The 72,089-nt window shown below is 38.3% G+C and overlaps 1 protein-coding gene across 1 annotated transcript; it reads right to left on the bottom strand.

Moving 5' to 3' along the window:
• Positions 1-50,023: 50,023 nt before the first annotated feature.
• LOC126335689 (uncharacterized) lies at positions 50,024-50,884 on the bottom strand. Its single transcript, XM_049999147.1, has one exon. The coding sequence runs from the start codon at positions 50,882-50,884 to the stop codon at positions 50,024-50,026; it is 861 nt and encodes a 286-aa protein (XP_049855104.1).
• Between the last annotated feature and the right edge of the window lie 21,205 nt (positions 50,885-72,089).

Below are 72,089 nucleotides of genomic sequence, written 5' to 3'. Positions count from 1 at the left end.
CTAAATGAGGATGACGGGATGCGAGATTGAACCGTCGTCCTCCTGAATGCGAGTCCAGTGTGCTAACCACTGCGCCACCTCGCTCGGTGCTTTTTGAAGAACTGTCGATTAGTCTCAACTTGTTATGTATACAGAAATGTGAATCTTACTGTACATAATGTTGTTCAACTTTTTGGCCGTGTGAGGAAAGGTTTCCTCATGTTGTTTACATTTCCGCTAGCAGCCCTGCGATTTATTCAGTTATCTCTTCATTCACTTTCTCCACCCCCCCCCCCCCTCCTCCGCCCACAGACACATACAAACGCGTGTGGTACATCAGTAAAACTGGTGTCTCCTAGGATTTTCAAACTTTAAATAGAAACAAACCAAGTTAAAGCAATCATTGTTAACGTACTTGGTTATGAGGTGTCAGTGAATGTACTGAATGAGGCCAGTAATTGAATATGTGTCTGTTTCTAAGACCTTAAGAATGTTTATTCGAGGTGTGGATTACAATGGGATGAAACTTAGTTCATTAAATTTACAATATTGATATACAAGTGACATAGAGTTGCAAAGACTCTGGTGTCGTGGGCTGCATGAAAATGAAACGTACATAGTGGGAAAATTAATGCTGGGAAAAGAGGTTGACTGGGCAGGTGATGTGCGATATGATGAGGTATTAGAAAGAATAGTTAACATTACTTAAGTATGTTCACAGTAGTGGTACGACTGCTGAGACATATTCATCTGTGCAGTACAAGGAGTACACGATATGAGACACTGAGACGAAAAATTCAGAATGAAAAAAAAAAAAAAATGTGGAGAATCTTAGCATGCATAAAGGTCTATGTGGGATCAGGTTAAGTGTTGTATTTATCAAACACCTGATTCCGCTGTGACAGTTGCAGAGTCATTCAAAGAATGTGTATAGACATAAGAGTGGGAAAACCCAGATCATGCAATACTGATTGGAGGTTAAATTAATTAACTGAATCTAAACCAAGTTGCCAGTATTCGAACAATGTTCGTACTAGTCTAAAGTAAGTACAGCTATCCAAGATGGCGGCGATGACATCATCCAATATGGCTTCTGTGATGTCATTCAAGATGGCGGATTTGGCGGAAAGTTTGAATTTTGGCAGGAAAGTGCCACACCGTCCCCCAGAAAAATAACGTGAAGTTCATGCACTACTCTTATCTCTTCCAATCAAAGAAAATAGCAGGAAAATAGAACACTTGGCCTACATCCACTAACTTAAGGATTCATGGGCAAAAACGATTGGTCTTTATTATTTAACCAGTTCCAAGCAGTTGTGTCCAGCTGGCTTAGTTCATATCGTCGCCACCAGAGGACGCCACCAAGAAGTCAGGTGATGACACAGGTACCGTTATTAAAGATGGCCACACCCAGTGTGTTCACCACTGAGTCCAGAGCCCAACTGACTTATGAAGCGAGCATGTAGCACCTGCAACTGTGACAGTGGCAGCAGCAGCAGCAAACAACCTTGTATGGACAAAGTTCCATTACCTTGTAAGTACATTTTCACTGCTTCGATATCTGCACCCTTTAAATCAGTATATCTGTCTAATATACATTTTCGATCTCACTCTATACAGAATGCTTCATTCTTTAACAGATTGTGTGTGTGTGTGTGTGTGTGTGTGTGTGTGTGTGTGTCTGTGTGTGTGTGTGTGTGTGTGTGTGTGTGTGTGTGTGTGTACCTATATATTGTGTGTTACATGTTACATCTGCTTTGGACCGATCTCTATACAGTTTTCCAGGTCTTTTAACAGACTGTTTGTGTCTATATGTCCTGTGTTACGTGTTATATCTGTTTTTGACCTCTCTCAGTCTTTTAAGGAATTGTATGTGTCTATATATTCTGTGTGTGTCTATGTTACATCTGTTTTCGATCTCTATCTATACAGATTTCAGGTGTTTGTGTGTAAATAGGCTGTATCTGTTTTTGGGTCACTGTCAGCTGTACCATTTACGTCATTGCACTTGTTCTACTGATATTTTCTTTCATAGATTTCGTAGGTTCTGGACCATCAGACCAATCTTATAAAAAATAAAAAAATACTCTTTAACACTCACAATTTTTTATTTTCCATAAGATTGATCTAATGATGCAGAACCTAAGAAACCTAACTACTATCACTTTTACCTAATAATGATATAGTTTAATGTAATAATAACTATAATAAAAACTCATTCATCATGCATACATTTCCCATATGTGAATGTGATGTAAATAAATAAATTAGGTAATTATTTTTTTAAAAAGCTTTTTTATAACATTTTTGTAGCCCCAAAAAATGTCCTATTTTCGACTTTTGTGAAAAACATGTTTTTAAAAAATTATATTAAAGAATAACTATATATAATCATTTACTTTCCCCTTTATAAGTCATAAGATTAAATGAAACAAATTAGAAGAAATTAAATAATTAATATATTAAAATTTTCAGTTTTTATTTTTTTTATCTTTCTGAAAATGTTTCAGAAATGTATATAAGCAAGAATTTATTATGTTTATAAATTTGTTAAGTTTCTCATTCGTTTATATAGAAGCAAAAGTTAATAATTAAAAATTTTCAGTAAGTAATCTATGTTGAGCATCATATGTAAGATTCTTTTTACATAATTACATAAACAAGAGTATCATCTGGAATTTTATCACTAAAACTTGTACAAAGTTTCATAGTAGTTTTCAGTGTAGCTACAAAATTTTTTCTGAATGTCATATTGATTACATAAATTGGATAATTGTTTATAAAACAAAATAGACTAATATCAATAACTGATTTTAGTAAAGTAATTCCTTTACAATCAAGAAATCCATCATATGCATTCAGAAAATTATTTAGCGGATTAATGTTCCATGTTTCTTGAAGAAAATACTCATTTCTATTATTTTTTACATAAATATTCTTTAGTTTGACATAATCAAATAATGACGAATCAACTAACTGATTATTTTTACGATTTGTTTTAAATGTAAGAAATACAAAGTACAGCATATCAAATTCTGTACAGTTATAGTAATTTGTAATATCTATTTAAAATCTGTTTTTACCAAATAAATTGGCAACTTCTTCTGTTTGTAGTTCATTAAAAGAAATAGGAATTTTCGGAATTTTAAGAATAATTTCCGGTTGTTTTTTTTTTTCATAATTTGGTTCATGTTTAACAACTGGCACACGAGTTTCCATAGATTCTATAACTATTTTTCTTCTTTAGGAAGTGTATCTTTTATTTAGATTCCAGCATCATTTTTACCAGACCAACGTAAAATTGTGTCTCCAGAAGATGAACTACATGTGAAAATTACAGTTAAATCTCCTTCCCACATAATTTCTTTATAATCTTTAAAAAATCCACCAAGTAAAGATAGTGGATAAAGAACTTGAGTCCTATTACTGTTTATTTTTCCTGTATTAATTATATGTCCTACCCTAAACTTATTTAATCAGTAACAGATGAAGTTACATGAAGTAAAACAGATGAATAAATGAAAGGATGTTAAATTCTCGATAAAATATCATTTCCATTCTTTATCGTTATAAAATCAAACAGTTTTGTTACACAATTATCAATTAATTTTTTGTTTGATTTTCATCATAAGTTGGATAATCTGTGGCATCATTTCCAATAATACTAAAATTCATGTATAATTGTGCATGATTTGGATTAAGCCAACAATCACCAATATTTATTTCAATTTCTTCATCTTTGTTAGGAACATTTAAATTATTTTTAGGTTTCTCATTCACAGGGAAAGTATAGAATTGATAACTTTAAATTTTATTCATCACACAGTCTAAGATGGTTTAGCAGTTACTTATTTATTAAGGAAAAATTTATTAGTTTCATCAAAGCAGTCTTTTGTGACTAAGATATTTCTAAAACAACTATTACAGTAGTACCATTGAAGTCAATTAAACTATCATTTTCATCGGTTATAGAAAGTTCTAAATCTTGAATTGTATTAAAAATTGGAACATTTACAGGATATTTTGGTTCATAAATTATTGCATTATGTTTAAATGAAGCAATAGTATTAGTTCCTTTATGTTTTACATACGTTCCATCAGCAAGATTAAAATTTATATTCATTACCTCAAAAGGAATAATTTTAGGAACGTCTTTCGCTACAGCTTTTTTGTTAGGTAAAATAATTTGATTACCAAAACCAAGTAAACTTCCAATACTATCTGCGACATCCATACACAATTTTACATCACTTTAAATGACAATTCATCTGCTTTAATGTGTTTATTAGGCTTTTTCAAATGAATAAATTTTTCTAAATTCTTAACACTATATTGACGTATAAGAATTTCTATCATTTCTCCATCAAAATAAAGATTATTATTTTTCGTTGTACCATTTGGTGTTAAGAAAGTTGAATAAATAACAAATAGTGAAACATTAGTATAACTATCATGTATCAGAACAGTTAATCTTTTCCTAAGTATTGAAGATTTAGAACTCAGTTGAAATAATCTACTCATTTACTACTGAAAACAATTTAATAATTGGCAATACAGATTGTGAACCTAAAGTAAGAATTCCAGAAAATAACAAACATGCTAAACTTTTAGCAAATACTATTAGATTTGCAAAGTATCAAGAATTTATAAAACAATGTAAAAAATAGAAGATAAAGTTAATAAACAAATTGTTAGTTTTAATGACAATAATGAAGAAATTATTCCATTAGATGAATGTGAAAGAAATTCAGTTATTGTATTTGATGTCTTTATTTCAATTCTCGATAAAATATCATTTCCTTTCTTTATCGTTATAAAATCAAACAGTATTGTTACACACTTATCAATTAATTTTTTGTTTGATTTTCATCATAAGTTGGATAATCTGTGCCATCATTTCCAATAATACTAAAATTCATGTATAATTGTGCATGATTTGGATTAAGCCAACAATCACCAATATTTATTTCAATTTCTTCATCTTTGTTAGGAACATTTAAATTATTTTTAGGTTTCTCATTCACAGGGAATGAATAGAATTGATAACTTTCAATTTTATTCATCACACAGTCTAAGATTGTTTAGCAGTTACTTATTTATTAAGGAAAAATTTATTAGTGTCATCAAAGCAGTCTTTTGTGACTAAGATATTTCTAAAACAACTATTACAGTAGTACTATTGAAGTCAATTGAACTATCATTTTCATCAGTTATAGAAAGTTCTAAATCTTGAATCATATTAAAAATTGTTGTTGCAAATGTAAATTATCCATTTCATGAAGTTAAGAGACAATACTTAGAAAAATATTATGTTGCAGACTTTGAATTCCCAAACATTTTAACATAATTCAATAATTAATTTACCAAAAAAGAAATGGAAAAAGCTAAATCAGGATATTTCACAAAAAGAAATTTACCTCTTTACTTAGAACAGTTAAGTATTCTAAAACATAAAGTATATGATTAACAAATCTTGAATTTACTTTTATTATGGGTTGTGAAGAAAAATTGTGTAATTTCGAATAAGATTTCATACATAAAGGAATTATTATTGTTCATAAAAATATAAATAGAGATTTAAACTTCGGTGATTTTGATATAACAGTCAGTGTAGCTGATAAGCTATTTTAAATAAATAATAATAATCAATCAATAATGGTACATAAATCTTCTTTTATAACTGTAATATTGAGAGATTCTGTTAAAACTGTTCCTGTATGTCTAAATATAATAGTATTTGCTAAAATAATATAAAATTTAAACATTAACAAACATTTTATCTATAAAAATGGAATGTCACACTTAACATGATTATCATAGTTATTGTTTAAAGTTAAAAACGTTTACTGATACACATAATCCGCATAGAGTGACAACTGAAAATGAAAGACAAAGAATTGAAAGTCTTTGTACAGTTTGTAAATCTAAAAAGGGTAAACTTCATAAGAAAAATGTAGATGAAAAACGTTCTAAAACAGCTGAAGCAGTATATGGTGAAGGTCTAAATAATAATAAGAAAGAAATAATTAATGAACTACATGAAACAAAGAAAAAGAATTTTAAAAGTAGAAATGTTGTTTCGTTTGATATAGAAGATTTATGGAAAGCTGATTTAGTTGAAATAGATTCTGGTAATTTAAAAGCTATTTCTAAAATGAACATAGTTTATAAATATTTATTAACAATAATAATTGTTTTTTCCTAAATATACATTTGCTGTTCCTATTAAAGATAAAACAGCAAAAAATACAGTTGATGCATTTCAAAAAATTAATAGTTAGGCAACCAAATCATTTACAAACAGGTCATGGTAAAGAAGTCTATAACAAGGAATTTTAAGAATTAATGGAGATATATAACATTACTTATAATTCAATGTATTCAGATTTTAAAGCATTTGTTAATGAAAATCTTAAAAGAACACTTAAAGAAAAGACGTGGAATAAATTTTCTTTACAAGGGAATTACAAATGGATATATTCAGTTAAAGAACTAATTGATGAATATAATAACATTCTACAATAAAAATCAAGTTAATTGATGTAAATGATCAAAATTTTAAAGTAAAAAATACTGTCTCTATTGAAGCTGACACTAAATTTAAAAAAGGTGATAATGTCAGAATTACTGAAATTAAAGGCCTATTTGAAAGAGGATATACTGCTAATTGGTCAATATAGATTTTGAAATTGAAGATGTTATTTATTCTAAAACCAGTTACATTTAAATTAAAAGATATAAAAGGAAATTTGAAATTTTAATGAAGCAGAACTGCAGAAAACGAAATATCCAGATGTCTACTTAGTTGAAAAAGTTTTATAAAAGAAAGCAAATAATGTTTATGTTATATGGTTAGGTTTTGATAATAAGCAACATTTGGGTGAATACAGATAAAGTTATTTTATAGTGGTTCAGTTTGATTAGCGACTGCTAAAGCAGTCTTTCACTGCATCAAGACTAATAATATCACTAATTAATTGTTCTTGTTTATAGTTATTCAAAATATTGAACTAGTTCAAATGACAGTTAAATCTAGAATTTCCTTTCATTCTTTGACACAGATTTATTGAATTAGGATTATAAATCAATCTTAAGATTTATTCACAGTTAGGATGTCTATCTTCTATTTTATAAAGTTGTTTCTGTGAGTGATTCCATAGCATTCTATACCATAATAATCATATTCACAATCATCATTAAATAATTTTAAAAAATGAGTGTTGCTCTTAAGTTTTGATTAACTGTTTTAGTCACCACATGTGGTAATAAATTATTTATTTCTTCGTGTCTTTTACCTATTATTTCGAAAGCCATATTAACTGTTTCTCTTAAATTTTCAATTTTCTTCTTTTTTGAATTTACATATTTCACGAAGATTCTATTTCATATCAATAAGCATCAATCATCTGTTTCCTAATCTTATATACACCATGGTTTTTTTAATTCGTGGTAGGCCTTCTTTAGTTACCCAATCAGTAAATTTTTCAGCTGCAGACATTTTAGATATGGAAATAAGTATGTAGAGAGCTGATTCGTTGTTAAAAGCAGTGTTAACCTTTGATATTATGAACTGTCGGTGACTGACCAACGTTAAGTATATGTTTTATTGTCTTTCTTGTATATGTTATCATAGATTGCATCTCTAGGTCTAGTCAATTGTAAAATTCTAGCTATGTCTGTTCCTATAAACCATGGCTAATTATCTTCATCAATAATCATTAAAACTTATTGTTGTAAATAAGCTTATTGTTGTGAAATCTACAATTTTTTCCATTTAAGAGAAATATTTTTTTTTTAGTTTTGCAATAATTAAATGGGTGCCTCTATTTTATTTATTCATCTTCACTCTGTCTCAAAATATATATATGTATTTCATTGATGACGTCATAAATATTAAAATTATCTCCATAAGGATTAAATCCAATAAATTTACACTTCAATTGTTCTTCTACAAATTTCTGCCACTTTATTTCTTTTTATATGTTACGATCATTATCACCATTCTCATCACACTCAACAACAATTTTGTATTCTGTAAAATAATAATCAATCTTGTACATAACAATAGAGAACTGTGTTTCAAATATTTCATTCCTGAAAAAAGTGATCATGATACCAACAAATTCTTGATCCTTTGAGCATGTAACTAAATTTATTTTCAAATCAAAATCATTTAAATGTTTTATTTTCTTTTTCATTTCTTCAAGTAATTGTTCTATGTTATTATATTAATGGAGCTATTTTTTTATTAATGAACATTGTGCGATTTTTTCCATGTTTGTTTAATTCTCAAATTTCTTTCAATTCACTATACATTCACTTATCTTCACTATCTACATGGTCTTGAATGGCATTGACAGGTTGATTATATCCTAAAAGGCCAGCAACTTCATCTGCATAAAACCATGGATGAATTTGTTTATCAATAATCATTAAACCTTGTTTATTGTTAAAAGTAAGCTTATTGTGGATGATATCTACAATCGGACCAATTTAAGAGAAATATTTTTATTTCTTTTGCAAAAAATAAATAACAGAGACAGAATACAAAAATTACACAATTTAAGATTTTTATAAATCAAATAAAAATTATTTCTTATCAATAGAGAACTGAAAAGAAATACAAGCTAAAGAAAAACATACTTATGAACTAATTGTGGGGTGTGTAAAAGACATTGATATCCTATTTGTTTAAGTGATGAAAATAATAATCTATTTGTCGAAACAAACTTGAAGCATATTTTTCATATGGAACGCATTGATGAATGGTTAAAGGAAAAAGGAAGTACCAGTAAAAGCTGAAATAATTTATATTAATGCAATGTTTGATGATAAAGATTAAGCAACTTATGGTGGGGATTATGATGATAATTATTGGTGATGAATAGTTTTAAAATAATTCATATGAATGAATTAAAATATAAAAAAATACTTTTTTAGATATCTAAAAATTTTTTTTATATAAATAGAACACATTCATGTTCAACAAGATTGTTCCCAAAAAACATAAATTCTGTAAATCTTGTAGTACAGAGAAATCAGTTGGAAATTTCACTACACAAAAAAATGTTAGAGAACCATATTTAGTCTATGTTTAAATAAATAACATGTAAAAAACTCTAATAAAATCGTATTCCTTGTCTATGTGCGAAAAGTGTTGTAAATATTATTTTAAAGAACACTTAAGACGAAATCCAAGTGAAGAAAATGGAAAAATAGAAAAATGAAGAAAAATCTAAATTTACAATGAATAATGAAGAATTATAACTCAAGAAAAAAATATAAAATTTGTCTAGAAATTAAAGATTTAAGTTCATTTTATATAAATCCATCACAGAAAGATAAACATAATAATAAATGTAAAAAATGTACTTTAAAATATATTAACAAAATAAAGCTTCATCTTTAAATAATAGTCCTTTATGATAAATTACTCATCCACCGATTAAATAATTATCAATTTATCAAAATTTTTTTTAAATCTAATGAATTTGTTATATTAAATACAAAAGCAAATTACATTCTTAAATAAAAAAATTGGTTTATATAATGATTGATTGCTAAACTAAATAATAAACAAATTATTTAAAAACTAATATATTGTGAAGCTAAATAATAAACTAATAGTTTAAAACCTTATTGATTGTTAAAATAAATAATAAACTAATTCTCCGTGGATTAATAATTTATTAATTAATAATCCTTATCTATATAAAAATAATTACTATATTATTTAAAAAATATATTTTACAAATCTAATAGGTTTTTTGTAATAATAGAAATGGAAAGTGGAAAGATATATTACCGTTCAATTAGATCAACTTATAATGAACTACAACAATTATCTGTTGTAAGACTTCATGAATTTTGTATAATAAGTAATATACGAGGTTATTCAAATTAATGTAAAACTAATTTAATTAGATTTATTATTCGTTCAATTATTATTAGCAATTAACCAAATATTTTTAGATATAATACATCTGAAAATAGTACAAATATTCTTCAAAATTAAACATCTGAAAAAGATACAAACAACATTTCTGACGTAAGTACAAATTATATAACTAAACTAAATAATATTTATATAAAGAGATTAATATGTATAAACCACAACACAGTTCTAAGACTGCGATAGCTGACTCTGAAGTTGTAAATGGTAACCAAACAAATATTAAAAATAATGAAGCTTATTTAAGTGAAAACCTTTGTAAATATTACCATCTTATGTTATTTTTGATGTTTTTCTAGCTAAAGAAGATAAACCATTAAACGGAATATTTCCATTTTCTAATATTACATTTGTAAAACCAAAAGATAGAAAAACAATTCATGATTACTTACTTGAAAAGGCATTTGGAAACAGATTACAAACTATAAATTTAGAAAATAATATGGATATACTTTATCTTAATCATTTCTGAAAAGCACTTAAAACTAAAATTTTTAGTTTGTTAAAGACTATTTGAAAGAACATCATAATGTAAAGATAAATTTTAGATTATATTGTGAATATAAACTACAAGCAGCTGAAACAAATGAAATGTTCAAAAACATAGACAACAAACAGCAGATTATACTGTTTTAACAGAAAAATATTTTAATAAAAAATTGAAATTTGGTAAAAGAAATATTTAGAGAATATATCTAATTTTCAAATTAAAAATTTAGGTCTTGACGATGATACAAAAACTTGAAAATTTCTTATAGTAGTTGATCATATTAAAAAAATTACTAATGTACCTAAAAATGTATATTCTTTTCATGATGAATATGAAAATTATCAAGTATATCCATTAAAAATAACAAAATCTAACAAGGAAAAACATGTAAATGTACTTTATTCTGAAAGGTAATAATTTACTTTATTGTATTTAAAAATTATCTAGACTTTTATCAAGTCAAAGTACCAAACATGAAACAGTAATATTTATTTGTGATTTATATGTAATACATTTAATAGTAAAGATAAATTAGATAACCACATAAAAAAATTGTTTAAGTTTTGAAACATTAACAGATCAAATCCCAGGTGAAGGAGAATCTGTAAATTTTAAAAATTATCAATTTACACAAAAAGTTCCATTTATTTTTTTATGCTGATTTTGAAAGTTTACTTTTAAAGATGGATAATTGTGATCCAAATCCCATAAGACCATATACAATGAAATTCAAAAACATGAACCAAGTGGATTTTGAATTATATTGAATATATATATATATATATATATATATATATATATATATATATATATAAATAATAAAGATCTGGTTGTTTATAGATGACCTAATTATCATAGAATATTTCTAGATTGTATAAAACAACCACTTACACTTTAATAATACAAAATGATTCATAAATCTACAGTTTGTACACTATGTAAATGTTCTTGCACAAAAAGTGTAAAAATGTACATAATCATGATCATGTAACTGGACAATATACTGCTCCATTGCGTAAAAATTGTTATTTAATTCTAAAACAACCTGACTTTGTCCCTTTTTATTTACATAATTTATCTGGTTATGTTTCCCATCTTTTTATAAAAGAACTTGGTTATGTTGATATATAAATGTAACGAAAGCTAAATAATGAAAACAAATATATTAGTTTTGGTAAACATAAAATAAATTAAAAACTTTATTTGTTGACACCTTTAGATTTATGCTTTCTTCACTTGATAAACTTTCATCAAATTTAAAGAAAAATCAATTAAAAATATTAAAAGTATGTTTCTCCTAAATTGTGTAACTTAGTAATTGGAAAAGGTGTTTCTCCATATGAATACATAAACTGTTGGAAAAAAATTTGAAGAAACACTATTACCAACAGAAGATAAATTTTATAGTGAATTAAATGATTATAAACATGCAAAATTAATTTGGGAAAAATTCAGTATTTAAAATCTTAGTCTATATCATGATTTATATCTTAAAAGTGATATATTATTGTTAAATTATGTTTTTGAAAATTTTAGAAAACCATTTAAAAATACATATAGTTTAGATCCATCTTGGTATTTTATAGCACCAGGTTTATCTTTGGATGCAATGTTAAAAATTACTAATGAAAAACGTGATTTATTATATGACTATCATAGGCTTGTAATGGTGGAAATAGGAATAAACGGTGGAATTTCAGTGTTGTAAATGAAATGTACAAGGAAATAATAAATATTTAAAAGATTATAGTAATAAAAAATATCAAATGATATAATGTATATAGATGCAAATAATTTATATGGTTATGCTCTGAACCAATATTTACCATATGGTGGCTTTATATGGGATGAACCAAATAATTTTAATTCTAGAAAAATAAGTGAAATGTCAAACAATAGTCAAGATGGATATTTATTTGAAGTACATCTAGAATATCCAAAAGAATTACATGATTTACATAGAGATTTACCGCTAGCTCCTGAATCAAGACTTGTTCCAGGTACAAATTAATACTTACTTTAGATAAAAACATAATTATATTGTACATTATCGAATCTTAAACAATATTTATCTTTAGGAATGAAACTTACAAAAATATATGTTGTTTTAAAATTTAATTAATCTAATTGGTTTAAGAAGTATATAGACTTAAACACACAGTTAAGAACAAAAGGAACAAATTATATTGAAATAAATTTCTATAAATTCATGACTAATTCTGTATTTGTTAAAACAATGGAAAATGTAAGAAATACACAAGATATTAAATTAGTTTCAGATAGTAAAGTATGTGATAAACTTCTACCTAAGGCAAATGCTACACACAGAACAACATTTACTGAAAATTTAGCTGCTATTCATATGAATAAAGCTAAAGTAATATCAAATAAACCTATTTATGTATGTTTAAGTATACTTAATTACCTAAAGAATTGATGTACAATATTCGCTATAGAGTTATGAAACCTAAGTATATAGAAAATGTTGAATTATGCAATCAAGATACACATAGTTATATTTACAATATTAAAACCGAAGCATTCTACGAAGATATGAAATCAATGATTGATTATTTTGATACAAGTAATAATCCAACAGACGACATATATAAAATTCCACAAGTAACAAGAAAGTTGTTGGTAAAATGAAAGATGAAAGTAATGGAAAAATAATGGTTGAATTTTGTGGTTTAAGAACACATCTAAAGGAATTAAGACATGTTTCGTTAAAAACAAAATAAGTTTAGAAGACTATAAAAATTGTTCATTTAGCAATGCCGAACAATATACAAAATTTAATTTAATTATAAGTGAAAAACATGAAATATATACAATTCAAGTTAGCAAAAAAGCACTAAGTCCTCATGATAATAAAAGATATGTTTCAACTAAAAGAATATATATACTACCATACGGTCATTACTCATTATTGAAAATCTAATAAATAATTATTATATTTAAATCTGATAAAATTTATTCTATATAAATGGCGACTATAACCAAGAAGCTTAATGACGTTAGTATCTCGAAAGAGATTAAAAAACTAACAGGACTATAGATTAAAGTTTTATATAATGTTACCGACTGTGAATATTTAAACGCTAGATATGGAGAAAAAATATGTATGGAACTTAACAATGGTTTTAAAGTTATTTTACCAGATAGATATTACAAATCGTTTGATACTTGGGAACTTGAAATAATTAAAAAAAGGACAAATGAAATCTAAATACAAAGATATAAAGAAACTTAAAAATAGAAATAATGAATTACATGATATAGTAATCACAATACGAAATTTTAAAAAAATTATTTATCTCATTAATTTTATTTTATATAATCGACAACACTAAGCGACAGCTAAAGCATTCTTTAGCCTGTGCCAAGCCACAATTAAGACAGTGAAGTGAATATATGATTTAAAAAATTATTAACGAATTTTATTAAGATAAATTTCAAACAGGTGGATATAAATATATATGTAAAGAATGCTTTAAGGAACATAATAAAATTAAAGTTACTTATAAATTTGGTAGAACTGTAAATAAATTTTCATTCAAAAAACATTTACAAACATCATTTCATAATAATCTTATGGCTGCTAAAGCGGAAAGTAAATAATTATATATACTTATTATTTAAAATAGTATTTAAAGAACACAGTTTTCACAAAAGTCGAAAGTAGGACATTTTTGGGGCTATGAAAATGTTATAAAAATGATTATTTAAAAAATAATAGTGAATTACCTAATTGATTTATTTACATTATATTCACCTATGGGAATTGTATGCAATTTAAATGATTTTAATATAGTTATTATTATATTATATTATATTATTATTAAGTAAAATGATAGTAGTTAGATTTTGTAGCTTCTGGATCCTTAGATCAATCTTATGGAAAATGAAAAATGTTTCAGGTATATCACACGGCGTGGGCCATATACCTAGGGTGTTGTTTTTGGATGCAGAAATCTGGGGCACACAGCCGCAAAGACATGCAGCGCCCAGTGTAGCCCCTATGAGAGCAGCGTGAGAGGTAACAGCAGCAGAAGCCGCACCAGCACCGCCCACTGCACTGCCCCAGGCCATCTGGCACCCCTGGGTAACTGAACCGCTAGGTCATGAACAACAACAGCAGGTGCAACGGGTTCGTACCCCACCAGCCAGTAGCAGGAGCAATGCAGCCCAACCTCCTCCTCAACCAGCTCACCCCAGCCACAAGCGCAAGGTTTGTGTGTCTACCCACATACCTTTCCCTGTAGATGATGAAGTGCCATCACCAGCCCCATATTCGACCGGCTGGACCCCTAGTTCTAGTAGTGGTAGCAATAGTAATAGTAATTATCCTGTGGCTAGCGATAGTGGTCTCTCCCATCCTATTAATAGTGATTTTGATCAGATGGAAGTAAGTGGGTCTGCTAAAGTGCTCAGCTGTGTACCATAGCTCAACATCCATATACATGTCTGTAACACAATAAATGGAGGGCCCAGTTATATTAAACTCCCTAAAGATATTGGAAACTAGCAAGCACGCATTAATGTTCAAAATCAGTATGATAACGCTTTTTTTGCATGGTCAGTTCTGGCTTGTTAGAGAACTAACACATACAAAGATCATCCTACATTGCAAAGTCAGAGATATTAAGAGACAGTATAACTATGATGGTATTGAATTCACTGTAAAGATGCAGGATACACATAAGTTTGAGACTCAGAATACCAGTATATCGGTTCACCTTTATGGTCTGGAGAAGAAGAGGAAGAAGAAGGACAAGTCAGATGGCCAAGAGAAGCACAAAGTAGTTGCTCCTCTCCATCTCTCAAAATTTGCAGGTGAGCGAGAGTTGCATGTAAACATGCTGCTTTTCTCTGGGGGTCATAATTACCACTATGTCTGGATCAAAGACATGTCCCGACTCCTTTCCACCCAACTATCAAAAAATCACTATAAAAAGCATATTTGTTTACGGTGTTTGAATTATTTTTCATCTGAACAATTATTAGCGATACATCTAGTAGATTGTGCTATCAAGGATGTGATATGTGTGATTATGATTACTGATGAAAATAAGTTCATTAAGTTTAAAAATGCTCACCACTAGTAGCGATGTCCTTTTGTAGTGTACACCGACTTTGAATGTCTGCTGCCCCCTCTTACTCGGTGTGTAGGGAACCTCTTAGCCTCACACACCAATTTCACCCAAACACATGTACCTTATGTGTCAGCATTCCAAGTTGTACGTGCATTTGATTGTAAACTTAACCGCTACCAGTCTTATGTAGGGAACAAGCCAAATCAAAGGAAGATAATGAAATGTATGAAAAGATGGTTAATTGTCATTTTTGCGGGTTGGCTTTAGATAGAGAAGCGTATACTGGCCGTAGAGATCAATGTCATCTTACTGGTAAGTTCTGCTGTGCAGCTCACAACTCATGCAATTTGAAGTATCGGTTGCCTAGACACATACCCGTCTTTTTTATAATTTGAGCGGGTATGACGCTCATTTTCTCGTTGAGCACTTGGCTAATTTCGGTAAGAAGAATGGTCAGCTCCTTGAAAGCGTTGAGAAGTACATTTCTCTAGATACATGAAATGCTTGCACAGAAGTGTGAGTACATCTTGGTGCTGGATGACAATCTGGATTTCATCATTCTTGTTAAACGTGGTTGCAGCGTGAGGTTTATGTGAGAAGTATTCCTGACTTATAATTCTCTCATCATCCTCTACTGGATTGGTTAAATTGAGTGATGACGTCATTGCACAGCTTCAGACCAACCAAATTAAGAAACTCGTAGTTAGCAGATGTTATCACTTTGCTGTTTGGTAGCGAAATGGTAAGCTGTGTACTGCGTGCACTTATTTTATATCACACACCTATCCTGTCTTATGAGTAACTTTACAATGATTTCCTCACAGCGAAAGTCCACAAGTTGATTATTCTTGTCCACAATACACAGCTCCAAATAGTCCAAATAGTCCAGTGTCTGAGTTGTCATTGGAAGGTATGTTACATTGGCAGGGGTCTCAAAAATCTTATACCCCATTGCAACTGAGGGGAAGAGTCCGTAAATAGTGTGAATGAGAGTATCGTTGAGATAAGAGTTCGTTGCAGTGCTACACTCGACACATATTGTTCTGACTGGGAGTGTGTCCACTGTCTGAATCCACTTGTAAAATTTACTTGCTTCCTTCTTCAAAATGTGCCCTTTTGTGAATCCCAGCAGGAGTCCTATTGAACCTTCCTGGTTAGATTCAGTGGTTGCATTTACAGTTCTTATTTCAAATTTAAGTGCATTGATGTTTGCACGTAGTTCAATACCTTTTCTGGACTGTTTTAAGACTTCGTTTAATGCTCAATGTCGTATGAACCAGGTTCTAACTCCAGAATACCTTTGGTGCCATTAATATCAAGATGCAGTTTATTGTTAGTCGCAGTGATATTCGGGATGCTGTTGTACGTCTCCGGTCCAATCAGTACAATACTCCATTGGCCAGCGTTCAAATCAACTGGCAGGTAGTAATTTGCACGCAATAAGGATGATCGTCCTTTCAGTGTCAATGTGGGAAACATCGCATCTGAAACTCAACTGATGAAAGAATGTTTAAACTTCCTCCTTATATAGCGTGCTTCTTCTTCTTTGTGATTGTCAAGAGAAATATGATACATGGATGTCTGCAGAGGTGTTTATTAAAGTCCTGATAGGTTCGATAATTGTAGAGTACATGTCTTCTGTGAATGAAGTATTGTTGTAATTCTTTGGATGGCGGCAGGTCGCCAAATGAGTCGAAATAGTAGACAGTATCCGTGTCCTTCATAATGGATGCCACCCAGTGGGTACCAGTGACTCCAAAAACATCTAAAATAACAATACCACATTTTCCACATAGCCGTATGTAATGTATGCCAAATAAAAATACCATGGAATGTTGGTGCCTTGACATTATGTGTAAGAAACTTAAGAAGGTCTGTATTTGTGTGTGTTCGATCTGGGCTTTTTTTTTAAATTTATGAATGGACCAAGGCCCTTCCTTTATGGTTTCAAGTATAGTCCTTTTCCGATGGTTGTGGCTTCCATAATGTGGTCATGTCTTCTCGCCTCTCTTAACTGCGCTTGGGAGTTTTGCGCATTCTTGACCGTTCGAGCAATTTCTGCGACACCACCGGCGAGGGACCTTACCGCCGACAGCGCGGAGAGTGCCGGGACGAGGAAAGGAAAGAAACCGCCGGATGGTTATTTGTAGAACACGAGGTGCTTTAACACATCCTCTTCTTCTTGGGGTATCTTTCTGCTTCATTGCGTTTTTAGCTGCATACATTTTTGTCAGGATACAGTTCGTCAAATAATCCTTCTTGTTCTTCCTCTTCTTGTTTAGACCACAACGTGCAGCATTCATAGCTCGCCTGAAATTCATCACTTCTAAACCCAACTTGATTTTTCCGCGCATGGTTTTATCAGCCGCAAATGCTGCGATGTGTTGACCTATACCAATATTCCTTCTTCTCTGTATCGCCTTAGCCCTATCAGCTAAAATCCTATCTGCTAGGTGACGACTTTATGTGCTACGTATACAATGTTGTGTTCCATACACGCTTAGTTGAGCAGATTGACTCCCTTATCGCCTCCTGCCAAGCGTTTCTGAAACTTTTCCCTGGGCCCACAGTAATTATTCTCAGGTATGTGTAATTCCACAGGTAGTTTGTCTATAACACTATCTCCTCCTCTAATGTGTCTTCTAGCACGCATGTTACTCTACTGTGGTGGCCAGCATGAATCCAACATTTTTGTGTAGCTGGAAAACCGAGTAATTTGACTAGTGCCTTATTTCCCGGTCGTCTTATGACTCTCTCCACAAGAAAAACATGTGGTTCTTAGCTCTTCTGTGCCTCCACAGGTTAGAAGGAGCCTGCAATTTCTTCACCTTTACTGTCCTTCAATATATAAGTTCTAGGACTCATTCGTTGGACCTTTGAAACTGTAAATTCCTCAGTTGACCTGTTCAGTAGGCATGATTTCCCAAATGCGGTCCTGTGTTTTGAGATGCGCACCAAATCACGTACATTACATTTCTGTTAGCGTGGATCCAGCATCTTAATTCGAAAGTACACGGTTTCCATGAGTCCATTATCACGATCATCCACTGTCCTCATTTTTATTGTGCTATATTTCGTTCTACTGTATTGAGCAACTATTTCTGGGAGGATATCTGTCCATTTGTATGAGCTGCAAAGGATAAGACGCATCCACATTCGACCTTTTATTGTTCTGTCCAAGCGCTCCACTGATACTCGCTTTCAGGTGAGTGAATGTCGAGTAGTGATGTATTCCATACCGCTGCATCACTGTCTTGAAATACCTATTGTATAACTCCCCACAATAATCGGTTTGGAGATTGTCTGGGCTTCGATTCGTTCCTGTCTGTAACAACAGCTCAAAAACATCAGCAACATTTCGAGCGGTTTTTGTTTTGACAGGTAATGCCCAGGCAGATTTGGAGTGTGTATAAATAACCATTAAAATGTATTTGAACCCATTATTCTTGTGTGATTATTGTCGTTTATTTACAGGATCAGCTTGCCACAAGTCATCCAGCCCTTTAATCATAACAGGCCTGCGATGGTATGTTTTGCGTGCTGGCTTGTGCAGTTCTTGAACTACTGTCTCCATACTTATTCGATGAGACTCTCTCTCGAAGTTTCGAGATTATGGAAACAACGTCACTTGAATGAGCTGTATTACACACAGCAGCTGGTGCCATGAGCAGCCATAGTCGATCTGTTAGTTCGTTAGGGTCGTCATAATATATATACTGTGGGATTCGATTGTTCACTGCTTTATGTTCAATGTCAATATCATCACTGGTGCTGCCACAGCTGTTGATGTTTTCTGTGTTATCGATAGCTACGATACCACGGAATAGATACAATTTCTTAGGTTGGCACTACAAGACCGACACTGGCGAGAGCGCCCTCTAGCCAGTGCTGTGCAGCTCTACGAGGGCCGCACCTGATTCAGCCCATTTGATTCCTGGTAGACAACCAAGCAACATTGTTTCTATTTCACAGTGGGTGAGACACTACAGATTATGCCTGTGTAACTTTGGTGAGCTTTGATACATCCGGCTTCGCACCTAGGTGCTCCTCAGTGCAATGTTAGCTATTCACCTTTTTATGTAAGCAAGTTAATGTGGTGTGATATAGTAAAACCACTTCCTCACCTGCTCCTTCTAGCTTCCTACAATCGGCCTACCCTTCAGTTTAGAGGAGCAGACCCACGCGCGCCCTTCCAGGAGGGATACAAAATTTTCTCCTTCGACTATTGGCTTTAAAATCGTTTTATATTTCTTGTTGCTCAGGCTTTTCGTGATCTTGTGTACACCGATCATGTGTAGTATTTCATGGTATGTGCCCCTATCATCAACTGAATAATTTATAGGATTTTTGGTAGGTCTTAGGAAAATAAGATTCATTAAGCCGGGTGTTCTGTCAAACCCTCTATCTGTGATTTGTATTTTGTCTTCAGTTACAGTAATGGGATGTGCACCCAACATGTACGGTCTTCTCCTGCTAACGCCGAATGTTCTATCTGCCTGACCTGGACTGTGATCTATAATGAATTCATCAATGGTAACACCTTCGTTATCGTGTGTTTTTGTTTTTGCTGAGAACTATTTGAGAGATTCAGTAACAGGCTTAAAGGTCTCTCTTAGTGTTTGCTGCCAATCCATGTGCCCTAACCCAAACAGCCACAATTTGTCACGAACTGCTTTTCTGCCTATAACTTTCTGCTTCGTCAACATCTTAGTGTATACTAATTGGACATCTCTGTGGCATGAGGCTTTATATATCCAATCATTTTCTTCCTCCTCTTAATTTGATCCTGATCACCTTCTCAACAACAAGGAAGTCTACCTTTATTTTCCTCTGAATAGCATCGACCCTTTCAGTTTGTTACTTTCTTGCTGACTTGGTTAACTAGCTCATTTAACGCATTCACCATCATCAGAAGAGTCTGGTAATACATACCTGCAACTTTATGGGCAATAGCCTGAATTTTCGCATCCAAGTACAATCGAATGTTCTGTCTGCCTACAACCATCATCTTGGGTTGAGAGGTGGACATACGCGCAAATTTGTTCATGGTGTAGCGCAGAGTAATGGACCAACCTCTCTTACCATGCTATATATCCAAAAACTCCTGAAAGTTTCGCCTGTATCCACCATAATTCAGTTTTCTCGTTTTATCAATAACGAGAAACCCATACTGTAAATGACTCCAGCGCTCTGCACATATCTTTGCAAAATCATTGAACGACATGTCCGTTCCAACATGTGCTTGGTAAATGTGGTTTAAATTCAGATTGTCATGTTAGAAGGCTATAATGAGGTTTGGTTTATTCCTAACAAGCTGTTTGGGGATTCTGGAATATGCTTGACTTAGATACAATACACGTCACCAATATGACGACCGAAACAGACATATTTTCGAATTTGGTCTTCGTTTTCGATGGCAACATTGTCAAATATGAAGACTGTGTTTGGTTTTGCTTTTTCAGGTGGGGGGATATCACTGCTTTTACTGGATGTTGTATGTGTAACACCATCTATACCGGGCAATATCTCTTGCAATTGCTGATACTTGGGTTGAAACAGTGTTGTTGAGAATACACAAACATGCTCAAATCGGAACCCATCTACATGCGTTAGCAGAGTCATAAGGACATTAGTCTTCCCATAGTTGGATGGTCCTACAGTAATTGCATGTATATTATCGGGAAAGAGAATTCTGTTCTTCTTGTTCTTCTTCTTCAGCTCATCACTTGAATCTTCACATGATCAGTCACCAACAACAAAGGTTGTGGGGAGGGTGCTTCACCCAGCCAGCCATGATACTAAATGAGACATGTACAGACAAGTACTTGACCTACATATATAGAAAATCCACCTGATAGGATAATAATAATAACAGTATTTGTGTGTGGCCAGTATAGTTCCATCACTTAACTGATTGAGCTATATTGACTACACATGATCATAAATTGTGTAACTGGTATGGCATTGAAAAAAATTATTGTAATACCTTGATTATAATGAGAAAGCGGTATGAAATAAAAGACAAAGATGAGTTGTTGCTTTATTTGTCAGGAGGTGCCATATTGATTTTTACTTTATATTACTGTGATAAGCCAGTTTTACCACTGATTTATTCTTCTTGTTTGCTCCATATTGCCTTATATTAGTTGCAATGTTGCATTTGCTTTAATAAATTATATATTCTGCTGCTTACTTTGCCAATCTCCATTTTTGTTGTTGTTCCTTGTATTAATTTTTTGTGCTGCTGAATTGACTCATTCTCTATTTTATGTATCTGAACTCAGTAGATTTAATTTAGCTTAAGAAGGGGTATGCTATATAAGAAAATCAGTTGTGATGAATTATGAAGAAATGCATTGAGACACTATAAGGAAAAGGTCTGGCCACAGAGTATTGTATAATTTGGAAAAATTGTTTTGAAAGAGGAAATGAACAGATATATATATATATATATATATATATATATATATATATATATATATATATATATATATATATATAGTGACAAAAGGTTAAGGCAAGATTTTCTTGGAAATGAATGATGAGGTAAGAAAAATATGGAAGTATAAGTACTGGATGAAAATATAAATACGGATAGCCTGTTTAAACACGATTTTTGTGGGAAAAAATGTTGAAGTAAGAGAGGTTTGCGAGAATTCAATGAAGGTTTGGTTGGAAATGATGTATTTTTGGTTGAAAGTAAAAGAGGTATGAGCATGAAGCATATTAGGTTTAAAATGCACACCACAAGTACTCCACTATCAATTGCTATACCTACTTACACTTAAGACATTTACACTTGAAAATAGATCCTGTCGTTTCCTTTGTGTTAATCTGATATGTTTATATGTACCCTTATATCTCTGTGTTCTTCCTATCTCTTTGTGTTTACCTGATAAGATAAATCTGGTAGAATTTTTTTTCCTTCTAATACTAAGCTGCATTCACTATGAGGAGGAATACTTTTATCCCCAAACCTAATCTCTGTTCTTCTACCATGTTTTATACTTAAGGAAGATGTTAAGACATTATTTATTCTGTTAAGTTTTCCTTTAATATGCGTTTGTCAAATTAATATCTATACTGATATTGTCATTTTTCATTTATTTACTTTAATATCAATGTGTCAAGTTAATATTTCTACTGATATTCTCATTTTTCCATGTATTTACTTATGTCATTCTTTCTGTAATAATCATATGTATGCTTATTTCCAATAGTTTTGTAAAACCTGTATTACTACAAATGTTATTTGTGTTACCATGTTCTTTACCTTAATGATGTGTTCTTTACATTTGTAATTGTATTATTATGCTGAATAATTGTAATTGTATAGACACCCATTCTACATGTTAGGTAAATAGTACAGATTCTTTTTACTGCACATATTTATCTGTTGGTCGTACTATATATCTCAAACCTCAGAGATTATATGACCGTGTTAGTGCTTGCACATGCGTTGATAATTCAGCAAGGAGCTGGTGAAAAGCATTGCTGATTGTTAAGATATTGCAAAAATTATTAGTGAGTGTACAAGTGGTGGATCAGGGACTTGTAAATTGCATCAGTACTAACTACAGGATGGAGGTTCATGGACTTGCTGTATTATCCTCAAGACTCTTCAATTGTGAATGTGCACCCACACTGTCACAACAGATGGCTGCTGGGCATCTACAAGAACTACAGTGGTTCTGCACCTTTGTTGGCCTTCTACTATCATAAGACTGCAGTGGGCTTTCTCTTTGGTGCCCCACCAATACTATTAATATTCTTCGAGACTTCAACTGATCTGCTGTGATTCTGTCTGTTGTGGCCCATAGCCGATCTTACAATACCAACTGAAATCTTCAAGTCAAGAGTTCGAATGGTTCAAATGGCTCTGAGCACTATGGGACTTAACTTCTGAGGTCATCAGTCCCCTACAACTTAGAACTACGTAAACCTAAGTAACCTAAGGACATCACGCACATCCATGAACGAGGCAGGATTCGAACCTGCAACTGTACCATTCTCGTGGTTCCAGACTGTAGAGTCTAGTACCACTCGGCCACTCAAGCCTGCTCAAGTCAAGTCAGCCTTTGTGCGTAAAATGGCATACACTTCTATTCTGATGAATTATTAGGACTGCCTTTAAGGACTATTAGGAGAATTTTTACTTTGTTAACCAATAGCATATTACTTAACCTTTGTGTACATCTGCTCTGTTTGATATTGTTAATATAAAAATTTTAACAACTTATTCAATCCCACTGCCGAAAACACTTCGTAAAATATTTTGAGGGGAGCAGGGGGGCAATGTAAGAGGGCTTTTTGTATGTTGGCAGCACTATCGACAGTGTTAATATCGCTGACAGCGCTCTGCGTCCTAGGCAAGAGATTCTATGGTTGGACCGACTAGCAGTTAGGAAGTGGATAGAGAAGTGGATGGAAATGTTTTTCTTAGTGAGACATTGCACTGGTAGGAGAAGCATTGTAAAGTGAGACGCAAGGAAATGTATGGTAATTGATGTACGGTTGATAAGAGTTAGGTAGTGGAATTATAGACAACTATATAATTTCTGGATCTGGATGTCACATGAATAAAGTAAAATTTTCTTAGTACATTGTAAGTTCCTCAACAACATCTTTCTTTTGCTAATCATGTGCCACCTAGTAGTCAGAGTCTATAATAGTTAGAAACTTTTTATTTGTATGAACATTTTCTGTGAGATAAGTGAATTATAAAAATAATGAGGTTCCTACTATCAGGATTCGTGACTGAAATTAGTTTAGGCATTTAACAGAATTGGAGGTAGTTCGATATTTCTTTAATTTCATATTGTTCAGATTTTCATTATTGTTAGAAATTCTTGCAATTCAGTGCCATTTAATTATTGGAAGTCATGTTGTCAATGTACAGCAGCCAGACTGCGTTGGGCTTGTATATTGTTTGTAATAAATGAACAGGTTCGGTTTGAGTTGTCTGTGTCAGGGAAAATTCTGTAGGTCACTGTTTAATAAAGAAATTTTAGAAACTTAGTCTCTATTGTAGCAGCAGTAACCGATCTGACGACTGTCTTACGCAGGTGTTCCCGACCACAGTAACGTTTTCTACCTGTTTACATATTTCTATATTTGAATACGCATGGCTATACCAGTTCCATCGCCTCTTCATTGTAATAAATTTCCTTGAGACAGAAAAACGTACGTCCACAAATCAGCATGGATTCAAAGCATCGCTCGTGTCAAAGTCAGCTTGATAGATATCCTGCAAACCATGGATGGTGGGCAACAGGCCTTACTTGACTTCTGGAATGTGTTTTTCACCATGCCCTGCTGCATCGTGTTGACGAAGGTTCGACCATACGGATTAGGTTGCCAAATATGTGAGTGGTTCCAAGACTTATGTAAGAGAACCAGGTACATTGTCCTCGACGGCGACTGTTCAGAGACAAGGTCATCGCCAGGATTTCAGCAGGGAAGTGTGATAGGGTCGCTCTAATGGTTTACGTACATAATGAACTGTCGAAAGGCTTGAACAGCAATCTATAGCTGTTTTCTGATGACACAATGGTGTTTGGGCAGATAGAAAAAGACGCAAGAGTCGTGTAAAGAATGTCAGATAGCTCTAAAAGTAGAAAACTGTATATTAATACAGATGAGTGAGGAAAAACTCCAGAATATTAGAACAGAGCATTGGTAGTGTCCTGCCTGACACAGTCACGCCAGTTTAATATCTATGCTTAACGCTGCAAAGCTAAATGTAATGGAAAGAGCGCGTACCGTTGGTAGTAAGGAAAGCGAATTTTCGAATTCGGATTACTGGGAGGATTAGGGGAAAGTGTCGCTAATCTGTAAAGGAGACCCCTTATATAAGACCAGTATGACACATTCTTGAATACTGTTCGTGTGAGTGGGATCTCCATCAAGTCGGAATAAAGGAAGACTCCAAAGCCATTCAGAGGCGTACTGCTAGATTTGTTACCGGTACGTTCAATCAACTGGTATCAAGGAGATGCATTGAGAACTCTAACGGGAATCTCTGGCGTCAACACGACGTTCTTTTCGATAAACACCATTGAGAAACTGAAGAGAGCCGTGATCTTAAGCCAACTGCTGAATGTTACTACTGCTGCCAACGAAGATAAGAGAAATGGGGGTTATGTCAAGTCATACAGATAGTCGCTTTTCCATAGCTTTCTTTGTGAGTGGAATAGGAAATGAAATGACTGGTAGATATAGAATATCACCATATCGTGACTTGCGAAGTATTATGTAGATAAAGCATACATACAACAACCAATAGGGAAAAACTTGAAGAGGAGGACAGAGGACGAATAGCTCGTATTAGAAAGGATATTATACAGTGCTGTAGTCTCTCACCCCCACTCTGTATCTATACTTGAAGAAGTAACGGCGGCTTATTACAGATAAGATTCTCTGAAGACATTGATATACCTAGTGAGAATAAGAGAGAGCTGTAGTTTCTAATGAGCTCACAGTTTGCGTTCAAAACTTTAACTGTAATACCTGATCTAATGTAGACTGTTATAATGTTCTCGTATATTGAAAGGACCACATTCATAAATAGTGATGTTTCTAGAACGCATAATTAGTTGTCTTAAAGCAAAACCGTCTATCATCATCGAGAGTGAATTTAAATCCGAATAGAGATTAATTTTTATAATGAACTTACCAAACGAGAAAACCATACCTTAAACGTAATATAATTAGTGTCAAGTAAGTGATGCTGGTCCGGCCACTGTCATCGAGCCGCTCTAGGCGCCTCAGTCCGGAACCTCGTGGCTGCTACGGTCGCAGGTTCGCATCCTGCCTCGGGCATGGATGTGTGTGATGTTCTTAGAATAGTTAGGTTCATGTAGTTTTAAGTCTAGGGGACTGATGACCTCTAATGTTAAGACCCATAGCGCTTAGAGCCATTAGAAACATTTAAGTGATGGAGTCTACAGTGCTTTATTAGGAACAGTTCTATAAGGAATGATAGGCCCTTGTTTGCAGTCAAACTTGATGTGACTTACCCAACGAATTATAGCAGAACTTAGTGTTTAACGTTGAATTTGAACCACGGGCAAAATGATCTTTCATGCATTAGAAAGCCGTTGCCAAATATGAAGGAAGCGATAACTCGCCGAAAAAGTTCTGGGGCAGATTGAGAAGCGAACTGTAAACCTCTGGATTCGTATTTTGAAATTTTGGAGTTTTTCGGTTTTTTTCTAGTTATTTCACTTTTTCTTCTCATTCTCCTTTAAGTGTCTCCTATCTCAAATACTGGGCTTCGTTATGGTGTCTTCGATTTCACTCTGTGTTCATTCACCATTTTCATATTTAGCTGGAAATATAGTACCTTAGAAACTTACCTTCTGCTTCTAAGGCATTTTCTCTCTCAGCCACTGTACTAAATCTCAGTAGCATCCTATTTTGAAAATATGTATTGGAACTCAACAAAAAAGGAAATGAAGGGATTTCTTTATTTCAAGTTTGTTCATGTTTTCCAGCTGAAGAGAGTTGAGTTAAAAACGTAAAATACGGAATGAAACAGTAACAGGTCATTAAATTGATTCTTGGTAGTAGTAAATAGCTACACAGCTTATACTGAAGAGGCAACAATCTTAATGCTGGCGTATCCTCAATACACCCTTCCTCGGGATTTATGATAGCCATTACGGTCATTTCAGGTGAATTTACGTTTTACTAAACCTCGTGGGTGGTATGACACATTGTGTAATTGTTCTAGAACTTTAAATAGATTTGTTACATGTGCATCATGTTTCATTCAAGTAGAAGGTGTAAAACAGTGAATCTCAATTAATTCGCCATAATCTACTGTGTCTGCTAAACGATGTTATATATTGCTATTCTGTCCAATAATTCTTTTCCTGTGCACTTGAAGTGATGTAATACAGTTAAAAGGAATTACTTCATCTAAATGTGTCTAATTTCAGTTCCATAAGATTTCTCATCAGAATTCAGTGACCTCTTGATACATCTATTTAATGTACTACAGAATGTGACCTAAATACATTCCTGCGTAAGATACAAACGTGGTTAACAAAATTTAAGGCCAATGCACAGTTAAAAGGTGCACATCGAGAACTCTTTCTCGATCTTCGTCATAACGCACATGTTCTGACAAAGATATGTCACGACCACACTAGTAGATGGCAGGCATCGGGTAAGAACAAACAACCAGTCCATCTTAGTCGATTATAAGAGTTCAGTCAGTCACCTCTAGGACTGATGCCCAAGAGATCACCATGCTACTGTGACAAATGGAGCATTTTAAAGGTGTCTCTCAACTGAAGACACTAGTTGGTCGTACAGAAATGAATATGTTCTTTAATCACGGTTGGTTTGAGTTGCTTACTAACTTCAAAAACTGTTCTTTCACATCTGAATGTCAGTAACGAGACGATTTTTGTGAGTTACAGCTCAGTTGTTAGAAATATGTTATTTCAAACTATGAAAGACATGGCATGTCACTACGAAAGAAGAGGAATTATCCAACAGACCTTGCTTCACAGCACCTCTTAACTCGAATTCAGACAACATTTTTCAGCCACATTCGAGGTGGGGGTGATTATTAGCCTGTGAAATGGTCTCTCGTATCTGCTTTCCTCCAGCATCCTGGTGAAAGGCAACCGCAAATGATGCCAATAACTCTATAAGGATGGGACAGAAACCAGTGTCATTACGAGCTTTAAAGTTTAAAAACGATGATCACTATTTTGGTGACTAGGAACAGTTTCAGTCAACAAACAGGCTAATGAGGTAGATGTAATAAACAAGAAAATATTTATTAATATTCATTTAATGTTTTTGATACAATAAGATATGAGTTTGTTAGGCAGAATCAAGAATCTCATTTTAAATATCATAACAATTAATTTTAAAAGTTAGATTTTTAAATAGAAAATAAATGAACTTAGTAAAGTATCATGGGAAACTCAATAAAAGTGTATAGCTGCCAAGATTTGAATATTAGCTTATAGAACGTAGCAAATGCTCGTAAATCAGTAAGAGAGAAACAGTTGCAAAAATATGGAATAAATTTAATGAATAATTCATTACAAGTCGTTGTGGTATGAAGTCACGAACAAATAAAAATAAAAATGAGGAGATGGGCTTGAAAGCAATGCATGATTTTGTTACAGAATAGAGGACAATAAGTTGCAGAAGTCTGCAAACAGTGAAACATGCTCGGTTTAAATGTATCAACTAATGGTCATTAAGAATGTGATAGGTTGATATTACTTTTCAGTTTGATAAAATTATTTAAATTCTATTTGATATGAACTCCAAGTTCAAAGTCAGGTAACAGAGAAAAGAAAACCAAATGTCAGTATAAAGGAACCAATGAATATTACCAGGGGATCAGCGAGCTGGACTATGCAGACAATCTGATGGCAGGATTTTGCAAAACAAACTGACAAAAGTGCCTTAAGACTTCTTGTATAAATTACGAACACACTAGCGAAAATGAAGATTTACAAGAGACTCTATAAATGTGTTAATTTATTGGGAAAAATTGCATTCATGAACCTTGAACACTTTTAACAATTTTAACAGCAAAAGGTCTTTAGAATCTATTGGAAAGGGCGGTTATCCTTTATATTTCAATGATGATGTGAAAGATGCAGAAAGGTACTACCATCGGCCTAAAAGTAAATGGCAATTTGACACAGACTCTACTAAGAAGAGGTCACTTAAATGAGTGTTCATCACATTGATTTCTAGTACACATGAGTCTTGAAACAGGGAAGGAAAGCTGAATTTAAAGTAATGAAGTACACAGAGATTATGTTGTTATTTTGGCAAAACAAACTGTTGTAAAAGCATTATTTCCCTGCAAATCACAGTTCCTGGAGAATATAGCTTCACCACATCAGCGGGAAAAGCTAAACCACTGACATTATGGGAAGTAACAGCATTATAAAATAAACCATTGATAGCAACACATTAAGTAGTCAAGTAGGCTATCTATTTTGGTACATAATACGCGCTTATGATAAGAATAGGTGAGTGAAACAAACCCAATTCCGAAACATATGGGGCACAATACATACATGTCCGAAAACAAAAGCTGCAAACAGACAGAATTGATGTTTAATAATAAAATCGCTATTCCTTTGCTATAATCTGGATATGAGTTACGTGTCTCAAGCAATGAAAGAGATCAGAATTACTGTAACAGAAATATAAAACCCTCAGACAGGTGAAAGATTATTGTATGCTAGACACAAATAGGAATGAAATTTGGAGTAAACTGAAAATTTACGGACTAAGATAAAAAATTCACAGAACAGAAGAAGTTAATATCAACAAGGTAGGAGACAGTGTGTCAAGATCATAAGTAATAAATCGGTAAGAAATTCAAGGCAAAGAAGACTGAGGGAAATTTGGTATTTAAACAGGTAAATATTTGGTGATGCTCGAACTTCAGAAGAAAAGAAATAAAACTTAACACTTTTTCACTGCTTAGGGGTTACTTGTCCCAAGATGATGATAGTAACGACAATAGCTACTGCTGAGACTAGTAGGCGTCGGTTGACGATGCAGAATCCGGCTGCGGAGAAATGGAGTGGTGGCCCGTGTGTGACGAGAACCAGAAAGACTCCAGGTCAGCACAGTGGCCCTCAGACGCCACGGCGGCCCTCAGGACGAGTTCGCTGGTATTCGCCGCCGCGTGCTCGACTGCATCGCAGGTTAGTGAAACCGTGGTCAGACGGAGCCAGTGGTAGGCGAGCCACATGAGGGAGTTGCCCACCGAGGGGCTGTGTGACAGCTGTGCGGCCCACTGAGGCCGCAGCTGCGTCAGTAACACTTCGTAGGCGCCGCAAGTGGAACAACACACCGACTGCGCCACGCTGACAGCCACGTGTGCACCGAAGTGGCTCTGCAGCTGCTGCGCTGCGCGTCTGAGGGAAATGTACGCCTCCAACAGCTGGTGCAGTCTGCAGGGAGACGGCGATGGCGAATCTCCTTCCAGGGTCGATTGTGTGAATGGCACTGGAACTTCCTTCGTAAGTGTATCTCTTAGAAAACGAAACCCCACCCACAGCTCTAGTTTCAGCATAGCTAACTAACTGCGACGTCAACAGGGAGTCGAAGAAAATGGAGAGTAAGTCTTCTGGGTGTTCTAGAGTTTCATGCACTAGTGACTATGACAGCTACTTGTAAATGCCGTATTGGCAGCTGGTAGAAAACCACCCTGCATTTTCTCATGTTATCTTTTCTTGGACAGTAGCTTGGTATCTGCATACTTCATTCCTTCTATGTAGTGATGCATCTCTTGTAGGCCAGTGACAGTGCATATTCCCATCTCGCTTTCAATGCTGGCAGAAAATCTGTGACAATGTATCTGAGTGTTATAAGCTCTGAAATGGATCGATATAATGTCACATTTGAGGAGACAGTCTCTATTTTGGAAATTACAATAATGATGAACCATACAGTAGACGGAGTCATTATTTTCTTCAAGGTAGTCCTCTCTTGAATCTGCCAGCAGATCTTTTTGCTTTCCACCGAAAATGGCGATAATCCATACACCACAATCAATACATATAATACATCGTGGCCAATATGTAACTACATCCAGCTATTCTTGCGAAGTACTGGCGTAGTCTTTAATGTTATGTCTTACAACTTACTGGGATTCAGTTAGACCGTTGTAGTAATGAAGATTTAGCAGGGCGTAACTGATGTCTGTATAATTTCCAACTGGTGCCACTTCTGTGTGCCACGAAAATACTAACGTGCAATTAAAATTAATTGATGTGGTGTTTGCAGGAATGGATCTGACGTAAGAGAAGTTTCCTAGTCCAACACAGGGGTGACAATTCCATGCCATCTTATTTTCTAATGACCTGAAGGCATTCAAGTGAATTGCAAATGAAGTTTTTAATGTCATTATCATTAGCCTGAAACTTCTATAACTGGATACCACCGAAAGATGAGCTACAAACAGTAACGGTCATTCAAGCCATTCGTTTCCTTTTGGTGTCAAGAGCGAAGCCTCATTATCACAGCAATACATTACTGACAGTGAATTCATATTTACTGCGGCAGCAAGCCACTATATTCCCGTTGAGGAACGCAGTAATTAAGTCGAATACTGTAGATTAATTTCTTTCTCATTATATTTCGGAAAGAATCAGAATCGCTAGGAAATCAGTTGAACATGTAACACTGATATCGTCAGACAGTTACTTGATGTGACTGCTGATGGTTCTTTACCTCAAATAAAAAAACTGTGCTTCGTTACCCAATCCATTGCCATTAAAACTATAAAATATTTGGTTGCAATAAAGCATGACTTAAGGAAGGCAGAATATATTTTGCTTAATATCTTTCTCGTCTTACAGTCGTGTATACAAACAGCCTGGTCAGATTGATGTCATTGTTGTACCAGTCTCGATCATTTTAATTTATTTTCACATGGTGTAGCTATAGAAACTCTTTGTTTTAAGTGTGATGGATACAAGTATCAGCGAAGCAAGCTTTAGTACTAACATGTTAAATGGTCTCTTATTTAGTTTTTCTATTTCACTCCTTTTGTTTAGGATTATACGAACTCGTATGAGATGTTTTACTATTGGAGACCAGTTTTTTCTAAAAGTAACTGAGGCTCATTTACAAGAGGTGAAAACAAAGTAATTATTGACTCCTAAAAGGATATATTAACGCATTGTTCGGAAATGAATTTATTAATTTCTATACTAACATTCTGAATATTCATGGCTCAGACTTTTAAGCTTATAGTTGAAACAGTTTTATATTTTGGATTCCTTTTGCTCTGTGTGCGGTATGTTGCTCGTAAGTAGTTCTACTTTTACCATTCCAGGTTGGTAAATCCTATCCGAATTAATAGTGAAGACGTACAGAATTGCTTATATTAATGAAGATACATTGTGGGGTAACGGCAACTGGAGAAATAAATTTCAAGTTGTAATCGATCTAGGACACCCCAGTTACAGTATGCATAGATTCAGTTATTTATCATTTCAGCTACATCAGCTAACGTCACGGTTCATCTTTCAGCTACAACTTAATAGTTGGTTCTTCCTATTCCTTCCAAACGCAATAGTTACCCAGAAAGGCCATCAACTCTCGGAGGACGAATACAACGAAACTGTAACTAAATGAAGTGCAGTGACTTTAGCAGTGGAAGGAAGATTATGATTTCAAGTGCTACCGAGAATTAAGTCGTACAGTTTGCATTGAATAGTTCATCTGTCGCTTGTTAAAAGCATGAGCTGATCGTAGACTGGAAACTCGATACATGCTTCTCTGCGATTTTCCTACTTGAACGTTTCATAGGCGGACACAAATCCTCAAATCACCAGATGGTCTCCCACGCTACTTTCAAATTTTGTAGATTATGGGCCTTTAACGATGGATGTAGCTGGAAATTGAGCTACAGTTTATGCTCGTACAAAACGAAAGCCTCTAGGCATTGCATTTCTTAACCACTTTATGCGGGAGCAGCCTACTGCTGGTCTTACATTCTTCAGTACTGCAATAAGGGGGAACGGCCATTTGCATACCTGTGTAAATTTAGTATGTATAATATCATGTGACCAACGTCTTGGTGCATGACCTTCAACTGGACGTCATGTTGATCTGTAATCCATCGGGTACATTGTGCCAGATAAGAGGACCTACTATTTAACGTGGAATGCGAACCATGTGTCGTTCCTGGTGAAACTTTACGTAACTGAAAGCTGAAGGGTACATTAAAATCTGACTAAAATATTCGCTGGTGCGAAAGGGATTTGATCCCATACTTTTCGGTGTTCAGACATGCACTTTACCCCTAGCTCACCAGGTGCAACGCAGTTAATCTGTCTGTTCCTGTTTTCATGAGCCCTACATGAGACATGTAAAACATGTAGAAAGAGGAATTACCGCAGAATATACTGAACATACCACTCCTCTAAATATGAAGATCATGATTTGTCTCCCTTATTCATTTCACTTGATACCATGCCACACTATTGTTCTAGTAAGTTATATGATGTTACTGGCTCAAAAGCTTTACAATGATATAATTGTATCTCTGTTGTGCTGACACACAAAGCATGCAGTAAATAAAATTCCACCTTGTAATAATTCCTTTTTTAGTAACGTTACTGCTTTTTGAGGAATGAACTTCATCGTAAGCCACGTGGTAGAAAAAGCTACTACAATTTATATTGACACGGAGGTTAGTGGGCCATTCTTTGCAATTTTGCCACACTATCTGGATTAAAATGACTGAAGGTTGAGTAATCCTACAAACCTGAAGGCAGAATTTAGAGAAATGTAAGGTAAGGCAGATTATTCAGTCTTCGAATACAGCTGAATAACATAGAGATATTAATTATGTATCTAGAAGTGACGTTGAAGGGCTATATGAAATAGAAAAAGCTCATAAAGTCTGTTGTTTGGAAGGTGAAAGGCCGACCTCGGTTTGTTGGGCGAAATCTAGAAAAGACATCTACAGGGTCTGGCAGAACGAGTAGTGCTTTTTGACTCGTAGTACATCGGTCTTGTGCCATCGCAAAATACGTATATGGGTTCTGTGTTGAGGAATAGCTACCATCATTTTGTAATTATCACCTTGCGGAAGTTAGAGCTTCATGCAGTGACCACCGAGGAGTTTTTCAGTAATAGCGAGTCTCGCAACACAGTTCGACGACTCTCCCGTCGCAATTTTAATTCAAAACGACATGACAGTGTCTTGGGTCATAGGGCAATTGTACGGTAGATGCTACAATTCAGGACTACTGCATCATCTGTAGACAAGAAGAACGACACAGAGGACCAGCCAGCGACTGTAGAAGACGCAAGAAGTGATGATGACGATGATGTTTGGTTTGTGGAACGCTCAACTGCGCGGTTATCAGCGCCCGTACAAATTCCCAATCTTCGCTCAGTCCTATTTCGCCACTTTCATGAGTGATGATGAAATGACAACACACACACCCGGTCATCTCGAGGCAGGTGAAAATTCCTGACCCCGCCGGGAATCGAACCCGGGACCCCGTGCTCGGGAAGCGAGAACGCGACCGCGAGACAACGAGCTGCGGACAAGATGCTAGACGTACTCCTATCAAGTCCTCGTCGTTCCCCTTCCAGACGTGCCTAGGAGATAACGTAAGATCGTTCCCTGCGGCTCTACATCCGTGGTAACTGGCACTCCCATTCATACAAACTAAAGGTCGCACAGAAACTGAACTACAAGATAATATTGCCCGACTAACCCTCGTCTTGAGCTTTCTACCTCTTCTAGCATCCTTTTCGCAGATGCAAACTCACTTTATGGTGTTACACTGACAACCAAGTAAAGGACGTGTGTGATGTCTCATGACGTGTATTTACTTTATTTTCAAGGTGAGTGAGAACAAAGTTGTCAATATGTTTCGATATTCTGCTCCTTTTATATCCTTCTACTCATTCCATAGGACCCTGAGTTATGAGACTGTGTATAAAAAGCATGAGCTACATATTCTAGAGTATTGCTTGATACTTTGGGGTCCACAATTGGTCAGATTAATAGAAGAGATCGAAAAAATTCGGAGGCATGTTGATGAATTACTTACCGGTAGGTTTAATGTGCACCCGATTATGCTCTGTGAACACAAATTGGAATTTTTGCATGGAAGATATGGAAGATGACATTGTTTTCGTGAAGCACTGTTGAGAAATTGTCGGCACCCTGTTCTTGCCACTGGCTGCAAAATTATCCTGCTACCACTAACGCACATCTGACGTAAGACCGTTAATAACAACTAAATTGGGGCCTGTAAGAAAGCAAATACGCAAACCTTTTCCTATTGCTCCATTTGGGAGTGGAAATGGAAAGGGAATGACCAGCAGCGGTTCAAAAGTGCCTTCTGCCATGTATTGTTTGGTGGCTTGTGGACTGCGTATTTGCTGTAGACGATAGATTATCCGAATATCGATCAACCGAAACATCGGTTAACCGAAAGTATTCCAGACATCAGTTTCAAGTTATCGTGCCATACCATTCCGCTAGCGGCTTCTTGTGGTTTGCCGGTCCATCACTTTCTCTCTCTCTGCCAACAATGTGCAAATACGTCCTCTAGTCTTCACTTGTCGAATTCTGGAGGACGACGGTTGAATCCCGCGTCCGGCCATCTTGATTTAGATTTTCCATGATTTTCCTAAATCGCTTCACGCACATGCCGGGATGGTTCCTTTGAAAGGGCACGGCCGACTTCCTCCCTCATCCTTCCCTAACCCGATGTGACCGATGACCTCGCTGTTTGGTCCCTTCCCCCCAATCAGCCTTCTTCATTCGTCATCGGCGTGTGAGCCTTCACTTGTACCATCGTGCTCTAGTTCTACCATTCACAATGGCTAATAATCATAAAAGCGTTGTTCACGTAAAGTATTAGACCAACTGAAGAACGGTGTTAGAGAAACAAATTTTGTTAGGGAATATGGAGTTGAACGTGCCACTATATCGGATATTAAGAAATAACAGGGATAACATAACAAAATTTGCAAGTCATCTACACTGTGAAGACGGAACTTCACACAGAAAACTTTTAAAAATGCAGAAAACCTGCATTTAAATACTGCAGTTTACATACGGTTCACGCAGGATCGTGAAGCACAGTAAATTAGAGATCATTTTATTTGTGAAAAAGCGCATGACACGAATAAGAAATTACAGGGTAAGAATGAGTTTTAAGCGACTACAGACTACCTTATGTGTTTCATATCTACGCTCACAATTAGGAAACTGGACACTCAATGCGAGAAAGTCGGCTTATACTGAAGCAGCTGAACATTTTAAAAGATTTTTTTTAATGTGATAAATAGGGAGGGCTACAAAAAAAAGATTTCTGCAACTCAGACGAAACTCGTTTGGTCCTAAGAAAATACTAACATAACCCCAGTGTACGAGGAAGAAATGTCAGAACCTGATCATGAATCATACAGTCCTCCTATCACTGCTATGCTTTGCGTAACTGCTACTCCAACGAATAGGCTACCCTTGTTGATCGTAGGGATCTTACGGAATCTGCGGTGCTTTATGGGACTGAAAGAATTGTCGGTCACCTACAAGAATCGAATGGATTCGAGGGTGGATTCAAACATTTTCTCAGAATGCTATGGCACTGAATTTATTCCTGCTGTCAACATACAACTAGTAATTCTCAAAACGTTGTTACTAATTGATACCGCTCCAAGTCATACGTCAAACTTTTCAATGTATAAACAAATTGGAAAGTTTAAATTTGGTCTTCGGCTCCCAAGGTTACTCCACTCGTCCAACTGATATATCAGAGATCATTGAAAGCTTCAGTCGGTATTAAACAAAGACATTTCTTAGTATGGTTCTGATTGGGGAAGGATGTGAAGCAAATACAGTTTGTGAAAAGTACATCGAAATTATTGGGAAAGATGCTGTATATATGACAACAAAAGCTTGCGCTATTGTGAAGGACTCCTACCCTTCCAACAGATGAGCTTGTTACTGCAACAGAAGTCCCACCGAATAGCCAGTTTTTGTCATAAATGGCAGGGCTGATTAAAGAAGCCCCAGAAAGGGAAGGATGTGAGCGGAAAACATTCATGACTGGCTGATGTGCTGCCGATGACCGTGGTCATCAGTTACTGGCGGACGACGAAGTCATTGCTAGCGTCATCGATGACAGAGACCCTTGCGACGACGAGGAAGAGCCTAGAGACAACAGTATTGTAAAATAACCGTTCATTGATGAGTATTTCCACTGCCTTGAGATGGCAGTTAAGTTGTTTGAGAAACATTACCAGCGTGACATTGTCAGCTGCTGTGTTTAAGACGTGTGTGAGATTCAGCGGCAAGAAAGCGTGTATCCGCTGTAAAGCGTAAGTCACTTTTGGAGTCTTTTCGTAAACTTTAAGGTCACTTTAATAGTAAATGACTACTTTTTATGAGCTATGTATATTATCTGCAGTACACGAGAAATATATTCTTTCTTTCTTTCTTTCTTTCTTTCTTTCTTTCGCTTGTGCCTTCTTACCACCAGACGCAGGGTCGTCATGGTAAATCAGATTTGGCAATGTTAGATTAAGGGGTGACTGGATGTCCTTCCTGCCTCCATCCCATACCCCCCGAAACGGAATTAGTGTACCCCAACTGCCTGCGACTAGTGTAATCCATGGAGTAGTGCGAAACTGGTCAGATGACTGTGAGCTACGTAACTGAGGCAAGACGTGGGGACCAGCCCAGTATTCACCTAGGGGATGTGAAAAACCGCCTAACAACTACATCCATGCTGGCCGTCACACCGACCGTCGTCGTTAATCCACAGGGAGGATTCGATCCGGGACCAGCCCGCCTACCCGAGTCCACGAAGCAGCGCACTAGCGCTCTCGATTAACGTGGCAGTTTTAGATGTGAAATGAATGTAGTTTGGTATTTAATACAATACCTATGTATTTGTTTCATATCGCTCACGTGTTAGTGGTACACTTGTTTTTCGTAAACATTCGCTTATCCAAAAAATTGGTTATTTTATTTCCGTTAGATACAAACTGTTCAAAATGACTCTGAGCACTATGGGACTCAACATCTGCGGTCACCAGTCCTCTGGAACGTAGAACTATTTAAACCTAACTAACATAAGGACATCACACACATCCATGCCCGAGGCAAGATTCGAACCTGCGACAGTATCGGTCACACGGTTCCAGACTGAAGTGCCTAGAACTGGTCGGCCACACCGGCCGGCAGATGCAAACTGTTTCGATTAATCAACGCTCTGCTGCAGATGTTGATGGAGAAGTAAGCATATATTACAGTATCAACTTTTTCTGGTTGAAGATTGTATGCTACAGACTACAGAACAATAGGGCACTGCTCCTTAAAGATTACATGAATCTAAGTATGTCCTGAAAGACTGGGTGATCAAAAATTCGCTCACCCGAACACCACAACACGATTTTTGGCCGACTAACATAAAAAAAAGTCTGTCACAAAATTTCGTCCCGTGCCACTTTTCGGTGCAAAATAGACGTATATGGAAGACAGTTTGGCAACACTGTAACCACATGTATAGCAAGTACATTCATTCAATACTGTGTACATGTACTGCGCAGTTCAAGCATATGGCAATGTACCTGAGAATAATCTTATCTAAGAGTTCGATTCCAGGTCTATGTTTAGTTTTTTAAATTTATAATTTTAATCAGCCTAATGACGCTGTACAAACAGCAGTTTCTTGAACTATACATATCATACGTGTTTTAGTGTTGAACCTAATAATTAGCGATCAGACATTTCAGTAACAGTCTTGATCAGTAATGATAAAATTAAGTATTTGTCAAAGACCGTAAAAAACTATAAGTCTAATCAACTTAGAGATATTAAGCATACATAGTACATTCAATAACGGCTGTCGGTTGTAACCTGCTGATGGTGGTGATGATGATACAAATAGTAACACTGTTAGGTAAATAATTATCCGAGTGGGACGGACATCGGAATATGTGATGTACATGTACAGCCAAACAAATGATTACAGTTTCAGAAAAGAATTGGATGATTATTTCAAGAGAAAGAGCTTCTCAAATTGAGCAAGGCAATACCGTGTTATTCCACCTCTAACACTTACGCAAGCAGAAATTCGTCTTGGCATTGATAGACAGAGTTTCTGGATGTCCTCGTGAGGGATATTGTGCCACATTCTGTCCAGATGACGAATTATATCTTCAAATCCCAAGCTGGTTGGAGGACGCTGCTTTTAGCGCTGCAAAAATCCTCAGTCAGGGAGAGATATGGCGAACTTGCTGGCCAAGGTAGGGTTTGAAAAGCACGAAGACAAACAGTAGAACCTCTCGCCGAGAGCAGGTGGGCATTATCTTGCTCATATGTAAGCACAGGATGGCAGGCGATGAACGGCAACGAAACAGTATGGAGAATATCGTCGACGTACTGCTGCGCTTCAAGGCGCCACGGATGAGAAATCAAAGCCATCCTGCTCTGAAATGCGATGGCACTCCACCACTATCTGGGACGCGTCCAGCCTGAAATCTCAGTCACTAGAATGGAAGTGTCTTCAGTGATGAGTACTTTTTCGAATTCAACCCCATTAACCAGAGAAGCTCCTCTTGGGTAAAGTATTCCGGAGGTAAAATACTCCCACATTCGGATCTCCGGGAGGGGACTACTCAGGAGGACGTCGTTATCAGGAGAAGGAAAACTGGCGTTCTACGGATCGAAGCGTGGAATGTCAGATCCCTTAATCGGGCAGGTAAATTAGAAAATTTAAGAAGGGAAATGGATAGGTTAAAATTAGATATAGCGGGAATTAGCGAAGTTCGGTGGCAGGAAGAACAAGACTTTTGGTCAGGTGAATACAGGGTTATAAATACAAAACCAAATAGGGGTGATGCTGGAGTAGGTTTAATAATGAATAAAAATGGGAGTGAGGTTAATCTACTACAAACAGCATAGTGAACGCATTATTGTTGCCAAGATAGACACGAAGCCCATGCTCACTACAGTAATACAAGTTTATATGCCAACTAGCTCTGCAGTCGATGAAGAAATTGATGAAATGTATGATGGGATAGAAGAAATTGTTCAGGTAGTCAAGGGAGAGGAAAATTTAATAGTTATGGATGACTGGAATTCGAGAGTAGGAAAAGGGAGAGAAGGAAACATAGTAGGTGAATACGGATTGGGGGTAACAAATGAAAGAGGAAGCCGTCTGGTAGAATTTTGCACAGAGCATAAATTAATCACAGCTAACACGTGGTTCAAGAATCATGAAAGAAGGTTGTATACATGGAAGAACATTGGAGACACTAAAAGGTATCAGATAGATTATATAATGGCAAGACAGAGATTTAGGAACCAGGTTTAAATTGTAAGACATTTCCAGGGGCGGATGTGGACTCTGACAACAATCTATTGATTATGATCTGTAGATTAAAACTTAAGAAACTACAAAAAGGTGGGTATTTAAGGAGATGGGACGTGTATAAACTGACTAAACCAGAGGTTGTCGAGAGTTTCAGGGAGAGAATAAGGGAACAATTGACATGAATGGGGGAAAGAAGTACAGTAGAAAAAGAATGGATAGCTTTGAGGAATGAAGTAGTGAAGGCAGCAGACGATCAAGTAGGTAAAAAGACGAGGGCTGGTAGAAATCCTTGGGTAACAGAAGAAATATTGAATTTAATTGATGAAAGGAGAAAATATAAAAATGCAGTAAATGTAGCAGGCAAAAAGGAATACAAACGTCTCAAAAATGAGATCGACAGTAAATGCAAAACTGCTAAGCAGGGATGGCTAGGGAACAAATGTAAGGATGTAGAGGCTTATCTCACTAGGGGTAACATAGATACTGCCTACATGACAATTAAAGAGACCTTTTGAGAAAAGAGAACCACTTGTATGAATATCAAGAGCTCAGATGGAAACCCAGTTCTAACCAAAGAAGGGAAAGCAGATAGGTGGAAGGAGTATATAGAGGGTCTATACAAGGGCGATGTACTTGAGGACAATATTATGGAAATGGAAGAGGATGTAGATGAAGATGGGAGATACGATACGATACCACGTGAAGAGTTTGACAGAGCACTGAAAACCTGAGTCGAAACAAGGCCCCCGGAGTAGACAACATTCCATTAGAACTACTGACAGCCTTGGGAGAGCCAGTCCTAACAAAACTCTACCGTCTGGTGAGCATGATGTATGACACAGGTGAAATACCCTCAGACTTCAAGAAGAATATAATAATTCCAATCCCAAAGAAAGCAGGTATTGAAAGACGTGAAAATTACTGAACTATCAGTTTAATAAGTCACAGCTAGAAAATTCTAACTCGAATTCTTTACAGACGAATGGAAAAACTGGTAGAAGTCGACCTCGGGGAAGATCAGTTTGGATTCCGTAGAAATGTTGGAACACGTAAGGCAATACTGACCTTACACCTTATCTTAGAACAAAGATTAAGGAAAGGCAAACCTACGTTTCTAGAATTTGTAGACTTAGAGAAAGCTTTTGACAATGTTGATTGTAATACTCTCTTTCAGATTCTAAAGGTGGCAGGGGTGAAATACCGGGCGCGAAAGGCTATTTGCAGTTTGTACAGAAACCAGATGGCAATTATAAGGGTCGAGGGGCATGAAATGGAAGCAGTGGTTGGGAAGGGAGTGAGATAGGTTTGTAGCCTCTCCCCGATTTTATTAAATGTGTATATTGAGCATGCAGTAAAGGAAACAACAGAAAAATTCAGAGTAGGTATTAAAATCCATGGAGAAGAAATAAAAACTTTGAGGTTCGCCGATGGCATTGTATTTCTGTCAGAGACCGAAAAGGACTTGGAAGAGCAGTTGAACAGAATGTACAGTGTCTTGAAAGAAGGATATGAGATGAACATCAACAAAAGCAAAACAAGAATAATGGAATGTAATGTAATTATGTCGGGTGATGCTGAGGGAATTAGATTAGGAAATGAGAAAGTAGTAAAGGAGTTTTGCTATTTGGGAAGTGAAACATGGACGATAAATAGTTTGGACAAGAAGAGAAGAGAAGAGAAGATTTCGAAATATGGCGCTACAGAAGAATGCTGAAGATTAGATTGGTATATCACGTAACTATTGAGGAGGTATTGAATAGAATAGGGGATAAGAGGAGTTGGGGCACAACTTGACAAGAAGAAGGGACCGTTTGGTAGGACATGTTCTGAGGCATCAAGGGATCACAAATTTAGGATTGGAGGGCAGCGTGGAGGGTAAAAATCGTAGAGGGAGACCAAGAGATAAATACACTAAGCAGATTCAGAAGGATGTAGGTTGCAGTAAGGACTGGGAGATGAAGAAGCTTGCACAGGATAGAGTAGCATAGAGATCTGCATCAAACCAGTCTCAGGAATGAAGACCACAGCAACAACAACAACAACAACAACAACAACCAGAGAAGAAATATCTGGAGACCCCCAGACAGCAGTGGGACACCAAACTACTTGTCATCCCCACACGGTCCGACAACCAGGAGTAATGGTTCGAGGTACAATTTCATTGCGTAGCAGGTTCCTTTTGGCTGTCATCTCCCGCACCATTACACACGGCGTAAAGTCGATGGTATTCTACGCCTCGTTTTGTTGCCCTTCATGGCAAGTCATCGTTGATTTACATTTCAGCAATATTATGCCCGCCTGCACATAGCGAGAGTTTCTGCTGCTTGCCAAACCGTGCCTTTGCCACCATGGTCGCCTGTTCTCTCCCCAGCCGGAAACGTTTGGAGCACTATGGGAAGGTTCCTCCAACCATCTCAGGTTTGAACGAACTAAAGCTCCAGTTGAACAAAATTTGGCTTGGTATGCCTCAGGAGGACATCCAACAACCCTATCAATCAATGCCACGCCGAATAACTGCTTGCATAAGGGCCAGAGGTGGACCATCAAGTCACTTACTTGCTCAGCTTTGGCGCTCCATCAGTTGACTAAATCAACCTACTTTTCTGAAACTGTAATGATTTGTTTGTTTGTACATGTACGTTCCATTTACTCATTTCCATCCCATTCGAATAATTTCTCCGTGGTGCACATTCCGCATCCCCCCCCCCTATCCTCCCCCCCCCCACCCCACCCCACCCTAGGTTGCACGTGCTAACTGGCTTTCTAGTCATAATGTTGACGAAATGTCCTAACAAATATAATGGACATGAAACTAGTTAGCAAGACTAATGTTACTAACGGATTTAACTAGTAGCTGGATGGCATAGTGGTAGCCAGGTTCAAGTATCGTTGATGAGGTATCCAATACCCTTAGATGATGTAACTTCTCTGATTGGATAAAACAGGCAGGGAGAGTACAACTGAAGAGAAGGCGGAACAGTACAGGCAACGAACAGGAAAGCATAGAGGTGTCCAGTAGCTTGGAGGACAAAAGAGTAAACAAGCAGAAGCAAAACATGCTTTTAAAAGTGAAATAATGGATATGTGGTTGCACGTATTTCTGTATTAGTATCAAATAAGTGCATGTATTTTTGTTACTATCAAATACGTGCATGTATTTTATATAACAACTCTTGTAATTGCTATAGAACGATTAGGAAACCAGATACCATACCACGCATCCCAGGCAATAAAAAAGATTAAGCTACAAGGAGAATGGGTCTCTCAGCTCGAGTATTTTGATGCAAGGTGCCACTCAATGCAACAGCCGGGGAGCACAGGTAACGGCTGTTGAATGAAGATACCTGTCGTTAATACGATTAGCATGTTAGCAGTTATCATTCTGCTACGTCCATTTTCCACATAAACACACGACAAGTAAGGAAACAGCGTTTGCAGAGCGCGTTTGGCTTATTATAGTCTTCTGTGGGTAGGAGCTGCCCCCAGAAAAAAAAATATTGCGATCATCGCATGGCGAGATCGTCGTTCGCTCCACCGAACACCTAGACGTACCAGTTCGGTATCATGTTGAAGTAGCCCACAAAATATAACAGACAATCATAAGTAACAAGCGTATGGAGTGTCATTTATCGTGAAAATTCTAAACTATTTCACTATTCCCCATTTGTCTCCCTCCAAATGAAAATTCCAAATGGCTCTCGGGTTTGACACCTTTCAGTAACATTACATTTATGTTTTTCTCGTGGTTTCAGGGAAGGTCAAAAACTCCTGTGAACATGCTGAACATTGTTTAGCAGACAGCACAATAGTATGTAAAATTCTCATACAGTCTTACAAACAGGTGGTAGATATCTTCTATAAAATGATAATATTAGAGTTGGTTTAATGTTTGAAAAACACAGTTTTTTAATAGTTTCGACTTCTATGTTTTAAGAAATTGTCCTTAATTTCCTCCTCTCTGACCACAAAGCAAATGTAGCCTTCCTGCATCCCACACAATACTCATACTCTGTTCCGAGATCATCTTCCGCTAGTTATAGTGATATTCTTAATAATGATGACAGAAGAGAGTAAAAAGGAAAACAGAGAGTGAACTTGATACGTTGTGGCAGACCTCAGGTGGTTATTTGGGAATCACCTCAGTAAACACCGAACTTTTGCGAAGTACCTGACTTTGCATGGCCATTTTATGCAGTTCATTTCGCAGTGTTCCGTCGGAAACGGTTTCAGATGGACTTGGATTCGTGGACAACACCAATTAATGTTGAGTTTCAAACTGATTATCATGGAGTAGGGGGGACACTGATCTCTGATTCGTGTACGTTAGGATCTTTTTACGACCACTGTTCTTCTACCATATTACATATTTGGAAATGGTACACATAATGGAACAAAACCACACACACACAAATATATAGGTTGAGTAACGTAAGACCTAACACACCTTTTATTTCATCAACGGTTACACATATCGAAATGCCCTGGTTTTGGCAAATTTTAGAGCTTCGAGAGGCACCTATTCTGTTGTTTGATTAATGTGTTTAGCGCTGGTATCAACGGAGATACTGAAGCAAGTACTTTTTCTTAAGTGGAACCCTGTACTTTTTATAACTGCATTCGACAGCTCTTGTGAAGACACAGAGATATAGCGTTTGTTAATGTTGGTGTTGAGTTCTGTTGGGGAAAAATTCCAGATGTTTCCTAGAATTTGAAAGCACAGTGGTCGGAATCGGCATTAGCGGAGCAAAAACAGCAAAGCGGAGCTTTCGTGCTACACTGTATCAGAATGTCAACGTATTTTCTTGTTTACTTGACTGTATTACAGGCCGCTAATTTCTGCTTCAACTTTCGTTCTGTGCAGACACGTACACCAATGAGAAGAAGTTGGATATACTATTTTTATACAGTGAATGCTAAACAAATGACTTAAAATAGTACAGCAGTATAAAGCTTTCTATCAGGATTGTCAATGTCTGACGCGCCAAGCAACTGCAAGAATTATTAAGCCGCTAGTGCGAACAGGTTGCCTGAACGTCAAAAAGAGTACAAGAAAGAAGACTGCAACTGACACAGAAAACGAAGAAGCTCTTGTAGATGCGACACTAGTGAATCCTCACAGTGGTCCGAGATATATTGCCAAGGAATGTGGAATCATCCAGACGAGCGTCATTCGACAGACTACCTGTATCTTTTCAGGCAATGGACGAGCATGATATCGAACGTCGTACACGATTTGGTCAGTTTTCCCTTCAGCAGTCCGGCTGGAGTGGCCGAGCGCTTCTAGGCGCTTCAGTCTGGAACCGTTCGACCGCTGCGGTGGCAAGTTCGAATCCCCCCTCGGACATGGATGTGTGTGATGTCCTTAGGTTAATTAGGTTTAAGTAGTTCTATGTTCTATGGGGCGGATGACCTCAGATGTTAAGTCCCAAAGTGCTCACAACAATTTGAACCATTTGAACCCTTCATCTAATGAGAGACAACCCTAAATTTATACAGTGTATGCACTTTACCAAAGAAGCAACATTTAGTATCGGAGCTGATGTAAATTTACGTTTGCTCTTTACTAAACAAGCAACATTTACCATCCACACTGAAGTAAATTTGCTTAGTACGGCATTACTGGGCAGCGAAAAATCCACACTGGCTTCGTCAGGTGCAACATCAACAGCCGTAGAGCGTAAACGCATGGTGCAACTTCATAGGAAATTACGCTGCAGGATCTTATTTCACCGTAGGGGTTCTTAATGCACATTGGTAAGCACACTTTCTGTATAATATTCTGCCGGTTCTTCTAGAAGAAGTACCGCTGGATATTCGGCAGTGTATGTGACTGCAACACGACGGTTGTCCAGCTCACTCCTCCACATACTGAATGAGAACTTTCCTGAAAGTTAGACGGGATGAAATAATATCAAATAGCCTGCGAGGCCAGAGACATGACTCCTTGATTTATGTCTTTTGGGAGCCTGAATGACGAAGCCTATGACGAAACCCCAACTACGTTAGACGATATGATTCTTCGAATCGCCAGTGCATGCTCTACTATATCATCCACTGTGATTAAATCTGTTCATCGTCCTTTCGAACGTTAAAACTTTGAACACAAGCTTCAATGAAGGATGACGTTATTTTTTGGAAGATAAAATTTATGATGTAAGGTTTTTGTGGGTACCAAATCAGAGTTGGGAATTTGCGTATTTCATTTACCTGTGCACGAAATTGCATTGAAGTGTCAGATAAGCCGACCGTGTGTATTGCACTTAGCTAGTAGCGCTGTCATATGCGCTGACAGTCAGCTTGAGACGACGTTTCGTCAAGAAGATAACGTATTTTGCGTTGTACAACTGGTGACCAAAGTGTTTTTAATAAAATATTTAGTTCAACGAATGTACCCCATGTGATATAATTTACAGTAGTGTAGGTAGGAAAAGTCATCCGAGAGCATGTGTTTTACCTATAAGATGCACACAGCCACGTACAGGAAAAGACAGTTCAAATCTTCCATTTAAGAGTTAGTTGTTTAATAGAATAGTTGCTTTTTGCACCGTATATGATGTCTTTATTTTTGAAGACTGAACAGTTGATTCCTCCTTTTCAACCCACGTAAATCTGGGAGGATACACAAATGTGAAATAGTTTTCCTAAGCCCTTTGTAATACGCTAGAGCCTAGCCTACGTCGTATTTCTACACACAAATTACAAAGGTAAACCTGCGTCTAGGTCGTAAGTTGGTTGAAGGAGAAATAAGTATTTATCCTTTAGCCCAGGCTTACCATACGTTTTTGAACTACGCAGACTGGTCGGAGAAGCCTGCTTCGCAATATTTGTATCGCAAATACCGTTTCCGGCCGACGTGCTCTCAAATTCTAGGACATTTCTCAAATTTCTTTACGAAAAGTTTCAATGTCAACACTACCAAAGGCTACATCACTAATTTTCTTCTCAGCGGCTATCGAATGGAGTTATAAAAAGTCTAAAATTGCATTAAAAATGAACTTACTGTAATATCTCAGATGATACCAGCGTTAAAAACATTAACCAAAACCACACGTGCCCTCCACGCTCTAAGATGTGCCGGAAACCGCGTTTAGCTAAATAAAGGGGTGTTACATCTTACTTGACTCACACTGTTTACCAACGCTCAAATAATGCCACAAACATTTGTAAAGTGTGTAAACTATGAATAACTTCTGTGATATTGTTTTAAAGACATGTAGGAATCAAACTCACCTTCCTGTATGATTCTTACTAGTACTCCTCCTGTTCGTGTGGCTAGTACGAGATGGTTACATTCTAGGTTTCGTACAAACATCTGAACAACAGCAGTGCAGTAATGTGAGCATTGAAATTAAGTGTTGTTAAATAATTATGATCATCAGTGTTTATTACTTCATAAATTAATAATGATTTTAAATTGTTTGGCGCATTCCACATGCATTACGATCATTCCACTTGGGATCTGTGGAAGGTACATTAGCAAACTCGTATGTGTTTTTCTTTGCAAATATTTATTGTGCATTCTCGTACTTCTGACATGTTGTACATGCTGAAGGATCTCCTCACTATGGATCAACTGGAAGGAAAAGTATACCTAATCTAAGATCTCTACTTCTTACCTTAATAACATGAACAACAAAGAGATTATTATCTTCAATTTTATAATGATCGATTCTCCTAACATCGAGTTTTAAATACTTTTGCAGCTTATTGTGAGAGTGAGCAATGTTGCTCATATGGCGATGTTATAGTTTGGCCACCACTGTAGCAGCCTTGAATGTGCATCGCATGGTCAATATTTGAACCTGTACTTGTTCTGAATTTATCATACAAGTCCTATATTCTATATAGAACCATTGCATTGCAAAGGCCATAAAAGCAAGGAGATACGGTTTCCTGGTTATGTCTCTCACTGTTAGCAAGGAGTCAGTGATCACTAATTACGCCAATGTCTCCATTAGCTTACGTCATAGATAATTCCACCCTCTTGGTAGTAATCAAATGCAACGAATCTTTTATACTCTGATTGAAGATAAAGACGAATTATACAAACCGTTCCTTGTAGATATATTGGACAGTCCATACGGTGAACCCACAAATTAGGAAACTTAATGGACGATCTGGTCATGGCCATGCTCAACCATGGTGACTCTTACCTGATATTCTGTCGTGTCCCCATGTCTTCCCATCACACTGCTCATACAAGCGACTATAACTCACACACACCAATATACGCTCATAAACATAGCTGCCATGACATACGCTGATGGTCCGAAACATCATGAGCACCTACTTAAAGCATGTTGGTCCTCTTCCGAAACGCAATGCCGCAGCGATTCCGCGTGGATTTAGGATAGGTTTCCAGAGTTTTGTGGCATCAGATGGATACGCACAGGTCACACACTTCCAGTAATTTACAGGTGGCTGCTCTGTGAGCTCGAAGTGGCGCCCGATATCGTCCAAATTCGGTTTCACCGGATTCAGATATCACGAACGTGATGAGCAAGACATCAACGTGAGTTCACTGTCGCGCTCCTCAACCATTCCAGTACGATTCTAGCCTTCTGGCACAGGCAGTTATCCTGCTGGAAGATGCCATCTCTGTTGAGGGTACCTCAAGCGTAAGGGTGTTACAAGTGGTCTCTAATAATGTTCACGTAGCCAACAGCTGTCATGGTGCCCTCGATTACTGCCGCAGGTCCATTGGAAGCCCAGATGAAGATCCCCCATAACATAATTATGCTCCGACAGGCTTGTGTCCTTGGTATGTTTCGAGCATCAGTTCACCTGGGTGACGGATTATCTGGACGTGACCATCGGCCTGGGTTACAAATGAAAGGGGTTCGTCCTACCGGGCAACACGATTCCATTGGCAAGTGATCCAATTTCGATGATACCATGCCCAGTGTAATCGGACGGTGTGCTTCAAAACACATGTGCTTGCACCAGCACTGTACGCTGTCATTAGACCTGCCACGATTCGTCGCCTATCCACTGCATTGCAAAGGCCATAAAAGCAAGGGGATACGTTTTCCTGGTCATGTCTCTCACTGTTAGGAAGGAGTCAGTGATCACTAATTACGCCAATGTCTCCATTAGCTTACGTCTTTGAGATAATTCCACCCTGTTGGTAGTAATCAAGAGAGTGGGCAAGCCTCCGATTACTATATTCTGTGATGAGGTATGGACGTCCAATTTCTTGTCGCATACCCGTGGTTTCAACGTTCTTCAATCACTTTCCATGGACGCTCACGACAGTAGCATGCGAACAGCCAACCGTCTTCGCCGTTTCCGACATTCTCACTCCCGGCACTGAGCCACAACAGTCTGACTTTTGTGAAGGTCGCCTAAGTCGAGAAATTTCCTTATCTGATCCACTCATCATCACTATAATGATTTCCCTTTCATGTCTGTTCGGCTCAAATACTTCTCTTACTGCATCACCGGGCAGAATACAACCTCGAGTTGGGCAGTGATCATAATGTTTTGGCTCGTAAGTGTATGTAAGCAGTAGAAGTTACAAGGCTGCTAAGTACAACTTATTCATCATCTATGAGAGCTTGAAAGCTACCTGTGTACTCTCTAAGAGGATAACGAAAATTTTATCCACAGATATTCTACATTGTTTAGTAACATTTATACCTGTTCACTGTATAGGTGTGAGCTGTCCCAAGATAACAACGTAAGTTACAACAATGGCTAATGCAGACACTAGCAGGCGACGGTCAACTGTAAAGAACCCAGCAGCTGAGAAACGCAGTCGTGGGCCATGTATGATGAATGGCAAGAAACTCTCCAGTTCAGCACATCGGCCTCCAGACGTCACAGAAGCCGACAACAGGAGTTCGCCAGTAGTCGCCGCTGCGTGCTCCACCGCTGCACAAGACAACGCCAATGTGGTGAGTCGCAGCCAGTGCGACGCGAGAAACATCAGTGAATTGCAGACAGAGGGGCTGAGTGGCAACTTCCGGGCCCACTGAGGCCGCAGCTGTATCAGTAGCACTTCGTAAGCGCTGCAAGTGGAACACCACACCGACTGCGCCACGGTGACCGCCACAGGTGCTCCAAAGTGGTTCTGCAGATGTTTTGCTCCTCGGCACAGTGACGTGTAGGATTCCAATAGCTGGCGAAGTCTCCTTGGGGACGTCAGCTGGGAAGCCGCTTCCCGAGACAGAGGCGTCAGGTGCACTGGAACTGCTTCTTGAAGACGGGCATTCAGAGAGCAGAATCTCATCCACATCTCTAGTTCCAGCACAGCGAACTGGAGAGTCATCATGTAGTCGAAGAACAGTGAGAATGTGACTTCCAGGTAATCACAGAAACCATTCGAGTTTTGATCTATAGTGGCGAGCACGGCAACAAGACATGTCAGATGGACAACTAACAGAAAAGTTCCCGTCATCTTGGCGTTTTCTGTGTTCTTCTGTATCATGAGCTCATCGGCATGCTTCAGCTCTTTACTATATCGCCGTAGCTCATGGGCTCCTGTCACGATGCATATCATCATCGTCAACAGCATTTTCAAAGACGATAGCATATCTGTGATGATGTAAGTGAGTGTTATGAGCTCTGAAATGGTACGATATAGCGTTATATTAGTGTAAAAATTTCCAAGCGTCTGGACAAGTATTACTAGGAACCAGAAGACAGAGACAGTCATAAATTTCTTGCACAAAGTCTTCTCCCACTTTTTGCAGCAGTTCTCATATGTACTTGCTTTAGGAAATGGCGCGAGCCCAAACACCCACCATATTCTCCATAAGGATTGGGAGCCGACACGGAACTTCATCGTCATACCCTTGTGAAATACCAGTTGGGTGTTAAATTCTTAATGTTAAACGAAATCTTGCTAGCATTAATGTCAAATTTCGGCATCAGCATCAGGATATCTGCAGCACGTCGTCACTATTCGGAAACTGTGCTGCTGTCTGAGAACCAGGAATGCGTTACTACGTATTTCGAATCAATAGTAGGTCGTGTTTGTGCGTATGTCGCTAACGTGGGTGTACAAATTCCCTCTCAGCAGCTGACGTGACAGCCTGGCACAATCTCATTTCTGAACGGCCTGCTGACGTCTAAGGTGAATTTCAAATGAAGCTTTTCAATTTCTGCAGCACTTAGCCGATACATTTATCAATCAATGTCACGTTAGTGTTCCTGAACAACAGAACCATGCAACTCACAACTATGTTAGCAACATTTTATGACCTACCGTGACTCATCTTTGTTTTTATTAGTAAAGTCCTTCGATTTATTGTTGACAGCAAGTTACTTATGTTAAGTCGCAACATCTAAAGGCTATCATAAATGACAAGAATTTGAAGAAGTTCTGTTATTTCATTTTCCCTTTTTATATCGCAAGGAGATAGGAATTGCAAAAATCCTGCCAGTAGCACACCTACTAATGTAAGATGGAGGTTATAAACGTACCTTAAGACAATTCGCTTTATTATGTGTTAAACTGATTTTTAATGGGTGTGTTTGTTCTTTGGATACTTTAGGTTAAGTAGTGTGTAAGCTTCGGGACTGATGACCTTAGCAGTTAAGTCCCATAAGATTTCACACACATTTGAACATTTGAACTGATTTTTATTTTTCAAATATTTTGTTTAATTTCTTTATTAACGTTAGCAGTGGTTGTTGCTAGCTTGATGTACTTTATTATTTTTGAGTCATCAGTCTTCTGACTGGTTTGATGCGGCCCACCACAAATTCCTCTCTTATGCCAACCTCTTCATCTCACAGTGGCACTTGCAAACTACGCCTTCAATTATTTGCTGGACGCATTCCAATCTCTGTCTTCCTCTACAGTTTTTGCCCGCTACAGTTCCCTGTCCATGGAAAACATTTCCTGAAGTCTTAACAGATGTTCTATCATCTTGCACTTTCTCCTGATCAGCGTTGTACACATATTCCTTTCCTCTCCGGCTCTGCGCAGAACCTCCTCATTCCTTACCTTACCAGTCCACCTAATTTTCAACATTCGTCTATAACACCATATCTCAAATGCTTCGATTCTCTTCTGTTCTAGTTTTCCCAAAGTTCATGCTTCACTACCATAGACTGCTGTGCTCCAAACGTATATTCTCAGAATATTCTTCCTCAAATTAAGACCTATATTTGATACTAATAGATTTCTCTTGGCCAGAAATCCGCTTTTTTCCTCTGCTAGGCTGCTTCTGATGTCCTCCTTCCTCCGTCCGTCATTGCTTTTACCTTCATCTACTTCGTGACCATCAATCCTAACATTCAGTTCCTCGCTGTTCTCATTTCTCCTTCTTTTCATTACTTTCGTCTTTCTTAGATTTACTGTCAGTCCGTATTCTGTACTCATTTCACTGTTCACTACATTTATCAGATCTTATAATCCCTCTTCAATTTCACTCAGGATAGCAATGTCATCAGCGAATTGTATCATGATATCCTTTCACCTTGAAGTTTAATCCCATTCCTGAACCTTTGTTTTATTTCCGTTATTGCTTCTTAGATGTACAGACTGTAGGGGCGAAAGACTACATCCCTTTCTCACACCCTTTGTAACCTGAGAACTTTATCCTTCGTTGTCCACTCGTATTGTTCCCTCTTGGCTCTTGTACCTATTGTGTATTACCCATCTCACCCGATAGTTTACTCCCATTTTTCTCAGAATCTTGTACTCCTTGCACCATTTCACATCGCAGAACGCTTTTTCCAGGTCGACGAATCCTATGAATCTGTCTTTGTTTTTCTTTAATCATGCTTCCATTATCAGTAGCAATGCCGCAACTGCCTCTCTGGTACCTTTACCTAAAGACAAACTGATCGTCATCTAACACATCCCTAGCTTTCTTTTCCATCTTTTCCATTCTTCTGTATATTATTCTTTTCAGTAAGTTAGATTCATGAGATGTTAAGCTGATTGTGCGATAATTCTCGTATTTATCAGCTCTTGCAGTCTTCGGAATTGTGTGGTTGATATTTTTCCGAAAGTCAGATGGTATGTCGCCAGACTCCTACATTCTACTCACCAATGTGGATAGTCATTTCGTTGCCACTTCCCCCAAAGATTTTAGAACTTCTGATGGAATGTTACATATCGCTTCTATCTTATTTGATCTTAAGTCCTTCAAAGCTCTTTTAAATACTGATCCTAATACTGGATCCCCCACCTTTTCCAATTTCAGTCCTGTTCCTTCTTCTATCACGTCAGACAAATCTTCCCCCTCACAGATGCCTTCAATGTTCTCTTCCCACCTATCCGCTCTCTACTCTGCAGGCAACAGTGGAATTCCCGTTGCACTCTTAAAGATACACCCCTAGTTTTTAATTTCACCGAAGGTTGTTTTTACTTTACTATATGCTAAGTCAGTTCTAACGACAGTCATTTCTTTTTCCATTGTTTCACATTTTTTCTGTCGCCCTTTCGTCTCAGCTTCCCTGCAGTCCCTACTTATTTCATTCCTCAGCGTCCTGTATTTCTGTACTCCAGAATGTCCCTGAATATTTTTGTATTTCCTTTTTCCACGTTTTTCTTTCCAGCTTCTGTGACTGCCCTTTTCAGAGATGTCCATTCCTCTTCAACTGTACTGCCTACTGAACTATTTCTTAGTGCGTTATCTATAGCCTTACAGAACTTCAAGAGTATCTCGTCATTCCTTAGTACTTCCATATCCCACGTTTTTGCGTGTTGATTCTTTCTGAGTCATTTCTTAAACATCAGCCTACTCTTCATCACTACTAAATTGTGATCTGAAGACTCTGATAGTGGGCAGGCCTCACAGTCCGATAGCTGATTCTGGAATCTCTGTCTGACCATGACATAATATAATGGAAATTTTCCCGCTTCACCTAGCCTTTTTGAAGAGTACCTCCTCTTGCGATTCTTGAACAGGGTATTCGCTATTACTAGCTGAAATTTATTACAGAATTCATTAGCCTTATTCCTCTCTCTTTTCTTGTCCCCAGCCAACATTCTCCTGCAACCTATTCATCTACTCCTTCCCTTACAACGGCATTCCCATCGCCCCATGATTATTAGATTTTCATCTCCCTTTATATTCTGTATTACTCCTTCAACATCCTCATATACTTTCTCTACCTCTTCTTCTTCAGCTTCAGACGTCGGCATGCGTACCTATACTATCGTTGTCTGTCACTGAACTGTTCACAATAACACATTCTCTGCCGTAGCTCCCTACTCATAACAAAGCCTACTCCCGTTATACTATTTTCTGCTGCAGTTGATATTACCCTATATTCACCTTACCAGAAATCCTTGTCTTTTTTCCATTTCACTTCCCTTACCCCTTCTATATCTCTATTTGGCCTTTGCATTTACTTTTTCAGACTTACTAGATTGGCTACCACGAACAAGCTTATGACATTCCAAACCCAAACGAGTAGAAAGTTATCCTTTCATTAGTTATTGAATATTTTTCTCATGACCACCTCCCCCTTTGAAGTGCCCTCCCGGAGATCCAAATGGGGGACTATTCCGGAAGCTTTTGCCAGTGTAGAGATCATCATGACACTTTCTGAATTACAGGTCATATGTCGTGTGGTTACACGTTATGTGTCTTAAATGCAGTGGTTTCCATTGCTTCCTCATGCCGTTAATCATTGCTGACTCTACCGCATTTAGGTGCAGTTTCCCACCCCAAGGGCCAGAGTCTGTGCTGAAGCTCTATTCCCTCCTCCACCCTATTTGAAAAGGCCGTTGGCGGAATAAGGATGATTTCTTATGCCCGAAGTCTTCTGTTGATTATTAAACAACATTCAAGTGGTATCGGGTTTACAAACCGGACGTATAGATTATTACTCAAAGACGCTATCCTTCGACCACGGATGCCTTTAATACTATACACATAATAGAGGGTGTTACACAAAGGTACGGCCAAACTTTCAGGAAACATTCCTCACACACAAATAAAGAAAAGATCTTATGCGGACATGTGTTCGGAAAAGCTTAATTTCCATGTTAGAGCTCTTTTTAGTTCCGTCAGTATGTACTGTACTTCCTCGATTCACTGCCAGTCGGTCCAATTGAAGGAAGGTAACGTTGACTTCGGTGCTTGTGTTGACACAGATTTTCGGTGAACGTTTGGGCAGGCATTGTTGGTGATATCTTGATTGGGCCCCATGTTCTCCCACCTACGCTCAATGGAGCACGTTATCATAATTTCATACGGGATACTCTACCTGTGCCTTTAGAACATGTGCCTTTACAAGTACGGCACAACCTGTGGTTCATGCACGATGGAGCTCTTGTACATTTCAGTCGAAGTGTTCGTATGCTTCTCAACAACAGATTCGGTGACCAATTGATTGGTAGAGGCGGACCAATTCCATGGCCGCCACGCTCTCCTGATCTCAACCCTCTTGACTTTCATTTATGGGGGCATTTGAAAGCTATTGTCTACGCAACCCCGGTACCAAATGTAGAGACTCTTCGTGCTCGTATTGTGGACGGCTGTGATACAATACGAAATTCTCCAGGGCTGCATCAGCGCGTCAGGCATTCCATGCGACGGAGGGCGGATGCATGTATCCTTGCTAACGGAGGACATTTTGAACATTTCCTGTAACAAAGTGTTTGAAGTCACGCTGGTATGTTCTGTTGCTGTGTGTTTCCATTCCATGATTAATGTGATTTGAAGAGAAGTAATAAAATGAGCTCTAACATGGAAAGTAAGCGTTTCCGGACACATGTCCACATAACATATTTTCTTTATTTGTGTGTGAGAAATGTTTCCTGAAAGTTTGGCCGTACCTTTTTATAACACCCTGTATAATGCAATGTATGTCACTATGATTAAATAATGTGTACTACCTGTTTAGAGTTTTCAGATAACGGGTCTAAAATTCGTAGCAATAAATTGAGTTGAACGGAATTGTTGAAAATATTACTGCCATAATGAGCCTTATTCAAGGCAAAGGAGTTGCTTGATTGCAAGAGACTGCGAATATGTGGCAAACGGCATAAAACTCTGACATTAAATATAAATAGTTCATGATAACTGCGGCAAATTTCAGGATGGGGTCTATTTTGTTTAGTAATATAGGGGGATATCTATAATTAGTCCCCGTTTTTCTCCTTTGGCTGAGAGTAGAATTGAGATAGGTTGTACATATGTTTTGATCTACACCCACAGACGAATACATTTTCAACGGCTTGTGTTGCTATTGATGAAGGAGAAGAATTAACTCGAATTATGTGTGAGACACAAATATCTGAAATTTAAGCTTTAATACCCTTACATAATATCAACGTAGATAGTATATTTCATCTTAACTCTAGTCAATACAAAAGTGGGAGAACTGAAGAGATTGATTAGAACTACAAGTTGTCTGCTGTCCACGCACTTCATAAAAGTAGATGAGTTTTTCATTTCAGCTTTTTTTTCGCTCTCGGTGAAGTTGGGCCCTTCAATTGCATGAACCTGCGTTTAATTTTTGGACCGTAAGTGAAAAATCAAGACTGGTCACACGTTATCACTCTTTCCAAGAAATAAGGATCGTTTTAAATTGTATTCAAATGGTCATTACAACTTTTTACGAACTTCTTTTTTTTTTCAGTCTTGAAAATTTTTAGCACCACTTTCATATACGCTTTCCTCATCTTGAACTGGATACGTAAAATTTGAATTACGTATTCATTGTCAATTCCTACAGTATCAACAAGGTTCGAATACTGAACAGACGGTCAGATCGAAACGGGTTAGCTACTTTTTCGATAATTTCATCCGTTTTTGATACTGAGAGGCGTCCCGGACCTGAGTCATCTTCAGCACCTTCTCGGTCGTGTAGGATTCTCCTGAACCAGTCAAAATTTCGCATACGTGATAAACAGTCTTCTCCATACACAAATTTTAGTGAAAGATAGGTTACAGTACCGTTTCTCCAACTTTCACGTGAAACTTCAAGACAATTCTTTGCTCTATTAGTATACTTATCACTTTTCAGGCGAGACAAAATACCAGTTCTTACACAAACTATGGCTACAGGCACATTTATTTGTCTACACTGTCATGCGTACATAGAAGTAGTTGGTTCAGGATGGCCCAACACCAAGCCATCCAGAATCTCAGCAGCCCCATAAGACTGGCGCCCGAGAGAACAGAGAATACTGCTCGCTGGCATGTGCAGATGTGTGCTGTCACGTTACGTGCCATAGGTCAGAACGTGGGTTAGTTTCCAGTAACACACGTATCGACAAAAACATTCTGACGACGTTTGGAACACGTGGGATGTCAGCACCGCAAAAACCGGTGTCATATCTTATGATAGGGCAATGGAGAGAGGTTTACGTGAAGTTGTGTGCTCAGCAACAAAACAGGACACGTGAAGGTAATGCAGTGAAATTACCTTTTCAGGTAAGTTCCGATTCTGCGTGCAGCACTCTACAGCAGTATACATCTGTAGAGGCTTCAGAAGAACGAAATTGGCCAGAGTGTGATAGTCATCGTAATCTGGGCCAAGAACTTCTCGTGATTATATACAATGATGAGCCAAAACATTATGACCATTACCTAACGCGAGGTTGTATGCTGCTTGGTGGCGATGAGGGCAGATGACGTGGCAAGGAAAGTATACGAGAGGACCAGAGGCGAATGGGGAATCATTATGGTGACGATAAGTGGCGCAAATAAGGAAATCCGCCGACTTAAGCTACTTTGACAAAAGCCAGATTATTGTGGCTCAGTGCCTGGGAGCGAGCACATAGGAAACGGCGAAGCTGGACGGTTGTTCGCGTGCTACTGTCGTGAGAATCTACAATATGTGGCTCAAGAATGCTGAAACAACAAATAGGAGACAAGAAGTGGGATGTCTGTACCCTATCGCAGAACATGGGAACCGGAGATTTGGCTGCACTTTAAAACAGGGTAGGAGAAGATCTGTAGCAGATCTGAGGACAATGCACAGTGCTGACTCAAGCACAAGTGTTTTGGGACACACCGTTCAGTGCAACAACGGAGAATCCCTACGACTTCCCATGATGGGCCAATAACGTCGTCAATAATGATTTCAATATGCACGGGATCGCCGAGATCGAGCTGAGGATCAGTGGAATCGTGTCGCTTGATCAGATGAATCCCTTTATCGAAGTCTGATTCATCTCTCCACTAGGTAACAAAAGGCACTACTCCGCTCTTGCTGTCCTGACTAATTTCGACCTGAAATGTGATTGGCTACTTCTCTGCGCAACAGGTTCTCTAGGCCTCTCACCCATTTAAAACATCTGATCTTGGGATTTTGGAAAACTGTGATGACATAACTCACCAGGCACTGCAATCGATGAACGTTTTTATGGAAATGAACCTGTATGGAATCAGCTGACTTCTGCTCTAAGCCCAACTCAAAGCCATTATTCTTGCCAGAAGTGGCAGCTTTGAGTACTAATTGACTCACTTGGTATTTCCGCCACTTACCTAGAAATTTAATCATCTGCCATCCATATTATATTTATACGAATAATGAAGAAAAACATTGTTCTCATTCATTATACTGATACAGTTTTAATGGCCAGTAGATTATCATGTCAGTAGGGCATCTCTGGGAACCTGATAAGGCCAGTGACATCTGAGAGTTACGAATGTGGCTTTCGTAGCCTCCTATGACGGTAATGAACGTGGTTAGACATTTCGCTAATTTTTGTGGAAGTGCTAACACCAGTAACATTGGTGTCAGTGGGATACTATTTATCGCTTCTAGGGAAGCAGTGGTATTTATGCTAGCATACGGCCATCCCAAAAAGAAACACTGTTAGGTTTTTACATATTCTGATAGTCTTGTAACAGCTTTGACGCTGCCCGTCACAAATTTTTCTCTTGTGCCAATCACTTCCTCTTACAGTGGCACTTGCATCCTCTATTTGTTGAATATATTCCATTCTCTTTTTCCTTCTGCCGTTATCATCCTGAGCTCCCTCTGGTACCATGTGATACACGGCTTGCCGTGCTCGGTTGCTTAGGGATTGGAGGTATTGGACAAACGGGGATTGAACATCAGTCGGGGTACCAATAAGTTTTAAATACATTTATTGAACATGAAACAATCAAATCAGTTAAAGCGCTAGGCTTTCCCCCACAGTGATTATAAGAACTGACAATACAGATCTGAAATATAGAATGATGAAAGCGTGTCACACCATATCACAAAACTAGTGATTTGATTTAAAAGAATTATTGAAGGAAAACTATTCAGAAGCTTAACAATTGCGTGAATGGCTATTGTTCTTGTTATTTTCTTACCGAAAATGAATGAAATTGTTATTGATCAAAACAAGTAATCCAACATACCAAAGCGCATAGCAAGAACAGGAAAATACACTCCTGGAAATTGAAATAAGAACACCGTGAATTCATTGTCCCAGGAAGGGGAAACTTTATTGACACATTCCTGGGGTCAGATACATCACATGATCACACTGACAGAACCATAGGCATATAGACACAGGCAACAGAGCATGCACAATGTCGGCACTAGTACAGTGTATATCCACCTTACGCAGCAATGCAGGCTGCTATTCTCCCACGGAGACGATAGTAGAGATGCTGGATGTAGTCCTGTGGAACGGCTTGCCATGCCATTTCCACCTGGCGCCTCAGTTGGACCAGCGTTCGTGCTGGACGTGCAGACCGCGTGAGACGACGCTTCATCCAGTCCCAAACATGCTCAATGGGGGACAGATCCGGAGATCTTGCTGGCCAGGGTAGTTGTATTACACCTTCTAGAGCACGTTGGGTGACACGGGATACATGCGGACGTGCATTGTCCTGTTGGAACAGCAAGTTCTCTTGCCGGTCTAGGAATGGTAGAACGATGGATTCGATGACGGTTTGGATGTACCGTGCACTATTCAGTGTCCCCTCGACGATCACCTGAGGTGTACGGCCAGTGTAGGAGATCGCTCCCCACACCATGATGCCGGGTGTTGGCCCTGTGTGCCTCGGTCGTATGCAGTCCTGATTGTGGCGCTCACCTGCACGGCGCCAAACACGTATACGTCCATCATTGGCACCAAGGCAGAAGCGACTCTCATCGCTGAAGACGACACGTCTCCATTCGTCCCTCCATTCACGCCTGTCGCGACACCACTGGAGGCGGGCTGCACGATGTTGGGGTGTGAGCGGAAGACGGCCTAACGGTGTGTGGGACCGTAGCCAGCTTCATGGAGACGGTTGCGAATTGTCCTCGCCGATACCCCAGGAGCAACAGTGTCCCTAATTTGCTGGGAAGTGGCGGTGCGGTCCCCTACGGCACTGCGTAGGATCCTACGGTCTTGGCGTGCATCCGTGCGTCGCTGCGGTCCGGTCCCAGGTCGACGGGCACGTGCACCTTCCGCCGACCACTGGCGACCACATCGATGTACTGTGGAGACCTCACGCCCCACGTGTTGAGCAATTCGTCGGTACGTCCACCCGGCCTCCCGCATGCCCACTATACGCCCTTGCTCAAAGTCCGTCAACTGCACATACGGTTCACGTCCACGCTGTCGCGGCATACTACCAGTGTTAAAGACTGCGATGGAGCTCCGTATGCCACAGCAAACTGGCTGACACTGACGGCGGCGGTGCACAAATGCTGCGCAGCTAGCGCTATTCGACGGCCAACACCGCGGTTCCTGGTGTGTCCGCTGTGCCGTGCGTGTGATCATTGCTTGTACAGCCCTCTCGCAGTGTCCGGAGCTAGAATGGTGGGTCTGACACACCGGTGTCAATGTGTTCTTTTTTCCATTTCCAGGAGTGTATGTACATCTGTAAACTCCGCTTGCAATTTATCCACTGAACGGATAATAACATGCCGCGACGTCGCCCAAATTTTCGAGACGTCATACAAGCGGTCACCCCACAGTCCAGAGTCCACCTCCATAAAACAAATACCAACAGATCAAACACATGGACAATGACAACCATTGCACGACACTTCCCGAGGTCCAATTAGCTTCAAGAGGAGCCATCAAGCAAAACAATCCCAAAGGTCGGCAAATTTTCTTGAGCTCTAGATCTCAAAAAAACGTTTCCGACCTAATTAAATTTCTAAGATATTTACAACGACAAGGTTTCGACGCTAAACATTGCGGGACCCCGCAATGAGAATTAACATGCCACTTACATATTATAACGGCAAATCTGAATAACTTTCAAAACGTAATAAATCATGAAACAATGGCATGCTTAAAGAATCCGTAATTAATTTTTCTCAAAGTTTACATTCTAAAATGGCGACTTAGAAACTGGGCCGCCAACAAGGTAACATGACTAAGTGATTCGAAGACGTAAAGCAACTATTAACTACCTCGTGCAAATCCGCGTAGGACGGCATGCATGACAACCAGACTGTTACGAAACTTGGGTTCCAGCACGAGTGAGAAGAACTCGAATAGCCACATAACTCGAATTGAAGACTGTTTACTGAACCGTTAGCGAAATATATTTGTCAGCAAGATCTCACAAAACTTATGGCACACTGGAAACACCTCCTAAGGTCAAAGATCCACCAAACCACGAGATCCACTTGTCAATGGTTCCTCTTTATCAAAGCAAACAAACTCGGCAAATATGTACGTCAATGCTACTTCCAGTAAGGAAGGCTGAACAGCGATTCCAGTTACACCGTTAATGTTGTTGCACGGAAACAAAATTAAATAGGAGAAAGGACTTGTTGATGGTATTGCAAACGATCTCTTGCGAAAGAATAGACACGCTCACAACGATGCAGTGTCAGGCGGCCTAACGCCGAACATGGTCATTTAAGAGAAAGTATATTCTCGTGGTTGTTCACCTGGCATAATGCACAAAGGTGACGGTGGAGGCGAACAAGCTTGCAGAGGTCAAACGTGCTCCTATTTACTCTGGATTAAACAGATTTCCGAAACGACTTCCCACGGAAGAATTCCATAGATTAACGGAGGATGTCGTCCTGTTGACCGGTCGGCACCAACTCAGTCCGTTTACCACCAAGAAGGAGGCCCCGTGCTCTCGGGCTAACACAAGGCAACGAACCCACGGATCTATGGAAGAGACCCACATAGCCACAACACTCACCGACTCGACCGTTACCCCCTCCGTTAAGCTACATCCTCTCGCCCCCCACTCCCAGCACTGCCACAGTAGCTCTCACTCTCTCCACTCACTTGGGCCACGCCTCGCGCACTCTTCTCCGGCCAAAGATAAAGTGTGGGAAGGCGTGACACGAGATATCTAACGCGGTATAGCACTGCTTCGCCCTCCTCCCCCCCCCCCCCCCCCCACACGCTCAACCACAGGGTCCTGCTCCCCAGGGCCCAGGGGACGGGTTCACTAACACTAGGTGTATTACGCAGAATTCCAGCTTTAACTAAAGTGCACCTGGTAATCACACACGGTCAGTTCGTAGCCGACCTGGAGGGTGATTAATAGGCACCTGGAGCAATTTACAAGACCATCTAAAAGTGGTGTCAACTTCTTTGATCCCTTCGCGGCCGTCCGTGACAATCCTTGATGTATACAAAGCTGCCGAGTTTATAAATTCCGGGACGCCGGCCGCATTTACACTGCGACACTTCCCTTTTGTCCGCCCGCTCTATATTGGTGCTGGCCCTGCACCAGTTACCCCTCAGAGAAATTGGAGTAGTCTTCTCAGGCAAAAGGTCTTGGATGGAGCAGGCGTTAGATAACAAGGACTTGAGGTAGTTCGCAAATGTGAGGGAAGTCGGGATCATCATATGCATCTTGTGATTAGCATTGTTAAACGCGAGATTTAACCAGGTTAAAGAACGATCCTACACCGTTGGTACTCGGCACGAAAAATGATTAAGGCTGAGCTCAGGTTTCTATTAATGCACTCAGCGAAGGAAGGTAGATAGTAATCAGTGGTTTTGGTTGCATTTTGACTCCATTCTGAAAGCAAAACTTTCCAAATTCTCTCGACAAGACGGCAGGCATATTATTCGTAATCATCGCGCTAGGAGGACCAAGCAAGGAAATCGTATTTGTGAGACGTCGGGTACGTTGTCTCGCCGTTACACCCCCACTTGACACTAAACAAATGAACAGCGAGAATCCATCCACCGCGATAAAAATATACCGATGCGCGCTCCGGATGTGGGGGCAGGCCCCACGTAATCGTCGAACAAATATTCCATTGGTTTCTCGGCCCAGATGGACGGCAGCAACCCCTTGCGCATATCAGGATTGCGTTCCGCGAACTTGCAAGCCGGACACTGGTTAATGATCTTCACGTCATGGTACTGTGACAGACATTCAGGGACTCCCTAAATTTTGCGATCCTCTTAGAAGTCCCGAGGTGAACTGACTAGTAGTACCTAAAGACGGCTTGTACCAAAGCCGCAGGGAGGTAGTTTTTTACCTCCCCATCATTGCACATCTAGTGAGACGGAAGCTCCTTTGGAGATCATAGCAGGTACTTCCTCAGCAGATCTCTATCGACACATGATAGGATTTAACCTTGCTGTTCCTTCACATAGCCAAGCAGGACCGACATCTCTGCAGGAACGGCCCCCACAGCCTCAGCCCCCTCTTAAGTCTCAGAGGGACGGTGTTCCTCGTCTTCCTCTTCTAACGTTTGGCTGAGGGTGTCTACTACCACGTTATCTTAGCCCCTTATATGGCGCAGAGGAAAACGAAACACCAAGATTCAACAGCCCAGCTAGCGTCACGTCTGGTCTTATGAGGTCGTGTCAGAACTAACGACCTGGTTATCCGTTTCCAGGGTAATCGCCCGATGTTCTAAATACCAAAATTCTTCAGTCGCCAATAATACCACTAGTGCTTCCAACTCATAGATGGAATAATTCTCGGCGAGAGACAGGGCCTAGACTCTTAAACTAGGGACTGACGCTTCCTGAGTTGTTCTTGGAGCAAGACTGCAGCAACATCCGAGTGAGGGGGAAGGGGACATCTCTGGACAATAAAGGCCTGTTAGAAATTTGGTATTGCCAAAAGAGGAGTGTCGCTCATTGTTGTTCTAAGAGCATCAAACGCGGCCTGCTGGCTTTCCGTCCACCTAAAGTTCGGCAACATTCATCACAAGAAATTTACCGTGGCGATAAAATGGGCTACCCATTTTCGGCAGATGGAACTTTAAAATTTTCACAAAATTCCTTAAAACCAGCTTCAAATGCATCCAGACGGCATATTACAGCCTCAGAATGAAGACAGACTTGTAGACATTAAAGAAGTGCGTAAGCCTAATCGTGTGAATATAAGGTTTACCTCAATATTCATTTATTAGTAAAAAAATCAAAACTGGCGAGCTTCAAAACTGACTACAACTGCTTTTGGAACTCACGGATTAATGCTCTACAATTTTTAGACAGGGAATTGTTGATAAATGTTCATTTTTAGAAGTAACAACACATTTAAAATGGGTAAAACCCACATTTTGGCAAAGTTGGAAAAATATTTGCTGTTTATTGGATCACCACAAAAATCGAACTACTGGACCAATTTTAAATTTTTTTTCTTTGGATCGTCGTATGGTGTTGTCCTGTATTTCACTAACTAACGGTTTTTTCCAGAATATTAACAGTTTTCGAGATACAAGCAGAAAACTCGAAAAAGTCCCAAAATATCATGTTTCTCGGCTACCAAAAGTTGTCCGCCCCACCCCGCACTTTAGAGGTCTAAAACTAACATTTGGCAAACTCACACCATACCAAACAATCCAAAAAAAAAGAGCTTTTGCCGGAATGAATCTAAACTGAAGCACTATTTGAATTATCAATGTTCTACGCTGTTAAGGAAAATCACTGAAAATGTTACTGGTTAAAACAAGTTATTCAGCTTAGCTAAGCACGTAGCAAAAACAGAAAAATTTTTTACACAAACGATTTCTGATTACGAGTAAGACTTGAGGGAGATCTTACAGACAGTCACACCAGTATGCAGGGACCGCCTCTCTAAAACATAAATACCAAAATATCACATACATGTACATTTACAACCATTGCCGGATCTTACCCGAGGTCCAGTTAGCTACAAGTGACAACAAGCAATGAAAGCCCAAAGGTCGACCAGTTTTCTTGAGCTCAGGACGTCTGCAAAATTATTCCCCACGTTATTAAGTGTCTAAAATATTTACAACGACAAGGCTACTACTCTAAGCATTACAGGACACCGCAGTGACAGAATTAACATAACACTAACACATGATAAAAACAAAAGAGAATAACTGTCTCAAAATGTTATAAGTCATTCAACAAAGTCAAGCTTTAAGACTGGCCCCATATACACCCAGAAGATGACATCACAGCATTAATAAACGATTTAATTCTGATGAAGGAGCAGTTTGTTTCGCTATTTTAACAGGTAAGAATTGCGCTAGCGGCCAGAAACCGCTATTAGTTCTTTTGAAGGTCTATAATCTTAAATGGCTACTTAAGCGCTGGGCAGCCAGCAAGGCAACGCAAGAAAATAGCTAACTCGTAGGCTTAAAGCGTTCATTAACTACTACGTAGAACTCCACGAAAGGCAGCGCGAGTGATAACCAAACAGTTTCAAAACTTGGGCTCTTTCATGAAGGAACCGAACAGGAGTAACCACACACAACTCGCAATTAAGACCAAATCATGCTTATGGAACCGTTACCAAAATATAATTGCCATGAAGATCTCACAAAACTTAAGGTACAAAGGAAACACCTTTTGACGTCAAACAATCGGTTAATGTACGCGTTCCTCATAGCAACGGTTCCTCTTTATAATAGGAAATACCACTTCAAGTTAGGACGGCTGAGCAGTGATTGCAATTCGAACGTTAGTGTAATCTCCAACTCTAGGTAACACGCAAATAAGATTTAAGACGGGCCTTGGTGATGGTACTGCAAACGACCACATGCGAAAGAATACACACACACACACACACACACACACACAACGCCGAATATTTCCAAGAATGAATGTTCTTGAAGTTGGTCGCACGGCATAATGCAGAAAGGTGACGTTGGAGACGAGGTAGCTTTCAGAGGCCAAACGTGCTCCCGGTTGCTGAGGAGTAAACTGCTTTCCAGAACAATGTCTCACGGAAGAAATCCGCAGACTAACTGCAGATATCTTAATGCTGACCGGCCGGTTCCAACTCGATCCGTTTATGCCGCCCTCCTCTACCACCAACGAAGCACGCCCCACCTACTCGGACCAACATAAGGTAACGAACCCACGGATCTACAGAAGTGGCCCACATGGCCACAACAGTCACCGACTCTGCCGTTACAGTCTCATTTACGCCACCTCCTCACTCCCCGCTCACAGCGCCAGTCACTGCCAAAGTCGCTCTCACTGACTCGACTCACTCCCTCCACGCGCGCGCCCTCTTCTCCGGCCAGAGATAACGAGTGTGGGAGCGTGCCGCGAGATATCGAACGTTGCACGGTTCACCGTGGAAAATATTCCTGTTGATCGTAACGTATGTACTACTATCCGATTAGTTATTCTTGTTAGTGTTTTCAGTATGTTCCTTCCTTCGCCGATTCTGCCCTAGACCCTCCTCATTCCTTATCATTTTACCAAATTTTCAGAAAACCTCTGTAATATCAGATCACAAACGCTTCGATTGTCTTATTTTAGGGTATTTCCACAGTCCATGGTTAACTAAAATGCAAAGTTGTGCTCCAAAAGTGCAGTCTCAGATACTTTTCCTCTAATTTTAAAGCCTATGTTTAGTACAAGTAAACTACATTTGACCGGGAATAGTCTCTTTTTCTGTGCTAGTCTTCTCTTTATATCCGCCTTGCTTCGTCATGTCAGTGTTAATTTTCTTTCAAGGTAGTAGAATTACGCAATTTAGTCTACTTCATAGCTGCAAATGTTGGTGTTAAGTTTGTCTCTAATCTCATTTCTGCTACTAGTCACTGCTTTTGTCTTTCGTCGCTTTACCCTCAGCCCATGTTACCTATTCATTAATTTGTTAAGTCAATTCAGTATTTTGTGCAACTCGTTTTCACTTTCACTGAACATACCAATGTCATCAGGAAATATTAGCATTGATGGTTCTTCATTTCGACTCTTAAGCCTTGGATACGGTTTCTTCAATCTATATTTATTTATTTATGCATTTCTTTTACCTGGCAAGATTAGGGCCTTCAGGCCCTCTCTTACACCTAACCAGGCATACTCAGATTGAACGAGTTACAGTTTCTACAGAACATAAGGACATATAATGTATTATGCAGTATTGACTATAGATTGAATACCATAGGTTAAAGACTACATCCCTGTCTTACATCCTTTTTAATCAAACGATTTCATTCTTTGTTTTCTGTTCTTATTGTTTTCTTTTGATTCTTATACATTATACATATTACTTGTATTTCGCAGTAACATACACATCTTTTTCTCAGAATTTTTAACTCATAGCGTCATTTTACGTTGTCGTAAGCGTTTTATAAGTCAACAAATCCTTTCAACGTATCTTGTAGTTTTATGGGTTGCTCCCGTTACCAAGGGCAACGTCGTTACTGTCTATTGCTGCCTTTATCTTTCAGAAAGCCAAACTGATCATTATCTAATAGTTCCTAGATTTTATATATCTTTCCTCTGTGTCTGTGAATTACTCTTGTCGGCAGCTTATATGAAAGAGCTGTTTAACGGATTTTTCGATAGCTGTCGCACTTATCTGCCTTATTGTGTAGATGATATGTTTCCAAAAGTCTTTCGGTATGTACTCAGACCCACAGATTCTACACGTATAACAGTCTTTTGGTTTCGACTTCACCCACTTATTTTAGAAATTACGAAGGTGTGTTATGTGCCCCTTTGTTCCTTCTTTTATTGTTAAGTCTTACAAAATTAATAGCAAATGTCCTGTGTGTTCCCCTTCGACTGGCATGTCATCAGACAGTTTCCCCGTTCGTAGAGGTCTTCGTAGTACTCTTCCCACCTATCTGCTCTCACCCCTGCGTTTAATAGCGGAATTCCTCTTTCATTCTTAATTCTGACGAGTTTGCATTTAATTTCACGACGGTAGTTTTAACGTCTCAGTATGCTGAGTCAGTTACACTATAAATGAAGTACTACAACGCTCGAAACAAATTTGTTAGAAAAATTCTTATACTTTACCTTCTTATTACTTCCCTGCATATGGAATGTTCAGATTATGGATTTATCGTATATCTTCTCTTAGATACCTGCGAACAGTTGTCTGGCAGATGAGACATCGCAAAACCCCTGTTTCCACGAAACATTTAATCAGTTTGATCCATCAGTTTATTTCAGACTACAGTCTGGCATCCGCTTCATCTTCAAGATCATTGGTGGTGGAAATTTCGCTATAAACGTATCAGGACTCAGGTTCTTCGCCACGAAAGCCCTGTTATAAAAGAACGAGTTTCGAAGAGGACGGGACACCTGATTGTTACCTCATATGAAACAGACGCTGTAAGCTAAGGAGAAGGAACCTGGCTTCCTCGCTGTCACAGCTCTAGGCGCGCTACTCCATTGGTTGCAGCTGTGTTCGCCTCCCACAGTTCGGCCCTTGCTACATCAGAATGGAAGTAGTTTTCCGGGTAGTCCTCGCAGTTTTCCATCTCTCCGTGATGCAGGCGTTTCTCCTGTTGTGCACTGCTAATGTTCTACTTGGGAAGGGTGGCTAAATAGCGATTTGTTGCAACCGTTGATCATCGTCTGTGTATTATATGAACCATATGATGTTCTTTCTCACCAATAATATACACAGTGGACAGTGTGAGAGTGGTTGGGGAGAAATTTAAAACGCTTTTCAGGGACTTCGACTGGACTTGTGTCTGTCAGAGAGAAAAATTTTGCTATACTAGTTTGAAGTTCGTTGAAGGAAGGATATGATGCAAATTATCACTTGGTATTTTTATCACTGACTCCATCGCTTTTCGATATGTGATTTCAGTAGTAAGTCCACGTTCTATCGTAGCTGTTTAACCACAAAACAAACTAAAAAATTTGAGGCCTTTTCCGACCAAAACTACTAGTTATATCCTTTGTTCTCAACAGATTTTTGTGCTGCACTGTAGTGCATGGTATCCACTCTGTTATCTTCAGCACACATTTCGTATACACACATTACCGACCCACACTAGTGCTGTCTGCCATTAGTTCTCATTATGAACGATTTTTGAGATCGAAAAGGAAGAAAGCAACGAAACAACGTTGAATATTAAAAGTAACCATGTTGGTATATGAACCCGAACAATTGTGATACCCGTACTGGATTTTAGCTATCAGTCTACGTCCGCACCCGGCGTATGGCAGAGGGTATCTTGTACTATTGCTAGTTCTTTCCCTTTCTGTTCAAATAGCAAACGGACTGGGGAAAAGCGACCGTCTACATGCCCCTGTATAAGTCCTTTTTCCTTTTTTTCCCCTTGTCTTCGCAGCCGTTACGCAAGACGTATGTTGGTGGCAGTAGCATCGTACTGCTGTCTGTCGTAAGTAAATGTAAGTTGCTGTAACCACCGTATTTGGCTTCGCACACATAACGATGTGTCTTTAACTGGTGCTCCCTCCTCAATTTACTTCGAGCTCTGAAAATCTCTTTTTGAGCATTTTGTTTGAGGTATGAAAATCTGTTCTTGAGCATTTTACATGCATCAGTTACTACAGCAGAAAGGGAAAGAACTAGCAATAGTACAAGATACCCTCTGCCATACGCCGGGTGCGGACGTAGACTGATAGCTAAAAACCAGTACGGGTATCACAATTGTTCGGGTTCATATACCAACATGGTTACTTTTAATATTCAACGTTGTTTCGTTGCTTTCTTCCTTTTCGATCTCAAAAATCGTCCATAATGAGAACTAATGGCAGACAGCACTAGTGTGGGTCGGTAATGTGTGTATACGAAATGTGTGCTGAAGATAACAGAGTGGATACCATGCACTACAGTGCAGCACAAAAATCTGTTGAGAACAAAGGGTAACTAGTAGTTTTGGTCGGAAAAGGCCTCAAATTTTTTAGTTTGCTTTGTGGTTAAACAGCTACGATAGAACGTGGACTTACTACTGAAATCACATATCGAAAAGCGATGGAGTTTCTGTTATTCAAAACAAACCGCCGTTCATTTCGTTTGGCTGAGACGTTTACACACGCACTAAGCATGCAATGACATGTTTCATTACCTGTGGATGCAACACAGTGAGATGACACAATTCTCTTTTCTGTAACAGCACAGTGCCATAATTTTCATCCATCCTTTTGAGACGGTAATGATGTAAGTCGACATACTAGTTCAGCGTTATAATCATGGATAGCATACACACTCACTGATCATTAGTATGCTTCGTTCGATGTTTACAAGCCAGGAACTAAAGGAGTAAGAGATTATCGTAATCCTGCCAACTTGGCGAACGGACACATCTTTCAGTTTAATTATATGTTCTATATTCACCACAGTCAAGTTTCAAAAATTTATAAGACGATGAGCTTGGTTTTAGGAAAGGTAAAGGCACCAGAGAGGCTACTCTGACGTTGTAATAGTTAATGGAAGAAATACTAAAGGATTTGGCAACCCGAAAAAAGCGATCGGCAATATAAAATGCTGCAAGATATTTCGCAATTCTGAGAGAAATAGGCGTAAACCTTAAGGAGAGACAAGTAATATACAATACGTACAAGAGCCAAGAGGGAATAATTAGAGTGGACGACCAAGAAAGAAGTTCTGGAAAAAAAGCGTGTAAGACAGGGATACAGTCTTTCACACCTACTATTCAGTATGTACACTGAAGAAACAATGACGGAAATAAAAGAAAGGCTCAGGAGTGGAATTAAAATTCACGCTGAAGGGATATCAGCGATATCATTCGCTGATGACATTGCTATTCTGAGTGAAAGTGATGAGGAATGACATGATCTGCTGAATGAAATGAACAGTCATTGACTACAGAATGTGGATTGAGAGCAGATCGAAGAAAGACAAAAGTAACGAGAAGTAGTAGAAATGAGAACGGAATAGGTTCTGCTACCTAGACAGCAAAATAACCAATGACGGACGGAGCAAGGACGACATAAAAAGTAGATTAGCCCTCGCAAAAAAGGCATTTCTGCCCAAGAGAAGTCTACAAGTATCAAACTTTGGCCTTAATTTGAGGAAGAAATTTCTGAGGATGTAAGTATGGAGCACAGCACTGTGTGGCAGTGAGACATGGTGTTTGGGGAAACCGAAGCAGAAGAGAATCGAAACATTTGAGATGTGGTCTTGCAGACTAATGCTGAAGATTAGGTGGACGGATAAGGATTGAGGAGATTTTGGGCAGAATCGGAGAGGATAGAAATATGTGGAAAACACTGATAAAGAGAATGATGATAAGACATCTGTTAAGACATCATAGAATAACTTACATGGTACTAGAGGGAGCTGTAGAGGGCAAAAACTGTAAGGGAAGACAGAGACTGGAATACATCGATCAAGTAATTGAGGACGTCGGTTGCAAGTGCTCCTCCGAGATGAAGAGGTTGACACAGGAGAGAAATTAGTGTCGGGCCGCATCAAACCAGTCAGAAGACTGGTAACCAAAACAAAAAAAAAAAAAAAAAGGAAATTGAAGTCAGAATTTTGAATTTGTTTGTGCATTGCTTTAAACAATTTATTGATATAAAATGCTTTTATTGATTCACATGAAACGATAGAGTGTCGTCAGAAGTATTAAATTTCACCACAGAATAAGTAGAATTAGGGACATGATATCAGCCTCTGAAAAGAGCTGTAACGTCTTTAATAAGTGTAATTACTGATACGTCTTTGCCAGCATCTTTCGTCCTCACACAA

This window comes from Schistocerca gregaria, chromosome 2 (assembly GCF_023897955.1).
Source record: "Schistocerca gregaria isolate iqSchGreg1 chromosome 2, iqSchGreg1.2, whole genome shotgun sequence".
Classification (NCBI taxonomy): Eukaryota; Metazoa; Arthropoda; class Insecta; order Orthoptera; family Acrididae; genus Schistocerca; species Schistocerca gregaria.
Note: the sequence above shows the minus strand (reverse complement) of the source record. Positions and strands in the feature narration are given on the sequence as shown.

What these genes read in the sequence shown, in the direction of transcription:
- LOC126335689 (XM_049999147.1), bottom strand. Translation starts at nt 50,884, where the DNA reads ATGATGATATGCATCGTGACAGGAGCCCATGAGCTACGGCGATATAGT.